Source organism: Ananas comosus, linkage group 4, assembly GCF_001540865.1.
Source record: "Ananas comosus cultivar F153 linkage group 4, ASM154086v1, whole genome shotgun sequence".
Classification (NCBI taxonomy): domain Eukaryota; kingdom Viridiplantae; phylum Streptophyta; class Magnoliopsida; order Poales; family Bromeliaceae; genus Ananas; species Ananas comosus.
In genome coordinates, this window is record NC_033624.1 from 4,042,056 (window position 1) to 4,108,634 (window position 66,579).

General features: G+C 33.6%; 5 protein-coding genes across 11 annotated transcripts; 4 read left to right on the forward strand and 1 right to left on the reverse strand.

The window, feature by feature from the left end:
• Window positions 20,735–21,451, forward strand: LOC109708769. Its single transcript, XM_020230591.1, has one exon. The coding sequence runs from the start codon at window positions 20,735–20,737 to the stop codon at window positions 21,449–21,451; it is 717 nt and encodes a 238-aa protein (XP_020086180.1).
• Window positions 30,047–34,520, forward strand: LOC109709184 (myosin-binding protein 1-like). 2 transcript variants are annotated; one of them, XM_020231275.1, is made up of 4 exons: window positions 30,047–30,183; window positions 30,809–31,930; window positions 32,167–33,491; window positions 34,124–34,520. In XM_020231275.1, exons 2-3 carry the CDS (start codon window positions 30,892–30,894, stop codon window positions 33,456–33,458), a joined length of 2,331 nt encoding a protein of 776 aa, XP_020086864.1. In that variant the 5' UTR covers window positions 30,047–30,183; window positions 30,809–30,891; the 3' UTR covers window positions 33,459–33,491; window positions 34,124–34,520. The 2 variants fall into 2 exon arrangements, with proteins under 2 accessions (XP_020086864.1, XP_020086863.1); XM_020231274.1 differs by having other exon boundaries at window positions 30,071–30,210.
• On the forward strand, window positions 35,436–38,926 carry LOC109709409 (C-Myc-binding protein homolog). The gene is made up of 5 exons (XM_020231634.1): window positions 35,436–35,590; window positions 36,736–36,808; window positions 36,903–36,951; window positions 37,567–37,690; window positions 38,693–38,926. The coding sequence occupies exons 1-5, from the start codon at window positions 35,588–35,590 to the stop codon at window positions 38,771–38,773; spliced, it is 330 nt and encodes a 109-aa protein (XP_020087223.1). The 5' UTR covers window positions 35,436–35,587; the 3' UTR covers window positions 38,774–38,926.
• On the forward strand, window positions 40,138–48,279 carry LOC109709408 (protein CHROMATIN REMODELING 35). 2 transcript variants are annotated; one of them, XM_020231633.1, is made up of 8 exons: window positions 40,138–40,258; window positions 41,929–42,665; window positions 43,231–43,458; window positions 44,300–44,449; window positions 45,204–46,975; window positions 47,103–47,163; window positions 47,261–47,352; window positions 47,874–48,279. In XM_020231633.1, the coding sequence occupies exons 1-6, from the start codon at window positions 40,255–40,257 to the stop codon at window positions 47,104–47,106; spliced, it is 2,895 nt and encodes a 964-aa protein (XP_020087222.1). In that variant the 5' UTR covers window positions 40,138–40,254; the 3' UTR covers window positions 47,107–47,163; window positions 47,261–47,352; window positions 47,874–48,279. The 2 variants fall into 2 exon arrangements, with proteins under 2 accessions (XP_020087222.1, XP_020087221.1); XM_020231632.1 differs by lacking the exon at window positions 47,874–48,279 and having other exon boundaries at window positions 47,261–47,575.
• Window positions 49,237–55,968, reverse strand: LOC109708946 (BEL1-like homeodomain protein 7). Of its 5 annotated transcripts, none has more exons than XM_020230911.1 (6): window positions 55,726–55,968; window positions 54,842–54,948; window positions 53,814–54,656; window positions 51,667–52,043; window positions 50,835–50,895; window positions 49,237–50,159 (listed from the first exon to the last, which is right to left on the reverse strand). In XM_020230911.1, exons 3-6 carry the CDS (start codon window positions 54,606–54,608, stop codon window positions 49,503–49,505), a joined length of 1,890 nt encoding a protein of 629 aa, XP_020086500.1. In that variant the 5' UTR covers window positions 54,609–54,656; window positions 54,842–54,948; window positions 55,726–55,968; the 3' UTR covers window positions 49,237–49,502. The 5 variants fall into 5 exon arrangements, with proteins under 5 accessions (XP_020086500.1, XP_020086499.1, XP_020086496.1 ...); XM_020230910.1 differs by having other exon boundaries at window positions 53,814–54,664; window positions 55,726–55,967; XM_020230907.1 differs by having other exon boundaries at window positions 53,814–54,685; window positions 55,726–55,967.

Genomic DNA, 66,579 nt, shown 5'->3' on the forward strand with positions numbered 1-66,579 from the left:
TTTAAAAAATAAATTATTATATATCATTTAGTCAAATTTTATTAGAAGCTAACGAACTATAAAAGCTTAATAAAAGAAGTCTTTTCTCCAACACTATTTTTCTGAAACGAAAAGGAAAGATTTTTCTTTTTTTTTTTTTGTTGAATCGAATCACCAAATGTAGGCTTCTTTTCCGGATCAGATCAAAATCCTCTCCATTCCCCCGTAATCATCCTAATAAAGAGGAGACCAACTTGCAAGTTGGTAGCAAGTTGCAATCGAGAATTCCAGAAAAAGCCGGCAGTCAGGGTGATCAACTTGCAAGCCGCGACTTGCGATTCCCACCAGGTTGTTGGTTGCGAAGAGCAAAAATTATGTCACGTGTTCTCATTTTACGACACGTGTGCAGCCCTTTTAACTCCCACCGTCCACCCATGAAAACAATTGATTCCGTACGGGCTAAGGATCTGCTTCGTTCCCAGCTGCTTGTTTCCTCCAAAAAAAAAAAAAAGAAAAAAAAAAAGAAGAAAATCTCTTTTTTTTTAAGAATAAAAAATTTTTGTGTGAAAATTTTTTTTGCTAAAGTGTTTGCTGTTCGATTTAGAGGAGAAAAATTTTTTTATTTTATATATGTATTTTTTGTTTTGTTAAAAATTTGATATATAAATTTTTTTACAGAAAGGAATGTAATATTAATTCAACCTTTTAAAACCTAACTTAATATATTATAAGTTCTTTATAATATAAATAATAAATATTAAATAAAAATATATTTAACTATATTTTGGTATTATATAAAATTAATTGATAAAAGAGATGAAGTTGATAGAGATGACCGTAAACTAATATATATATATATGGCCAATTGCATAAAAAATTCACTTATTTTGGACTTTTGCAAAATCGGATATCTTTTGGCCCTTTTGCAGATATTCGCGTCCGCTTTTCAGCAAATCTGACCAAAATACCCTTATACCTTTTCTCTTTCCTCTTTCTCGCCTCTTTTCTTTTCTCTCATCTTCTTTTTTCTTTTTCTTCCCAGAAGGAGGGCGAACAGCGAGCGGTAACGGTGCCCTTATTATACCTTTATTCTTTTTCTCTTTTTCTTCTGTTCTTTTTCTCATCTTCCCAGCAGAGGAGCGAAGACACAGCTCGTCGCCAGCCATGAGCAAGCCTCACCACCTCCATCGCCTTCATCCTCCATAAGGCCGGGTCTGTGACTTTTTTTTTTATTGCCACTTTTCTTTTCTTTCTTCTCTGACTCTCCTGCCACAGTTTCCGACGACGGCGCTCTCTCGCTCTCTCCGCCCTTTCCGTCTCTCATTCTCTCTCCTTCTCGCGGCCTCCGACACGAGTAATCTTCGCCGACACCTGGGCCGACGCCGACACCCGTGAGATCGACTTGCGGCGCTGCATAGCTCGGATGGGGCGTCTTTAGAGCGTCGTCACGACACCGTGGCTATTGACAGAGAGTGACAAATAAACAAAACAGAAAAAAATAAAGATAAAAAATTATATAAAAAAAGAATTAGAAGATGAAATTGTATCGTTAACATACAAAAAAATTACAAGTTCACTACTAAGATATAAACTGGGCAGCTTAATAAAAAAATGTACACTTTAAAATGAAGAATTAACAACTAAAATATTCTAACGATGGTTCTCTTCTTATTGCACTCCTTCTAGATATAAAATGCACCCACTAAAATAAAAATACATACTCTTTAAATGAAATTGCAGCTGTTTCTCCTCTTGTTGCACGCCGTTTCTTCTCTATTGCACAGTCATTTTCTCCTCTTGTGTTACATGCTATTTGTTATCTTAAACACTGCATACCATTTAAGAATAATTTATACTGCTTCCCTGCTTGTGCACTGTTCTCACCCTCTTGTTAGCACTGTTTATGCCTCTTATAAGTAGGAGAAACAATAGCAACAGAGGAGAACAGTGCAACAAGAGGAGAACACAGTATGAAATATCTGTTAAAGAATCGTAGTTATAAAATATAAAAATATCTGTAAATAAGCAGGATAAATGGTGCAACAAGAAAAAAAAATGCATCCATATATCTTAAACTGCACTCATTAAGAGATATTGATACTGCTTCTCCTCTGTTGCACGTTTCTCTCTCTCTTGTGCATTTTTCTCCTCTCTTTAAAGAAGACGAACAGTGCAACAAGAGAGAAAACATGCCAATCAAGAGGAGAAACATTAAATATCTGTTAAATCGGATGTGTAGTTTAAAAAAAAAAAGCAGTGTAACAAGAGGAAAAATGGTGCAAACAAAAAAAAACTGCACCCAAAATTTATCTTAAACATGCACCCATTTAAGAGATATTTATACTGTTCTCCTCTTGTTGATGTTTTCGCTCTTGAGAAAACAGTGCAACAAGAGGAGAAACATGCAACAAGAGAGAAGCAATATAAATATCTGTTAATAGATGTTCATTTGTTTAGAAATAACAAAAACAGTCCGACCCGCGTCCGCAAGCGGCCCGCTGCCTTGCTGGGCGACGGGATCGGGCTGGGGGTCCGCGCGCGACGCCGGCGTCTCGAGCGCCGAGTCAGTGGAGAAGCAGAGCGCTGGTCGGCGCTTCTGAGCGCGCGGCAGTGAGGGGGCTACCGGCGACGGAGAAGAACAGCAGACGGCGCTGCTGCCGCCCGCGTTACACTTTCCGCCTCCCCTCTACTGTCCTTCCGCTTGGCCTCCACCCTTCTTCTTCTTTCGCCGTGTGTCTTCTTCTCCGCATCAAGCCTGACCCTGTCGCCGCAAACGGCGGCGCCGCCGCGCGACGGACGCGGGCTGGGGGTCCGCCGGCGGCCCGATTGGAGAGGAAGCAGGGGGTCGCGGCAGGATGGAAGAGACGGTGAGGATGGCCAACTGAAGAAGATGTGAGAGGGAGCGACGGTGAAGAAAGAAGCAGACGGTCCGCTCTTTTTTTTTCGGCGAGTGAAAAAAAAAAAGAACCGACAGAACCAAAGGCAGAGAAAGAGAAGAGAATAAAGTAATAGGGTATTTCTGGTCAGTTTGCAAAAACGCGGACCGAAATCTGCAAAACGCAAAAGGTGACCGCGTTTTGCAAAAGCCCAAAATAAGTGAATTTTTATGCAAAAGAGCATATATATATAATATATATATATATATATATATATATAATATATATTATTATATATATATATATAATTATATATATATATATATATATTATAATATAATGAGTTAGAATATTTTAGAAGCACCAACGTCGTTGGTGTTTCTATGTTCCTACCCCTTGGATTACTGTTTTTATTACTATTACCTTTGATTAAACATCATTCAATCTTCACACATCTCAACCTCACATCTCTCCATCCAATCACTAAAACTTTAAAAGCACAACCTTCATGTGGCTTTGAAAGTGTTCTAGCTCAACTCTTTCTCTCTCTCTCTATATATAGAACTAGACTACGATAATTTTGATACGAGAAGTGCTTGGATAAAAACTTACGATCGTATATAGCCTCTCTCTCTCTCTCCACTCGATCAGTCCTCCGTCGGTCGTCTCCTCGCTCCTCTCTATCGTCCTCTGCTCTCCGCTTCTCTCGTCCGTCTCTCGTCTTCGTCCGCTCTCTCTCCCTCTCGTCTCTCTTCCTATCTCTCTCTATATATATATATATATATACACACGCACACACTTTGGGGAGATAGAGATGGTCAGGTTGGACGATAAACATACACCAATATAATAGAATAAAATATTTTTTTTTTTACTTCTCAAAATGTTTGTGAGGAAAATGTTTTCATTTTCATAAAAAAAAAGATAATGAAAAGAAAATTTTTCTGTGAAATATGAAAAATAATTTTTAAAAAAATCTATTTTTCAAACTCACGGAAAAAAAATTTTTAGCGTAAAATAAATTTTCTGAGATACTTTTCAAGAAACCAAACATGCCCTAAAGAGAGAAAAACTTTGAGTGGGGTATTTTTCAGCAACGCTTCGTTGGGGAGGTTCAATCCGTCACCACGTGTCACTATTATTTCTATCAAAAAATTATAATTTTTTGCTCTAATATTAAATATAAAAATATTTAAATATTATTTTTTACTGGCTTAAATTTTTAGAAAATAACGATTGTTTCATCTTATATAATATGGTATCAGAACAGAAAATTCGGAATTTGAGTCAGCTAAACGAACTATTGGATAGACGTAAAATTTAATTAATACATAATAGTAGATCAAAAATTCCCAACGAGACGTTATTGGGGAGCTCCCCACTCAAGTTTATCTATATCTATGCTACCGCACGTTTTTCATTCTCTTTTCTTCTTTTCCAAAATCATCCCTTCCTCATAATACAATACCGATCATATTCTATCAATATGAGCTATCAGAGAAAAGTAAACAAAAGAGAAGGTGACCAAAAAAAGCAACTTTTCCACATCTAATGATATACTAGTGAAGGACCCGCGCGTTGCGGCGGAACGACTTCATAGAAATAAATAAATAAATAAATTTAAAAATAACAAAATAAAGAGTTAAAAAATTATATAATATAAACAACCGAAAAATAAACAATTAATTAAAATTTGAGAATAAAAATATCACATACCTCATTATTTAAATCATAATACATTAAAATGTGGGGATTAAACTGTTATTCGTCCTATATTTTTATTTTAAGGATGAAAGTGTAAATTCAATCTTTCAATTTTTTTTATCCAACTTTTTATATGTTAGATTTGAGCAAGTCAACGATATTTTGACAATTCTCGCAATTAAATTTTATAAAATATAAAATTAATTTAAATTCTATCAATCTTTTTTTTTTAATGTATAATCTAGCTATATCTAAATGCTCAATATTGTAATTTTAAAATTTATATTTAATACAAATAATATAAACTATTTAAAATTTATTTATATATTTTAAATTTTTATAGTACAAAATACTTCTATGTACATGAACCACAAAACCAAGAAAATCACAAAACACACACCAACCTACTATCAACTGCTGGTCCACACCCGCACTGGATCCTGATTGATTTAAAAAAATAATAAATTAGGAAAAAATAAGATGAAGAGAGAAATTATTATTATAATATATATAATTTTTAGAAAAAATGATTTATTGTTCTTACATTTTTGCCTCTATTCTTCTTTTATCTATCTTATCCTTTAATTTTTATTTTTATTTTACTTTTTTCATGTTTTATTTTTAAATTTTCTTTCTTCTTTTTATATATTTTTAATAATTTTTTACTCAGCTTAATTAAAATTATATTTAATACAAATAATTTAACTTATTTAAAATTATTTATATATTTTAAATTTTTTAAAAATAAATAAAATTTAGATTAAATGAAAAAAAATATAATTTTTTTAATCATATATTAAAAGACAAATATATAAAAATATTAAAGAGAAAAAATTAAAGAAATAAAAAAATATAAAAAAAAATCCATCTCATCTCCTCTCTTCTCCCCTCGCTGGGCCCCACCTCCCCTCTGCTCTCCTCTCCTCTCCTCTCCTCTCCCGCTCCTCTCCCCGGCTGGGCCCCACCCTCTCTCTCTCCTCTCCTCTCCTCTCCCTCTCCCTCTCCCGCTCCTCCTCCCCGCCACGTGCCCGCCTGCCGCGCCCGCGCGCCCGCCTGCCGCGCGTCTGCCCGTGCCTCCGCTCACCGCCACGCCTGCTCGCACCCTCTGCCCCCTCTCGCCTCTGCGCCGGCTCGAGCCAGCGCCCGTCGCCGCGCGCCCGCGCCTGCCTGCGCCCCTCGCCCACCCCCGCACCGCCCGCCCGCCGCGCGCCGCGCCTGCGCCCGCGCCAGCTCGCCCACCCCCGCGCCAGCTCGCCTGCCCGCCCACGCGGCGCCCCAGCGCGCGCCGCCTGCCGCGACCGCGCGCTCGCCCCTGCCCGCGCCTCCACGCTCGCCCACCTGTTCCAAAACTGAGAATTCATGTATGTTATAGATATTCTTTGATCAGGCAATTTCAAGTGAGCACCGATCTTTTGGGAAAATGCAATGTTTCCTCTTTTCTCGTAATAGATCTCAAAAGGCAATCAAAATTGGGCCGGCGGCACGGCATTACTATATATCTCTAGCTGTAAAAATGCAACTTCTTTTGAATTGAAGACCTCCGCAACCCAAGCGCTTAGGCCCGTTTGTTTTGATGTAAGTGGAGTGATGAAACTCAAGTTCCATCACTTCTGTTATTTGTTTTGGTGTAAGTGAAAAATATAATATAACTCAAGTTACGTTAGAGCTCCACTTTACCTACTCTCGATTTCCTCCTCTAAAGTGCCGAATTCGACTTCCACCACACTCAACCTCCTCTAAAAAATTAACTAAACAGTAAAACCTAAACTCTACTTCCTTTATAATGGATTAGAATTACCTTATTTATAATAAATTAGGATTACCTTTAAATAATAATAAAAATTTAATTATATAATAGGTTAAATTTTATAGTGGTAAATTTACTACTATATTTAGGAGATAATAGGATCCACTTACTTATATCAAAACAAACAACGGAACTCAAAAAATTAATTTTACCAACACCAAGTTACATCAAAATAAACAGAAGAAGTAATTGAATTTAACTTTCAGACTGTATAAGTTACATCAAAACAAACAACAAAAAAATAATCACACTTCAGGAAAACTCAAACACCACTACACTTGACTTACGTTGGATCTACAGATTCGTCAATCCAAACGCCCCCTAACTGAATGAATCCATCATTCAGAGACTAATTTGCTTTTCATATTTTCTCACTTTACTATCATACTAGGATAGAAACCCGTGCGATGCACTGGACATTTTTTTTTAAATTTAGACAATAAAATTTTATCAGAAATAATTTAATAAATTTTAATAAAAATTATAAGAAAATAAAAAAAATCTGTATCAGTACAGAACCAATTCAACATTTTATTCAAGTCTAAGCTAAACATTTTGTGTAAGTCTAAGCGGCTTAAAGAAAACATAAATAGCGCAAAAAAAAAAAAACAAAAAGTGATAGAATTAAAAAGAACAAAAATAAAAGAATTTAAAGAAAAAGCAGTTAACGTTGCATAAAAAATATAAGAATAAAAGTATAAAAAAGATAAAAAAGAATAAAAAAAAATTCATAAGTATAATAAATTATATTTACAGTAACAATACAATTGAGCAATAAAATGTCATATACTTTATAGTTTGAGTAAGAAATTATAACGCAAAAAAATAAGAAATTGTAACGCAAAAAAGTTTGAGTCAAATTTCATGCATTTTATTGTTTGAGGACCAAAAGAACAATTAACCCCTTTTTTATGTTTTGTTTTTATTTCAAACAAAATCACAGTTGAGCATTGATTTTTTTTTTTAATTAGTAATTTTATATAAGAAAATTACATGAATTTTAGAAATCCTAATTGTTAAAATTAAAACTCAACCAATCATATTTAAGATATTCCAAAAGATTTTACATGTAAGATTAATCACTCATGAGATTATAAATATTGCATTGAAGTTTGACAGTAAAAATATATAAAACTTTTCTGAATTATGCATTATTTTGAATCAGTTATCTAACATTTCAAATTTTCGTTTTTGTTATCCAATTTTTCTACATGTTAGATTTGAGTCAATCGATGATATTTTAACTTCAAAAATTGAATGTGTCCCTTATCTTTACAAATTTAGTTGGTATATTTTATACAATTTTCATAATTAAATTTATTAAAATAAAAAATTAATTTAAACTCTATTATTTTCTTATTTTTTATTATACTATTTATATCTAAGTAATCATAAAATTAAAATTTATATTTAATACATACAGTCTAAAATATTTAAAAGTTAGGCATAAATAATTATACATTTTAAATTTTTATAATAAAAAAATAAATTAAATTAAAAAAAAATCTTTAAAATTCTCTTTCTCTATGGGCATGTTTGTTTCAGCGAAACTTGACTTTGGATTGAGGTGGAGTTCGGTGAAAACTACTTTTTTTTCGCTGTTTGTTTCGTAGTTATGGAAGTGGGGTTTCATTAGTTCTGCTATTTATTTGGCAGGAAGTGTATGATCTAAAACTGTAATTTATATATAAATAATAAATAATTTAATAAATAAAAATAATACTATTATATTTTTAAATTTAATATGATATCACAGCAGAAAGTTTGGAGTTCGAGTCAGCTAAATGAACTATTGGATAGATGCAAAAATTTAACATGACAACAGATCAAAAATTCGCAATGAGGCGTTATTGGGGAGCTCCCCACTCAAGTTTATCTGTATATATCTATACTACCGCACATTTTTCATTTTCTCTTTTCTTCTTTTCCAAAATTGTCCCTTTCTCATAATACAATACTGATCGTATTCTAACAATATGAGCTATCAGATGTAATCCATTTTCTGCTTGGTGTCTCACAACTGTTTAATTTTTTTTATTTTAAATTATTTATTTTACGAACTATGTATAAGTTTTCTGATCTAATCCGACGAATAACATTAAAAATATCTCACAATTTTTTTGATAAAATTATTCTGTCTTTTTAAATCTCCTCACTCTTATTAATTATACCAACTAAAAAAAAAAAATTTAAGGCAATGCAAGCTTCTCCAACTTTTATTTATTTATTTTTAAATTGATATTTTTAAACTTGTATTCTTTGTCATTAATAGATTTAAAGCCAAATTGCATAAAAAATTACTGACTTTGCATTTCTGCAAAAGCAAATTATTTGTTTTAGAGAATACTATTTATTTTGGTAAGAAAAGAAATATATATTACATCAATCTTGATTGATGTGTTTATTATTAGGTGAGTATCATATTGATCTTTATTATTTCATTTTTAAAAATATGTGCCGAGCAATTGCTCGGGCATTAATTTTACTAGTTCTGCAAAAAGTGATAGATTTTTATATACATATATATATAACATATACATAACTTATCTGAACTTTGAATTATTTTAAAACGGGTATGCGATCTTTCTTGTGCTATTCATCTTGCTTCTTAATCTCTTTCTTCTACCAGTTTTTTTTTTTTTTTTTTTTGGACCGCGAGTTGCTCCACCGTCAACCACCAGTTTTTGGCCGCGAGTGATTTCACGGTTGATATTTGAATGCTTCATTTACAGAATCATATATTGTCACTATTATTATTATTATTATTATTATTATTATTATTATTTTGGTTGAAATTAAGAGGAAAGAAACCTCAATTAAAAAGATAAAATTCAACATTTAGACTTCATCAGTTGATAAGCCAACAAGAAACAAGAACAGTGGAGAGAAAAAGGAAGCAAAAGAGAAGGTGACCAAAAAAAAGCAACTTTTCCACATCTGATGATATATAATATTCTTGATCAGGCACTTCCCAACAGCACTTCTCAAGTTGAGCACCGATCGTTTGGAAAAATGCAATGTTTCCTCTTTTCTCGTCAGATCTCAAAAGGCAATCAAAATTGGACCGGTGACATTGCTATATATCTGAGCTGTAAAGATGCAACCTCTTTTGAATCGAAAACCTCTGCAACCCAAACCCACGGAACTGTAACTGAATGAATCCATACTAATTTACTTTTCACACTTTCTCGCTTTAGTATTCAGTGGTTTAAACCGTATCCATTTAATGCATTATGATTTCATTTTTATTTTTTTATTATCAATTCCACTAATTTTTTTCGTTAAATTAATGATAAAGTTAAAACTAAAGGGTACTAAAGTGAATATTCAATAAATCTAGATGGGGTATCTGAAGTTTTTTGTATGTAATTTAGGGAAAACTTCAAAATCCCCCCCTGTGGTTTCGCACTTTCTCACTATAGTACGATTTGGTTTAAAATGTATCAATCTGCCCCCCTGTGGTTTTATTTTTATCTTTTCGGTAGCTTTTTTCTTAATATTTTGTTAAATTATATACAAAAAATTTCAGATACCCATCTAGATTTATCAAATATTTATTTTAGTGCCCTTTAATTTTAACTTTGTCACTGATTTAAGAAAAAAATAAGAACAAAATTGATAATGAAAAGAAAAAAACGAAACCACAGGAGTGCAAATTAATACACTTTAAACCACATGGTACTAAAGTGAGAAAGTGTGAAACCACGAGGGGGATTTTTGAAGTTATCCCTATAATTTAATAAAATATTAACGAAAAAGTTTACGAAAAGATAGAAATGAAACTACAGGATACCAACTTGGTATATTTTAAACCACGTGGCACTAAAATGAGAAAGTGCGAAACCATATAGGAGTGGTATTTGGAGTTTACCCAGTTTAAAAAGAGTCTTTTAAACCTAGAGAAGGGGGCTACAAAATTAAGATTTTGAATAGTTATAAACGTACTCGGCATTAATTTCTCTCTTAATTTCTATTGGAATATATAAGCACGTACACAAGCACCTGCATATATATACAAAAGAAGTATGCGTATCTTTTATAAAGTGCATGCTTAATTGTACACACTGCCTATTGCCTATTGGCAGTGTTTTGGATTAGAGATAAGGAGAGGGATAACTTCTTATCCCTTTCTTTATACTCAAACGTAAATTTTTTATTCGAAAATAGTAGTTTTCAGATACCTAAAATAAATTGGTATAACTATTCCTACCAATCCCTTTATTTTCTATATATAACTACCTACTATTTTTCTTATTCTATATTATCTATCCAAACATTATTTTTCTTATCCTCGAAAATAATCCAGTTTTCATCCAAACGCTATTTTACTTATCCCCATATTTGTACATATTCATGTAATAGCTAGTTTTTATTTATACCCGAACCAAACGGTACCATAATATATTGTGACGATGACCTATAAAAAATTTAATTTATGAACTCGATCTTCTTCTTACGGAGCTCTGGACCTGCGACTTGCATATATAAACGAAGTTAGCTGGGAATTAATGTTAGTTAAAGCGGTGCAGCTGCTCGATCGGACGATCCGGTTCTTTTACTATTTTGTGATTCTAATTTCATCATCTATTAACGAAAAAATATTAAATTTTGGATTGAAAATCTACCATTGATCTGGCCCGGCAACCCAAAGGGGGTGTAACTGTACAACACCGTCATCACTAAGTTTATCAATTTTTTTCTTATACTAAAATTTAAAAAGAGAGAAAAAGAATACAAAATTAAGGATTACAATCCTATAACTCGTTTTGAGTTGTAAACTTAGCATTTCTTGCACAAACACCTACTTATTTATATATATGTAGAGAGAGAGAGAAAGCTCTGAACCTGCGACTTGCAGAAAGGAAGGACATTGTACGCAGGGATCATAATTATAATTAATTAAAGCGGTGCAGCACAATCCGGTTCTTCTAACGGCCACGTCCCGGACAATTCCCACAGACGATGTTGGGATCGCTGGTGCAGCAGGAATGGCCCGGCTTTGGGCTATCGCGGCCGGTCATCGTCGCGGCCGCCTGCATCGCTGCAAACGTCGTCGGCCTGCTGCCTCCTTCCTCGGTGAAGCGCTCCGGCGGCGTTACAGGCTGCGGCATGGTTGAGCTTGTTACCATCATCATCATCATCATCAGCAGCAGCATCATCATCATCATCAAGAAGAGAAGGAGGATGACAGCCTGCAGTAGTTTGGAGCTAGGGGCCATAAATATATGATATATCGATCGCAGGGAGAGGAGGCCGGAACTGTGAGCAGCAGGAGCAGGAGTGCGAGCGTAGCTAATTAAGGGAGGTGGGTTTTTGCACTCGTCGGGGGACAATCGGATAAGGCATGCAGCGGATTTTCGCAGGTCTGAGAACACTTTCAGCACACCTTTGTAGCCCCGCGGCCTTTGTGGGACAAAAATTTCAAACAACAATAACTTAGGGGCTGTTTGGTTGGATGTAGTTGCAAAAACAGTGTAGTTGAAAATACATGCGGTTGCAAATGCTGCAGTTGTAACTACACCTAATCTGTTTGGTTTTACACAGTTGCAACTGCTGCAGTTACATTTCTTCTGTTTGGTAATATGAAGTTGATAGTTGTATTTGTGAATTTTGTCACCTTTTCAAATAGAGTGGTGAAATTACCTTCACTAAACATAAAATAATTATATAAATTTATTAATCATTTAAATTTACTATTTATAAATAAATAAGTAGATATATATAATATTTTTCAACTTATTAATCGACACATTTAAAACTTTTAATTTATTTAATTTTAATATGTAAATCAAACTTTAAAATTTAAACGATTCTTTCATTTTTTTTTATCAAATTTAATAATTATAATTAATTAAAATTTATTAAATTAACATACACGATCACATTCTATAAAATTTTTTTAAAAAAACTATATTTATATTTTAAATAAAATAAATTTAAAAAATTTAATTTTTTGCACAAAGCTTGTATTGTCTAAAAAATTTTATTAGTATGAGTTTATTTACAAGTATTTTTATTTACCTATATACATATATTATTTATTTATTTAGCTATTTATTATTTATTTATTATTGTTAATTTGTGGGTGATCCTATCCCTCACCAACTGCTGCAGTTGGAACTACGGCCAATTTGGATGTAGTTCCAACTGCAGCATTTGGACCTTCTTGTGTAGTTGGAACTGCAGCAGTTGAACTCAACTACACTAAACCAAACAAAGAAATTGAGGCTACACGCATTTGCAACTGCACTGCAGTTGTAAATGCGTGCAACCAAACAGCCCCTTAGTGCAGTGAAACAACAGTTGTGCGTCTAGGCTCAACTTAGTGCTCGAGACTTTTTAGTCAGTCCAAAAAAAAATTAATATGTTAGAAGTCTGACGTGACTCAAATTCAGAACTTTTTACTCTAATACTATGTGAAACAACCGTTATACTTTAAAAACTTAAACTATTAAAGAACGATGTTTAAATATGTTTATATTTAACAAGTATTCAAAAAAAAATTTGTGTGCTCCAATCTTTTAGAGAGAGAGATAGAAAAAAAGATCGAAGCACGTGAAAAAAAGAGAGCCACATCGACAAATGGGGAGCAATGCCCATAAATTTTTTTTTTGTCCGCTTTTGGATTCTTTTGTAAAGTTCCAATAGAAAAGAAAGAGAAAGTTGGGTTCTATTTGAATGCCTTTTAATTAAACCGTATCCCAGTTAAAACTTAAAACTATGCTATTTCCGGAGAAATATTATCTCATAAAGTATTTGACAGGTACAAAACGTAAATACTTTTTTGAATATAGTTAAACGATACTTTTAAAAAATAAAGTAAAATAATAATCCACTCCAACTAAAAAAAAAAAAAAAAATTTCACTATTCTTGAGCTTTCTCACCCCCGAGCTATGTCAAATTTCAGACTTTAAATTTTAAAATTTTAAATTTAAACCTCATTTTCAAATTTCAAATTTAAAAATTTTTTCTTTTAATTTGTTTTTAATTTCAAAATTTCGGATATCACAATTTTAAATTTTAAATTTAATTTTTAATTTCAAATTTTAAATTTTAATTTTATATTTTATATTTTATATTTTAAATTTCAACTTTCAATTTAAATTTCAAGTTTAAATTTCAAATTAAAAATTAAAATTTAAAATTTAAAATACTGATTAACAAATTTTAAATTTTCAAATTTTACAATTTTTAAATTTGAAATTTTTAAAATTTTAATTTTTAAATTTTAAATTTTAACTTTAAATTTTGAATTTTGACTTTATTTCAAAAAATTTTAAAAATTTCAAATTTTAACTTTAAATTTTGAATTTCCACTTTATTTCAAATTTTAACATTTTTAATTTTAAAATTTTAAAATCTAAAATTATTACTTTACCTTTTAATTTTTTAAATTTTAATTGAGAGAAATTTTCTGAATTTGTATAATGTGTATTCAAATAGTTTGAAAATCGAAGACGTCAAATTTTTTAAAGTTATAGGATTTTCTATTTTACTTAGACCAAAACCACAATTTTGTTTCTTATTCTTTTCTAGTGTAGGAAAAAAAAAAAAAACTTAATGATTAATATTGAAAGTCACAAACTCAGCCTTACCTCCTCAATTTCTGTCATGTCTGAACTGGTATCGACAGAGGTGGGGAAAAAATAAAAGAGAGGAGCACGATCGATGTCAATGTTTGAGCAATAAAGAAGGAGAAGAAAGGAGAGGAAGCAAGAGAAAAAATAAAAAAAGAGACGACAGGATGGAGGAAAATGAATCAAGGCAGAAAAAAACGAATAAGACTAAAAAAAATAAAAAAAAGATGGATAAGAATATTTTAATTAATTTACTAAAAATTTAAATCAAATTTATAAAATTTAAAAACATAGTCTGTTTTTATAAAAATACAAAACGGATAATTTTTTATTCAAATTAGCCTAAAATCAAAGGCATATTGATGGTCAAATATTCACAGAACAAAATGATACATGCATTGGACAAGGCTATGAAAAAGAATGATGTGGAAAAATTAAGTGATTTGATTGTTGATAGTTCATTCGGAATCTAATAATATTCAATATTTTCTTCTTTTTTTTTTGCCGGTTGTCCGTCAGTTATAAAGAAAAGAAAAAAGAAGAACCGTATTATTGGAAAGCTAAAAAGAGATATATTATATTTTAGTTCACGAGAAATATACAACATTAGAAATGCAATTTCAAATTATTAAATATATTTATACTTATTTAAAATCCTTGCAAATCACGACAAATCCACTAAAATCATACGGAACTATATATATATATATATCCAAACATAAAAATAACTCTCCACACAAAGTAAATGACACTCCAAATTAAAATGATGCGTTTTTTCCTTCTTTTTGTGAAAATTTAAATATCAATTAAAAAATTATTTGGGGGGAATATATATAATAAATATGTTAAAAGTATGTTTTAAAAATTTCAGGCTTCTCATGATTTAGTTAATACGCGAATTAACTAACAGAGCTATCAACTATTAAGTCTTTTGTCATTTGCACTGAAAACGGTCGGTTTTCGTCCACTGTTTTGAACCGGTGAGAAACAGCTATTGTCCACAATCTATAGCCATTTGATCATGGTCTACATGCATTGAACGCTACATGAATTGCTTCTTAAGTAATCGAAAGAATATACCAAACAAAATGTTGTAGTGTCTAAATAGAACAAAGAGCCGGCCCCTTTATTTCCTTTCCCTGTTCTTTTCGCCAAACGTTGACTTCTCTCCCAATACAGTTAACAAAAAAAAAAAAAAAAAAAAAAAAAAGAATCTATCAAGGAGCATAAATTATAGGCGGGCTTTTACTTACATACCTCCCAATACTATTTAAATTTTTTAAATTTAACTCTCTATTTTCAAAATATACTACTAAATCTCAAATCCTATTAGCATTTTTTAAAAAAAATACCCTTCAAAACTCTAAATTTCATTAGTAAATTCTAGGATTAGGAGTGTCACGTCCCGGATTTCTCCTTTTTTCAGCCACGCCGGTAAATCCGCCGTATACAAAAAAAATTTTCCTATATACGAAACGATAACTGTACCTGTAATCATACAATACTACAACCAGTAGTATAGAGCTGCTAAAAAAATAATATATATAAAAAAAAAGTTCACTATACATACATCACATCCAGGTGTACAAAACACTCGCTCCAGCGAGATACAACAAAAGTATGTATATGAATTAAAAAACTACCACTACCTGTAGCTGTTATACTCTAGCTAAGCAGCAAACTGGGAAAGGATTTAACTCGCGACTCCCTTTTCATGGTCCGAATCAGCAGCAGCAGTAGACGACGAAGAAGGCTCTGCAAAAAATTCTAACAACTGGACTTGAGAACTACTGCAAAAAGAAATAGTCCTCAGTGGATACTGCTACCGACCTCAACGGCTCACCCACTAAGTCTACAGATGTAAACAAGTATAGTAAAAAAGCTGAAATAAATCTACAGCTATATGCATATATACTATCTCGGTCTAACACCAACTATCTGTAGAAAAAGTAAATCCTGACCCAATCTCGCTAGGGACTGTGAACACACCCGTCCCGTCTGTCGAAGTGAACCCGTATACTACCCCATGAGTAGCCGGTAGAGAAATCTCTCTAAGTACTGTGAATACACCCGTCCCCTCTAATTAGGTTACACTGTAGCTCAAGAGTAACCGGTGGAGAAAACTCTTTAGAGACTGTGAACACACTTGTCTAGTCTAACTAGGCTACACTGTAGCTCAAGAGTAATCGGTGGAGAAAACTCTTTAGAGACTGTGAACACACCCGTCTCGCCTAACTAGATTACACCGTATCTCAAAGGTAGTCGGTTTAAGTAAAAAGGTCCGACAGGACGGTTGTGACTCCACTTACGTCACAACTTTACTGAAGGTAGAGAAAAGCGTCACTAACTATCTCATCCGGACTGCCCAAACGGACCCACCCAGCCTGTATCCAGTAACGCTGTACACCACCCACGGGAAGGGGTGGCCGGCTCAAGAACTGTCCAAACAGAAACTGCGACATCATCGCAATGAAACCTCATTTCGGAATGGCATTCGTGGACGCGACCCAAATGAAATTACAAGTGTTTATGCCAAGTTCATTTAGGCTCTCACAGGCTATAGTCAAGTAAACATGGTTTAACTGGTCTAACAACCAAAACACCCGTGCCCTGATGCAAAAACAGTAATCTGGGTCCACCATCAACCCCAACGGCACCTGACAACCTGGAACAGTCTGAACATTACTGTAAAAATAAGCTCGGCATCCCAGCACGAGTATAAAATTATTCTACACTATTCTGAGTATCCACCGCCCACAAACTGTGGTGATACAAACAAACTAGGCTTCTAAAACTAAATCTGATAGTTTGTTCAAATTGCGGTATAGAAACGTCAGTTTTCTCCTAAGTCAAATCCAAGTCCAACATGCATTATTTAGCTAATTTTCTAAGCTCCAATTCAAATTCATAGGCATGAAATTCCAGGAATCGAGCTAAACTATGTACTAAACAAAGCTAAAAACACATACTATTGACATATATAAAATTAGAAGGAAACCCGTAGAATTCGGTAAGCATCACTTTAACCTACCTCAAAAGCTAATCTACAGCAGCGAGAAGTCGATGAATCCCGCGTTCGCCCGGCCTCCAACGGCGCAACCACGACGCACGCACTCGACTCGCTCGCTCGCAATCCTAGGGGGCCCATATCATCCTAACCACTCATTTCTCAATTCAAGGGCTAAAAAATCAATAGCACCAATAGCCTGGTACTATTGATAGTATTCCAGCCTAGTTCTAGTTTTATATATATATATATATATATATATATATATATATATATATANATATATATGTATACACACTATTATCAAGTGCTTAATGCTATCGAGTTTTCGGCCGCTTGATGAAAGGATGTCCGGCTAGGATAATAGTGGTCCCCTAAGGTTGATACTATTATACTATCGATAGTATCAAATACTTAGTGCTGTTTAGTTTTCTGCCGTTTGATGAAAGTATGCACGGTTAGGATAATAGTGGTCCCTTAAGGTTGAGTGGGTGGTTGATTGAATAGTATAATCAAATGTGTGGAAATATATATATATATATATATATATAAAAGTACGTATTTTGAATTTGGATTAGTTGACATATCTATTTTCTTGGCAGAAAAAATTTTAGTTTCCTTTTTTTTCCTATTTTTGGCAGAAAAAGAATTTTGTTTTCTTTTTTTCCTATGCAAAATAAATAACGTAATAAGACAAGCTTTGAGTTTTTCTTTTTTCTCTAATAGATAATTTTTCTTTTTTGATTAAATATTTCTATACCATTCAATATCTTTTCTTTTTAAGTAAATACTTTCAAATTATTTCAATATTATCTACTNCCATTCAATATCTTTTCTTTTTAAGTAAATACTTTCAAATTATTTCAATATTATCTACTAATATTTAATTGTTATATTAATTTTTTATTAATATATTTGTTGCCGGGCCGTTCGGGCCAACCACGCCCCACTTGGCCCGAATGAATGTGGGTTGTGCAGGCCCACATTACACCCCTACGTGTAATAGCACATATCTAAGGGGTCATTTGGTTGGACGTATATAGCCAGAGATGCATGCAGTAAGAAATACAATAATTATAACTATATTTATTTTGTTTGGTTTGATGCAGTTAAAAACGCTACAACTATAATAAAAAAAAAAAAAAGTTATTTAATTGCATGCAGTTAAAAAGTTAATGTCTAAAATTTTACCACTTAATATACGTGGTGGTGGAGAGAAAAAAAAAATTACTTTTTGTTTAAAAAGTGAGTAAAAAGATAAGCGTACCTTTTATTTAAAATTATTTTCTCCAACAGCTAGAGTTAAAATTACCGTTAATTTAAATATAGCTCAATTACTACAGTTAGACCTTCCTGTGCAATTCTAAATTCAGCAAATGAATTCAAAAACATTAAATTAAATACCAAATTCGAATATGTACATAATTAGTCGTGTAGTAAATAGTAATGTAGTAGCAACTGCGTATAATCAAATTGTACCTAATTGTGTGCCTCATTTTAACTTCCGCCAAAGAAAACGGTGGGGAGCAAGGGTCCGACTTTGGGACCCGTTAAAGGTGATAGATTTTTTTAAAAAAAATATTCAAATGTAGGGGTTTTTGGGATTGGGAGTCACCTTCAAAAAAAGGACAAAATTAAGGTAGTATGAATACTTGTTCGATCTAGAGAAGTACAGAATGCACCATATGCAAATATATAGAGAGACCTCATACACCTTTACTTAACTATACATCACTTTCTGAGAAAATGCAATATCGATATCTCTCCTATAATGCACAACAATAGCATTAATTCACCGATCGTCCCTAGAGCAAAAGGTTTGATGGTTGATACCCGAGGTCCCAAGTTCGAATCCTAGTTGGTTCATATTTTCAGCTAAATTTATTTCTAAATAAAATAAACAAAACGAATAGCGTTCTACCTATCTCTCTCAAAAAAAAAAAAAAAAAAAAACAATAGCATTAATTCACAATAACCAAATTTTACTCCAGAAACAGAAAAATAAACTACAGTATTCATTCATTACCTCTCACATAGAATAATTCCACATTCCATGCTTAAACTAACACCACCGGAGAAGATTAACTTTTCTAGGCAACTCTTTTTTACCTTCCTCGTACCAGTTACTAATGTTAAAGAAGCACTGTAAAGACCGAAGAACAACAAAAATCGCTTGTGCAGATTCAAGAAAAGGATTAGAAAAAGATATGCCAATTACCAACTAGGGAGCAAAACGTAACATGCTAATGCACAAAACTATTAATACAAATCCGGAACAACTAGTTGCTCCCTTCGAGATGGAAGAGATTAAAAAAGCGGTTTTTCAACTAGGAAGGAACAAAGCGCCAGGGCCAGACGGATTTCCAATAAGTTTTTATCAGACTTTTTGGGATATGTTGAAGGAGGACTTGGCGAATATTTACCAGGAATTGTATGAGGGTAAGCTCTTCACCGGATCTGTATATCGATTATTCCTTCATTTGCCTCATCCCCAAAAAAAAAGGAGCGGCTCATGCTAACGACTTTCGTCCTATTAGCCTAATCAATAGTATTCAAAAAATAATCTCCAAAGTTCTATCTAATAGACTAGGAGTTATGCATGAGACTATTTCCACTTCCCAGTCGGCGTTTTTAAAAGATAGGTTACTTCTAGACTCTTTTGTCACCGCTAACGAGTTGGTTGCATGGGATAGCTATAAAGCTGTGGAAGGGGTAGGAGTGAAGGTGGATTTTGAGAAGGCCTATGACAAAGTCAGTTGGGAGTTCTTATTTAAAATTATGAATTGGTTGGGATTTGGCGAAAAATAGTGTGGATGGATAAAACAGTGTATTTGTAATGCCAAGGTTGCTGCACTTGTCAATGGAGAAGCTACCAGGTGGATTAAAATGAAAAGAGGGGTACGACAAGGTGACCCCTTGTCCCTTCCTGTTCTTAGTGGTGGCAGAATGTCTAGCAAGAATGACAGAACAAGCAACTTGGACCAAGCTTCTTCGGGGCGGTCGGACCTACAGAAGATTGCCTAGTGACAATTATTCAATATGCTGACGATACGATTTTCTTTTGTGAAGATAAAAAAAAATATTTGAAAAACCTCAAGTTCATGTGGAGCATTTTCGAGTAGGCCTCTGGAGTCAGAATTAATATAGCAAAATCAGAGCTACTTTATGTGGGAAAAAGTGAAAATAGGGCAATGATATTAGCAAACATTCTAGGGTTCAAGGTTGGGAGTTTTTCGATAAAATATTTGGGATTGCCACTATCTAATAAAACACTAACGAAGAACGAATGGATAGGGATTCTCGACAAAGTGCAAAGAAATATTGACAGGTGGCAAGCAAAACTACTCTCGCGCGGGGGAAGATTGATACTAGTAAATTCAGTTTTGTCCAATTTACCACTCCACTTCTTTTCGGTTATTAAAGCGCCAAAATTGGTAACTAAACGTATCGAGGTATTCGGAAGAAACTTCTCTAGAAAATAGGGATAGATGCAAAAGGAGGAGCAAATTTTGGTTGCGTGGAAGAATGTGTGTAAGAGTCGAAAGAATGGAGGATTAAGGGTTAAGGACATGGCCACCATAAATGACGCCCTTCTCACAAAATGGTGGTGGAGATTGCTAACTGAGCCAGACTTCCTTTGGACCAAACTTATCAACACGTTATATTATTGTAGAAGGAAACCATTGCAAGAGGGAAGGACATTCAGACCTGCCTCACAATGGTGGAAAAGCGTGGTTAGGCTTAGGGAGGTTTTTAAATACGAAGTTAGCTATAACCTAGGGGATGGACACGTACTTAGTTGACTTCTGGTCACACAAATGGTGTGGAGAAATCTCACTACAGTCCCTATTGCCCGAGCTTTTTAATAAAGTAGAGCTCAAGGTGTGCAATGTGAAAGATTGTTTTTCTACCAACGGATGGAGATGGAGATGGAGAAAAATCTTGAAAGGAACTGAATCAGAAAGTCAACGACTTGGATGGGCAATTCAGGCGTTTAACGAGCTGCTCTCTAATTTTCATACGGTAAATAGTCGGGATAATTTATGCTGGCGGTGGAACAAGGGGCAAGGATTTATAGTTAAGTCTGTGTATGAGATGTTTAATGATAGGGGAGTTAAAGATGATCTACCAGCTAAGATATGGAGATTACGCGTACCAAAGAAAGTGAAGATCTTCATTTGGCTAGTGCTAAAGAAAAGAATTCCCACTATAGATAATTTAAATAAGAGAGGGTGGACAGGGAATCAATCCTGTGTTCTGTGTGCATGTGCGCAAGAAACAGTGGACCACCTACTTTTGACAATTGTGTTTAGTCGCTTTCTTATGACGCGTACTTTTGATGAGGCAATGGATGTCCAGTTTGACGATGATATTAGAGGCTTTTGGGAGAAGGAGATGGAAAGAGGGAACGGTCAGGCAGCTGTAAAGAGGCAGTGCTCCTTGGCAGCAATCTGGTGGGTGCTCTGGAGACAGAGAAATAATGTTATTTTCAAAAATTGAGCTCAGATCCATTGGAGACTGCTAGAATTTGTAAGGAGTTGGTGAAGCAATAGGTAGAGAGTTGCTAATATTGAGTGCAATTTGGGGGAGGGGGTGTTACTGTGTAGATTTTCTTCTTCTTCTTCTTTTTTCTTTTTCTTTTTTTCTTCTCTCTCTCATTTTTTGTCCTTTTTTGAGGCATAGTAGTCTTACATTTTGTAGCTAAGTTCATTTTCGAAATGAATGAAGCGGATAGAATGCTAACTTTTCTCAAAAAAAAAAAAAAAACTATTAATACATACAAACAGGCGTAAGTATAAAAAGACTCAACAGTCGTAGCAAATTATATACTAATAAATAAAAAGATTGTGATCAAAACCATCGCGGGACCTAAACAAAGCAAATTTTAAAATGGGTAAACTTCAAACATCACCCCTGTGGTTTCGCACTTTCTCACTTTAGTATTTTGTAACTTAAAGTGTATCAATTTAGTACCATGTGGTTTCATATTTCTCTTTTTGTCGGTCCCTCTCTTTTAACTTTTTATTAAATCATATACAAAAAATTTCATATACCCACCTATAGTTTATCGAATATTTACTTTAATATCATTTAGTTTTAACTTTGTCACTAATTTAATAAAAAAAATTAGTGAAGAGAATAACAAAAAGAGAAAGATAAAACTACAGAGTACGAAAGTGATACATCTTAAATCATATGATACTAAAGTAAAAACGTGCGAAATCACAGGAGTGATATTTGTAGTTTTTCCTTTAAAATTAAGATTCCAACACTTTCAACGAGCAAACATTAAACAGTCAAAATGAAAGACATACTAAACATTTAATATGTTTTAACTTCGATAACAACTAACAGGCAGATTTCGATGATGCAATCTCCACAAAAGCAGGACGCACAAACACAGTCTGAACAACGCCCAAAAGCAGGAAGTCTAGTGTGCCATATTTGGACCATATCACCAAGTAATAAACCAATTATATTTTTAATAAAAAAATATAAAATAAAAATAACTTTTAATTAAAAAATTTTAAATATTATCTCTATGGTTTCACACTTTCTCACTTTAGTATCCTATAGTTTAAAATGTATTATTTTCGTACCATATGATTTTATTTTTTTTTTTTTGTTATCACATTCACTCATTTTTTTTATTAAATCAACGATAAAGTTAAAACAAAAGAATATTAAAGTGAATATTCGACAAATTACAAGTGGGATATCTAAAGTTTTTTGTATACGATTTAACGAAAAGTTAACGAAACGACCGACGAAAAGAGAAAAATGAAACCGCAAAATATTAAATTGATACATTGTAAATCACACAATACTAAAGTTAAAAAAAAAAAAAAAAAAAAAAAAAAAAAGTACGAAACAACAGAATTGATATTAGAAGTTTACTTTTTTTTTTATATAATTAGGGTGGAATAGGTGCATTCAAAATAATAATCTTATTAGTTAAAAATGTCATGTATCAGCAATATAGCTCCAACCAAGAAAGTGAATAGCACTAATACAAGAATGGTCGGAATAGCTGAGTTGTTAGAGCAGGACTGAAAATCCGAGAAGCGGCGGGGGAGGGGCTAGATGAGGCGGTGAAAAAAGAGGTTATAGAGAGAGAAAGGGAGAAAGGAGAAATTAAGGCGGTGGACAATCTAACAAAAATTGAATCCTTACAATAACGAAATCAAAGAAAAACACATCACCACAACTGAGAATTCCTTGTAGGAATTCATATATTAAGCAGAGTCCACACATTAAATTAAACAATTCCCTAATTCTATAAATGTGTGTGTATATATATATATATAGAGAGAGAGAGAGAGAGAGACGAAAAGAGGAGGAGATAGAGGGGAATTCACCATGAACTGGTCGAGCTCCGCGGCCGTCGCCGCCGCCGCCGCCGCGTCGCCGCCGCCGCCGCGTCGCCGCCGCCGCCGCGTCGCCTTCCCCGATCTTCTCGCCTCTGCCGTGGCTACTCCCCTGATCGCCGGAGATCCCCGAGGTCGGCGTCATCGTCTCCGCTGCTACCGCCACATCGCCCCCTCCTCCTCCGCCGCCGCTCCAGTTTCTCTGCAAGATCTCCGGCCTGGGGAGCCACTGCACGGCGGCGCCGGCGCCGGCGAGGACGAGTCGGCCCTCGTTTGGAGGTGGAGGAAGCTCCCGTCGACTCACCCGTGCAGCGCCGCGCCCGCTGGAGCCGGATGGAGGTGCTGCGCCACGCCGCCGCCGCCGCCGCGTCGTCCTCTATCAGCGAGGGGGGTGAGAGATCGAAGCGGCTGCTCGATCGGCGACGGGAGCGTGCGATCGGAAAGGACGAACGCTGGGTAGAAAGAGAGTAGCAAAAGGGAGAGACGATGAAAGGGAGCGGTGTAGGAGGAGAGATTGGAGCTCGCAGATGAAGCGGTCGAGGGTTTCGTAGTCGTCGGGGTCGTCGATCTCCATGGATGTGGATTGGAGGTTGAGCGCGAGCACGCGCCAGAGAGAGAGAGAGAGAGAGAGAGAGAGAGAGGGGGAGAAGAGAGAGGATGGGTGTGTGGGCCTGGAGGGTGGTTTTTTTTTTTTTTTTTTTTTTTTTTTTTTTTTTTTTGAGAGAGAGATAGGTAACACGCTACCGTTCGTTTCATTTTGAAATAACTTACTTGAAAATATGACAATCAACTAGAATTCGAACTGAAGGTCTCGAGTACCAATCACCAAAATCTTTCTGCGCTTGCTCTTAGATGTGGCCGGGGTGTTTTCTATTGTTCTCACTACCGCCTAGTTTACATAGCAGCTACCATTCAATGATTCCACTTCAGCAATTCCAAAAAAAAAAAAAAAAAAAAAAAAAGAAAAAGAGAAAACTCCACAAATGCCCTTTGGCATGTGCCTTTTTATTTTAATATTTTATAGTTTAAAATATATAACTCGTTCAATAATTTTTCTGTTGCAGTAATGGAAAAATTTACAGATACCTATCCTATGATTTCTTATGATTTATTGATTTCTTATTTTACTATTTCATGAATTTAATTTTATTATTTATTATCAAAAAATATTAAATTTTGGATTGAAAATCTACCATTCATCTAGCCGGGCAATCCAAAGAACTGTAACTGTACAACATCATTATCCAAAGACTAATTTGTTCTTCACCACGTTTATCATTCTTTTCTTATACTAAAATCATAAAAAGAGAGAAAAAGAATACAAAATTAAGGATTAGAATCCAATAACTTATTTTGAGTTGTAAACTTAGCATTTCTTGCACAAACACCTCTCTCTCTCTCTCTCTATATATATATAGAGAGAGAGAGAGAGAGAGAGAGTTGTATTATAATACGATTAATAATATGATACTATTTACTTTGTGAAAAAAATTTTTCTAAAGTTGAGTGGATGATGGCATGCTATAACAGGAATGATCCAAGATTAGAAAAATAGATAGTATGTACACGCAAAGCAAATAGCATTTCTCATATAACAATATATGTATATATATATATATAAGTTATATAACTCTCACAAAAGCTCTGAACCTGCGACTTAATTGCAGAAATGAAGGATATTGTTAGGGATCATCTTAATAAATTAAAGCGGCGCAGCACAATATGTATATCCGGTTCTTCTAACGGCCACGTCCCGGAGGACAAGCTGTCTCACATACCATGTTGGGATCGCTGGTGCAGCAGGAATGGCCCGGCTTTGGGCTATCGCGGCCAGTCATCGTCGCGGCCGCCTGCATCGTTGCGGCAGTCAGAAACGTCGTCGTCGGTCCGCCTCCTTCCTCGGTGAAGCGCTCCGGCGGCGTTACAGGCTGCGGCATGGTTGAGCTTGTTACCATCATCAGCATCATCAAGGCGAGGAGTAGTATTGAGCTAGGAGCCATTGCAAATTGAGAGAACACGAATGACTTATGAGGATCGAGGAATTAATGCCTGGAGATCTAGGAGCGCTTCCGCCTTCCACACTAGCTAGCTAGCTAGTGTGAGACCGAGCCAGGCATGCAGTGGGTGCGGCTTGCGCAGTGTCTCGCGCGAGCGTTTTTCTAGACTGCAAAGGTGCATGAGAGCAGATTACGGAAGCTTCCTTCGATCGTGATTTGTACGTAGTGGTTAAAAAAGGTTTTCTAACCAATTATTTTCAACACGAGAATAGGGAATAAACAGATAACCTGGCATTGTTTAAGTAGGGAACAAAGTGAGCGGGAATAAAGAGAAAATAAGGAATTGCCAGTCCCCATTTGCTTCGTGGTTAAAGGGGGAATGGGGAGGGGATAAAAAGGGGAAAGGGCAGGGGATGAGGGGGGTTAACACCCCCCTTTCACCCCAAACGCTCGTTTTTGGAGGTCGAGTTAGCTAATCCCACTCCCTGCTCCCTGGAATAGGAGTAGCTAATCCCATCCCTATTTAATTTTTAAATATAAATTTTAAATTTTTTATTTTTTATTTTAAATTATTCTTTTTAATCATTTAAATTTTAAATTTGGCATTTTATATTTGTAACTTGAGATTTGTTTTAAAATTTAAATTTTAAATTTTAAAAGTTATAACTTTAAATTTTTAAATTTGAGATTTAAAAATATAGATTTTAATTTTGAACTTTAAATTTTAAATTTTAAATTGTTATTTTTAATTATTTAAATTTTAAATTTGACATTTTATATTTGTAATTTTATATTTGTTAGATTTGATTTAAAATTTAAAATTAAAATTTATAACTTTAAATTTTTAATTTTGAGATTTAAAAATATAGATTTTAATTTTGAATTTTTTAATTGTAAAAGTTATGTATTTAAATTTGAAATTTTAAATATAAAAAAAAATTAAATTCAAATATAATAATTAGTACAATATTATTTTTTTCTATTTATAACTACCTATTATTTTTTTTTTTATTCTATCTTATCTATCCAAACGCTATTTTTCTTAATCCCGATTTTCGAGAATAACTCAATTATCATCCAAATACAAAATTAATCCATTTCAGGCTTAACCCTGAACTTAACCTTATTTCCCGAACCAAACGAAGTCTTAAAGTACATAACACAAATGGGAATAAGGCAATTTTTACAATTAAGGTGTTGGAGTTTTTTGAAAAATAACGTGATTCAACCAAGTTTAATTGGCTGAAAAATTCGTTGAGTTCGGCAATTTTTATAATCAATGTGAAAAATCTTTAAACGATCATAAATTCATAACTTTTCGCTCGACTAGTCGAGTTTGGAGCCCAATTCAATTGTTTCTGCCTCTATATATTTTTACATTTTTTGGTTATTTTCAGAGAGTTTTATTTATTTTTTTCTGTTTTGAGTCTAATTATTTTGTTATTTCTAATTGGATTAGGTTTAGAGATATATTAAAATTTATTTATTTTTAATTATAGTGAGATTCGGGTACCGACTTTATATATAGACGTGACGTTCAGTTAATGTAACGAGCTTTTAGAGTTAATTAATAATATTATTTGGTGCTTATCGAGGAACTGTGTTTTTCGTGTACATATCTCTCTTTCCATTTTTTTGCTTTTTCGCTCTTAATGCGGCTCAGGCTTGCATCAAGGCATGATGAGCTCGCCAATAGAGTGACTCATAGTGACTCTCACCTATTAGATGAATAAAATATAAGATTTGTACTTGCTTTTAGATGTACAACATTGCCCTAAAACTTTTAGATGTATAATCGTACATTCAAATGCGAATGTATGTCTTACATCTTATCCATTTGATTAAAGAAAATAAGATAATCACAAGGTATGAATGCATCTCCTCTTTCCATGTTGGTTTGCAAAATTACACTAGTAAATCTTTCAACTATAGGCTACTTTCAAAGAAATTTCTCATCTACCTGCTACTTTTGATGATAGTTTTCTAAACTTCTAATTTTTGTTATTTGACTTACTTTAGTTAGTTTAATTTTAGGGATAAAAAATTTAATCCCTGTATTCATTAACCCACTACCAAACATTATCTTTCAAAGGTCAGGTACGGATAGTACTTGAATATGTTTGCTTGTTTGTTGGAAACTGCTATTTGTACAGGAGTGTACCTCTTACAAATAGTCATTTTAGAATTCACAAAAATTTAAACAAAATTTAATAAAAAATAAGTTAATTTGAAAAATATAAAATAAAAAATTTTACATAGAGAGGGTGGAAGATGTGTACTTCACTCTAAGGTGTATAAATAGAATTGCTCTTATTTCTTAAAAGGTTATCACCTATACTGTACTTTAACTCGTATCAAAGATAATAATTTAATCCATTAGCACTAATAATTTATGGGGCTCAAAAACTTGACTTTAAATTTTTACTGTACTTTAACTCGTATCAAAGATAATAATTTAATCCATTAGCACTAATAATTTATGGGGCTCAAAAACTTGACTAAAAATTATTTTTGCTTAAATTATTATTACTATTGTACCGGTCTCTTATAAAGCTCTCGTACTCTCTTATCTTATTTCATATAGAACTATATAAATATTACAGTAAAAATTTAATTTCCTATAAGAAAAAAAATAAAAGAAAAAAAAAACCACTAAACGTAAAGGGTTAATTGCATACAGCTTTCTATAAGCATATCGAATAGCAGATATATCCCTACAAAGTTTAACTTTTCATATTTATTCCTACAAAAGTCCTAACATTTTCGAATATATCCCTATTGTTATAATCCATTAAAAAAATATAGTTAACTATAGATAAAATACTTAATTCTAGTTAGTAAATAAGGTAAATTATTTTTTTTACCCCTCTTATATTATTTGTGATGGTAAAAAGAAAGAAGATGACCGTTGAAAATTTTTGGAATGATATTTTTGTATAATTCTAACAGTTAAGGCTTTCGGAGGAATATGTTTGCGATAGCAAAAATATCATTTTACTTATTTTCTATTAAAAAATAATCAATACTCTAACAGTAACAAACTAGAGGAGGCAAATATAAATATCACTATATTTTTACAGAAATAAATATAAAAAATTAAACTTTATAAAAATATATTTACTATTCGATATATTTACAGGGAGCTGTATGAAATTAATCCAAACATAAATGTTGGGTCTAGTCCTGTAATCCATTTTGGACTAGAAGAAACAACTGTCCCTTTCCAAATATCAAAAATTTTATTTTGTATTTTTTATTTTTGGAATGAATTTATTGTAAGTAATGGTGTTTCTAGAGATTGACCCAGTTGATCTATTTTGCTATGTAACATTAATTATACCAATTAAAAAAAATAAAATCTACATGTGCACAAAATAAAACTCATCTTAACAATCGTTAAATTTCTTCTCAAAAAGTACTTATTTTCAATAATAATTATATTCTAAAATGAAAATCAAATAATAAAACATACCAATTTAAGATATTGTTAAAAAATTTCACTTTTCAAAAGACGTAAACTAGTAAAACATTGCAAAAATTTCAAAACTATTTACTTCTATTATTTTGTTTCTAATTCTACGTTTGTAAATTTGGAAGCTTAAGATTTTGCTTTGAAAAAAATCATAGAATTTTTGTTTTGACAATCGAAATTGCGAGATTTTTTTGGAAGTGAATTCGTGTAACCTAAAGGCGTATCACTTTTTGGCTTCTTTGGATTGGCTTCGAAAAAGTCATCGTCGCGGATATTTGTTTCGATATTGAAATTACAAGATTTTTTTAGTTGAATTCCCGAAACTCACAATTTTCTCACTTTTTGACTTTTCGCGTTCGCATAAGCATCTTCAAAATTCCCCTCCTTTTTTTCTAATTTTAATTATAGAATTAATTTCAGACAAGTCCCTATAAATATAGTAAATTATAAATACATCTCTATAAAATTTAATTTTCATATGTTGTTTCTATAAAAATTCTAATATTTTTAAATATGTCTCTGCCGTTAAAATTCGTTAAAAAACTTTAGTTAACCATAGGTTAAATGCTTAGCCTTGGTTAGTTTATGAGATAACTCGACAGTTTTACCCCTCTTATATTATATTATTATAACTTTTAAAGAGACATCTGTTATGCCAAAAATATTATTTTACTTAAAATATAAATAATTTATAACAATAAGAAATCAGATAAACATATTTGAAAATATTAGAATTTTTACGACAACAACATATTTAGTAGGAATTTGTATGCATTTAACCCTTAATTATATTCTCTAAAATTCGGATTTTTATGTTCTTTCTCTCTCTCTTTCTCTCTCTCTCTCTTCATTATTATATTCATTCATGCCCAGCTCAAAATTCCCCTGATTTTTTCCCTCTTCGCCATCTCATTTTCGCCAGTTTCAAGCTGTAAAAATTGGATTTTTATGCCTTAATTTTTTGTCCCTATTCATTAAAAATTGATTGATGGGGCAATCCCCCACGTTGGGGCTTCTAAAATCAACTTTTTTTGTTTTGTTTTTTGTTTTTTTTTTAATCCATCGCCGCTTTCGGTGTGCGTCGTCGTTATCCCAGCCGACTTTTTTTAATGCTTACCTCAGCTTCTTTTTTTTTTCTTAAAAAAAAATTAATTAGTTTTAATTTATTAGTTGCAATTGTGGTGGGGGAGGACGGGAGTGTAGTATATACGAAGTGGAGGGGGTTAGGTGCAAAAAAGCCCCACCTTTCGGTCCCTTTTTTGGGTTTTTTTTTTTTTCTTTTTTCTTTTCTCTCTTGAGCACTCTTTTAATACCCATTGGGAGATCCGGTTCCTGGGATTTGGAAGGGTTTTAATTTTGCTTGGTGGGTTTGATGCAAAAAAAAAAGAGAAAAAGGTCTTATCTTTGATGCTAATTTGCTTTGTAAGTTTGTGGGTTTCAATTTAACAATTTATTTCTGTTTTGTTGATTGGAATCTTGCTAATTTTTGTGCTTTTAGGGTTCTTTGATTCGTTCGGGGAATTGAGTTTGCTTAATCTCTCTCTGATTTAGTTCGAAAGATGCATGCTTTTGATTTCTGTAGCTGAGATCTGATATCCATTTTCCTTTTTCTTTCTTTGATTTAATAGAATTGTTCCAGTGCTTACTATATCATTCATTTTAATCTTTTCCTGTTGTAATTTTGTAAATTTTTTATGCTTGCTATGAGGAAAAGAGCTTATAANTTTTTTTTTGTTCTTGATCAATTGTTCCAGTGCTTACTATATCATTCATTTTAATCTTTTCCTGTTGTAATTTTGTAAATTTTTTATGCTTGCTATGAGGAAAAGAGCTTATAATTTGTCATTAACCTGAGGTTTTAATCTAGAGTTCTTTTTTCATCATGATTAATCTCAATTATTCATACTTAGTCAATAGATAAATATGCAACTCTTTGTTTCATTAGTCTCTCAATTTGAATGAATTGAAACTCTCTCTGATTAATTCTAGTTTTTTGGTATTTGCAAATTGATTTTTTCAGCTTGGAGACATTCATTCTCACCAATTCAAGGAATTTGAAGGTTATAATCACCATTTGAGATACTATAACTTGGTCTTCTTCCGATGGCCGCGAGGACGGCGCACCGATTCTCATCTGCGCTCTCTTCGGCCGTTCTCGAATGGTTGCTAATGCTTCTCTTGTTCGTCGACGCCGTATATTCCTACATCGTCACCAAATTCGCCCGATTATGTCAATTACAAACTCCGTGTGTTCTATGCTCGAGACTCGACCATATTCTCGGGAATGAGAAATCAGGCTTTTACCTCAACTTAATTTGCAAGAAGCACAAGTCCGAGATCTCGTCTTTGGCTCTTTGTCGCGCGCACCAAAAGCTTGCGGACGTGCATGAGTTGTGCGAGAATTGTCTCCTTTCTTTCGCCACGGAGAAGAAATCGAATTTGGAGACTTATCGATCGTTGGTGGGTAAACTCGGTTTGGATTTCGATCAGGGAGAACATGATTACTTTGATGAAGACGATGAAGTGCCGTTATTGGACGAATCTATGTCTTCTTTTCCTTTCAAAAGGAATTGTTCTTGTTGCTCGGAGCCGTTAAAAAAGATGTCACGTGGCGTAGGGGTGCTTTGGAAGAAATCAAGTGGAATTAAAAATACTACTGAAACCGGGAATTCTATACCGGATTTGGTAGAACACGAATCTACGGAGCCAAATGGAGTTTACCATTCAAAGGATGAAGGGGCTGATCACTTGTCGCATATTGGTTATAGGGAGCTTAAGATTACATCCGATTCCGAATCGGAGACTCCTTTCGTCGATGGAAATGAAACCAATGAACTCAGAGAGGATTTTGTTCCTCAAGATGCGGAAATGGAGCCAGTTGATGTTCATACCGACAGTTTGTACGTAAATCCTTCGGATAGTGCAGTGATAGCAAAGTCGATTCCTTCTGAACCAATTCCCGAAAAGAAACAACACGCGGGTGAATCGCATGATGTACAAACCACGGCATCTGCTGTTGCTAATGAGCATGCTTTGGATGAATCAAAATGGAGCCGAAGTGAAGTGAAAACCGACCCCACGCCATCTGAAATGACAGTTGAAGATCCTCAAAGTGTTCATTCTGAGGATGTTAACACCACATGTGAGTCTTCTCTTCGCTCCATATGAGCCTTGTAGAGCTTTTTTTTTTAAAAAAAAAAAACTTATTTATACCCCTTGCAAAATTGCTTATCATGATATTCCATAAAAATCTGGACTTCTCATATTTGCCTTTCGAAAACTTAGTGCTACACAACAATATTTTTACGTAAAAGCCCCTCATTTTTATCTCGACGGTCCCTTTCCTACTATTTGTTCTTTGATATTCTTGTTTTTCAGTGGATAATGATTCGGAAGATGCTTGCGCCGCGCAAAAAGCTCCAACTTTAACTGAGGAATCATCCAAGGGTTTGAACTCGCTTGAAATAAATCCTTCAAGAAGCCAAATTGCATCCGAACCTTCTCCGTCTCTAAACACTGATATGAGCTTAAGCGATGCTTATAAGCTTGCCATCGGCCAAAAGAGCAGCTTACCATCTCCCACACTTGCCGAAGTGCTTTTGGGAAAGGATTCTTCTAAAGTTCACGAAGATTTAAAATCGCTAATAAGCCAAATATCTGCCGCTCGGAGGCTCGAGACCCCGTGGACTGATTTGGGTTCGAGCCCGAGAGTACAACACAGCCAAGGCGATGAGACCGTACTCCAGAACATCACTAAGAGGCTCTCGATTGAGAGAAATGAATCGGGGTTTGAATCTTTGGACGGAAGTATTGTGAGCGAGATCGAAGGAGAAAGCACGGTGGACCGGCTGAAGAGGCAGATCGACTTGGATCGCAAGTCGATAAGCCTTTTGTACAAGGAGCTGGAGGAGGAGAGAAGTGCTTCCGCCATAGCGGCGAACCAAGCTATGGCCATGATTACTAGATTGCAAGAGGAGAAGGCGTCGATGCAAATGGAAGCTCTTCAGTACCAAAGGATGATGGAGGAGCAAGCCGAGTACGATCAAGAGGCGCTTCAGAAGTCGAATGAGATTCTTGCTCAGAAGGAGAAAGAAGTGCTTTTGCTAGAAGCAGAGCTCGAGAACTACAGAAACTCAAAGGCAAGAGAAAGTGAGTCGGGTCTTTTCAAGAACTCACTTTTGAAATTTGAAGACGAGAAGGTGTACATTTCGAATCGATTGAGGAAGTTAGAAGAGGAGCTCCATCTTTTCTCTAACAATGGTGCTTTTGCTGATGCGTCAAAAATTACTGCTGAAGAAGAAGAAATTATGGAAAGTGATAATCAAAGCAATTCGGTTGCGGAGGATGATGAGAGAGGAAATGGTCAATGTATTGTTTGTGACTCTAAAGAAGACTCTAATTCCGGGAAAATACCACATATTATTGTTCAACGAAACGATGGAGAAGTGCGTTTCTGCAAACATTCTGAGATGATTGGTGAGAGTGATTTAGTTGCTCTTGAATGTGAGATTTCAGACCTGAGCGAAAGGTTAGAGGCCCTTGAAGCGGATCATAATTTTCTCGAGCATAGTATAAATTCACTTAGAAATGGTGAAGAAGGGGTGCGGTTTATTCAGGAGATCGCTTCGCATCTGCAGGAATTACGAGAAATTGGGATTGCGAGGAAATAGCAAGCTACAGTTTAATCTCTACTCCTGTAACAGGTATTTTTCAGAAAAGCTTTGTAGTATTTAGCATCTTACACAGTAGAAACCACTGGAATCTACTTGTATTATAACTTCGTTAAATAAATAAGCTGTGATCATCAGGAAACCGACTTGTTTTGCAAATAAAAAAAAAAATCGGAAAAGAATTTTTACATTACCATTACCTATAATAATAAGCGTCTTTATTTATATTATACCTTTCTTTGGCATTTGATATAGAAAGAAATAAAGCTTATCATATGTATTGTACTTAAATTATGTGTTACAAATCATTCATGATCTTTTTTTTTCCCTGTTTTTATATAGTATATCTTTGTTCATTTTACGATTAGCTTCAATCTACGTGATTTCGAGCATCTGAAAATGCAATCCATTTTGAATATAGACTGACATAGGAAGCCATATATTACGACATAAATCAGAAAATTTTATGTGATTCTTTAAACTTGTTTTGATTCTTTCGCTTGCCGATATATTGAATTATTGTGGATTTACTATTCAGCCTCCAAATTTTGCTTGTTTTATTTTCTTATTGAAAAATGCAGAGAAACAGCATTGCATTTTTGAGTTCATGAGCACATATATTTGCATAGATATCTTGGACTAATGTAAAGAAATAACCATTTCAGATTCCACGGTGGTAGCAGATCAAACATCCATAACAATTCCCGGGAAAAACATTGAATTTGGTCGTTTGGGGTTCGGCTCTGTGAATACGTTTTGCGCTAAAGCGACTCCTGATCCACGAACAACACTGTGTAGCTTCGTCGAGCACTCAGAATTGAGCTGTAACAATTGCGTCTTATTTTGATTGAATTTGGGTTTTTTTTTTTTTTTTTTTTTTTACCCTCTCTTTTTCCTGTTTTATTGTGTAGAGGTGATTGTTTGAAGTGTATGTTTCCTTTTACTTTGATTGAGGTGTATGAGTTGTAATAATGTCTATAGAGGTGATTTCCTTGTAAGCTAACACTGTATATTGCTAGGATTGGGATCTATGGCCACTTTGTTCTTCTCTTTTCCTTTCCATTTTGTTTTATTTTCTCTTTTTATGCAAATTTGAAGAGTTGATAGATTTGTTTGAAACGGGACAAAAATTTTATGGACGTACTCCCCAAACAAGCTTGTTTGGGAATTGGCGCCGCTTGTCATGTGCTTTTGCTGGGTGGTTGGGATGGACACCGCTCGTCATGTGGCGCTCTTTCGGACAATTTCCAAACAAGATTATTACGAGAGTATGTAGATAAAAATTTTTGTTCCTCGTTGTTGTTCTTTCTTTTGATCGAAATATGGAATATGCTAACAAGATAAGAAATAATTTGTTCTGATTTGAGTTATTTAAGTTGTCTAAAATCTTGTCAAATAAGTTGCTAAGATCCTGATTTGGTATCATGTTTGCTTTTTATTTTTTTAAAACAAAATTTTGTATATGGAAAGGTGCAGGAGTGGACAAAGGATTACAAGCAATCCTTTTATCTAAACTATTTATTTGGCAACAAAAAATAAAAACTTAAAAATAATTATTTTCTTACTTTTAAATATTTTTTAAACAATTTGTCACTTTTCGTTTAGTCCCATACATTGTAAGTTAATCAACTATAACAACAACAAAAAAAATTCGACACAATAAATTATACAAAATTAGTTTAAATTTTTTTTTAAAAAAAGGCGATGATACCAAATCAGGCCTAGTAAAGTTATTAAATTAATAAAAATTTGTATTTGTATGATTGGTCCCACAAAATTTATATTTGCATGGCGGGGATAGGACTAATCTTGCAAATATAAATTTTATAAGGTTCTTTATGAAAATAAAATTTCTGAGGGGTCTAAATGCAAAAAAAAGCCCTTAAAATAAACATAAAGTGAGAGGGAGCTTAATCTGAATTATAAAAGTTCAGGGATTCACATACATTTTTACCTTCTCTTCTTACGGAAAAGTAATATCCATGTCTCTGTACAAAAAGCTGTATTTGTGAATCATTATGATTCGAAAATCGAAAGAACGCAATTCCTTCGTAGATCTGTGCGTACCGAAACCCTAACCTGATTCCGACGCGTCCCGCATTTTCGTCTCCGAGATCGATGCTATAAATATGGTATGTTGCTTCAGATCTCGTGTGAGGCGTTTTTGCTCGAAATCTCACTCAAAATCCACTTTTTTGAGCCCTAATTTGTGGGATATTAGTCGATGAATCGTCGCATGTTATGTGATGTGATATTTTCCCATTTTGAGTTCATTTGGTTTGCGAAATTTGATTGGTGTATGATGTTTATTGTTTCTTTAGGAGTAATTGCATCTGCATTTTGGCTTACAAATTTTTCGCAAGTTTAAGTCTCCTGTGAAGTGGAATTCGAGTTCGAAGTGAGATATGATTGCTTATTACCATGAATCTTAGAAGATGAAACTTCAATTTAGCTCAAATTTTTTTGATTTTGCTCATGTATGTCCCATAATTTGTGAATCACATAATTTTTCTTTGGAAATTAGTATTTAGTATTTGTATGTATGAAGGTGGTGGTGGAGATGTTGGCAAACTATGTTGAGGTCGATTAATTATATTTTAGTTTTTGGTGAAGTTTTGTTGTAGTGATGGATAATTTTTGCTAATATAATTTAGTTTTACAAGATTTAGGGCAGCCTGAACTTTCCTGTTTGCAAATAGCCATTTGAACTTTCGAAATTTTATATTGCTCTCTAAAATTTCAAAATATTGCAAATTGGCCACATAGATTTATATTTTAACAATTGAAAGCGACTAATATTAGTAAAATGATCAAGAAACAATAAAGGATGCATACCAACAATATAGAAGGGTCTTTTTGACGTCAAAATTCAGTCTTACAGTATGGAAATTGATTTTCGCATTTGATTTTTGCAAATTAAATATGATAGTTATGGCCAATTTTACTGGCAAAAGTGATTTTTGGTATCAAGAAGACTCACAATATTTGCATCCATTCTTTATTGTTTTTTGACCAATCGGTTGATGTTAATCACTTTAAATTATGAAATATGAATCTAGGCGGTTAATTGCAAAATTTTGAGAGTTTAGATGCTAGATATGAAGTTTTGAATGTTTAGGTGACAATCTGCAAAAGGGCAAAAGTTAGAGCTGTTCTGATGCATTTAACTTGATAATTTAACGCATTCATTTTAACTTTAAAATAGTTGAATTACTGGATTTATGTGTTAAAAATGTTCAAGGTAGCGAGGCTAATAAAATTAGCACAATTTTTGCAGGAGCGAGAAGCAAAGAAGGAGACCTTTAGAAAATATCTAGATTCCAGTGGCGTTCTTGATGCTCTTACCAAAGGTTGCCCTCCCATTCTTGCCGTGTATTTTTATCTATATAAGCAGTTGTATAGAACGCAGACTATTCATGTCCATGTATTCTTTGTCCTTTGCAGTCTTAGTTTCATTGTATGAGGAGAACAACAAGCCTTCTTCTGCAGTTGAGTAAGTTTGGTAATCGGAAATATTCTGTTTTTGTGTTCCTAATCCAAGTACTTATCAATTTGTTATATAAGAAAAAGGAAGCAGAATAGGTGCTTTTACCCTCACCCCTACAGTAGCTTTTCTACTCGAGCAGCTGAAACCAAGAAGCTAAAAGAAATTCGGAGCTCCTGGCTGGAGCAGGAAGCTGAAATGGGCTTTCGAACCCCAAAGCAGAAGCTATATGGTGGAGCTTATGTTTCTGGTTTTGAAGCTGCTCCTGGATGGAGCTTTTAGCAGACTTGTTTGAAGATGCCATCTCAGTTCTTTCCATCTAAAATACCCTTTTCCAATTGAATCTATTGTTTTGGACAAAAGCTAATTTTGGTTTCCTACTTTAGCGAGAAGCTCTAGGTTTTTTGACTTGTGCTTGTCAAGTAGTGAAAATATTGCGAAAGTTGGTCCAAACGGAGACTTTTTGCAGAATCTTCTGCTTCACAGCAGAAATAAGCTGCTTCTATCAGACATAATAAGAAATGTTTCTTGCAGCTGTACCCAAACACCCATGAGAAATGTGCTTTTTCTAGGAGTCGGTTGCCTTGTATTCCTGATGCAAATTTAAACTCTGTTATCTATCAGGTTCATTCAACAAAAATTAGGTGGTCCGTCAATATCTGAATATGAAAAACTACAAGCTGAGAAATTGGACCTGCAGTTAAGGTACGATGAACTCTTCGCAGCTCACCAAGAAACATGCAGACAGGTAACTAACTCTTAGTTTGGTATGTTATTTAATACTTACTTTCAGTTTCTTCTAAAACATGCTGATTTATGCTGATATTATTGGTATCAATTAGTGGATGCTTTTCTGAATGAAATCAAGCAACATATTTCTAGTGTTAGTTCGATTGTACAAACTCAAAATACGCCCTTTGATGTAGGAGCTCCGACTCTAACGAATAAGCTTAATTATATTCTTCTGTCATGTAAATGCATGCTCAGGGATGACAACAACGTTTCCTCAGCATAAAAAGCTCTTACAACAGCCATTTCCTTTTTTTGTCTAGTAGATTCACAGAGTCTTACTATTTGCTCTACTTCAACTGCGTGCAAATGTGGTCGGCACCTTTTTCTACATGTATTCGGCTATAATAGCTAAATTGATTATATTATTGTTTTTTTTTTTAAGAAATAGGTAGCACGCTACCCGCTTCATTTATTTCATTTAGAAATAAACTTAGCTAGAAATGTGAATCAACTAGGATTCGAATTTGGGACCTCAGGTACCAACCACCAAGCCCTCTGCCACTTGCTTTAGGGACAGTTGGTGATTATATTATTGTTATAGGAGTAAAATGTGCAGCAGTAAATAAAAAACGTGGGTTGAACGCGTACACAGAAGCTAGAACCCCCACTAAACTGTGAGATGGCCCTCAAATTAACGGAAACTTGGTGCTACATTGCTTTTATATTTGCGGTAACTCAGCAAATAACTTAAGAGATGTTTATTGTAAAGTAGTCGCGAAAAATGCATCTGGGAAAGGTAGAATTTCAATTCTTCAGAATTCTAGGATTCGTGAGAGCCAGTTTAAATCCCCTGCCTCGTAATCCTTTCGACTAAACTAGGTCTTAGTGTTAGAATAAGAAAATGAAAGAGAGGTATCTAAATCAAATGCATCTTTTGATTTGGTGTTAAAATCTAAACCCAGTATTTATCCGCGACGAATACTATGCTTACCTCTGCATTTGTTGATTTATGTTGCAGCTTGAGGATCTAAGGAGCTCGAAATATACAGAAAATTGCAAGGAAACAATGAATGGTGGCACCGAAAGAGAGAACTTGTAGAGTGGCCACATTAAGCAATCCAAATGTTTAATTTCTTTGTTGTTGTAATCATCACCAAAAATTGATTTTCCTCTTTTTTTTTTTTGATCCCTTTGGACTACATAGTTTCATCTAAATCTGAGAGGCAATGGATTTCAAATTTGTAGAGGCTAATTTCTTATTTTTAAGTCCAATTAATTGTTTTGCAACAAGATTAATCTCCATGCTGTTTCAAATTAGATGGAACTTTTCTTCTTTTTTAAAAAAAAAAAAAAAAACACTTATTTTGACATTTGAGTAATGGGTTAATTGAATTTACTCATCCATTAGTAACTGGTTTGAGTAGATTCAATCCATCTAATCAAGCCAAACAAAGTTTCAGCATAAATTAATAATTAATATTGAATTTTTTTTCATATTTAAAATTAAACTTTATGTTTGGTAAACTTTCATATAACATCCAACTAAGGTAAAAATTCAAAAACTTTTGTTATTGTAGAAAGCAGAAATAAAATTTTGAAACTGAGTAAACACTAATTTTTTTTAAAAAAGGAAAACAGTTAAAGATGTATTAATTTAATTTTTTTCATAATATTATTATCTAAATAGCAAGTAATTACTACACCTTTAAGAAGTGGAACAGTCCCTTTATTTTATTTTATTTTATTTTATTTTAGAAACTGGACCTTCATGTGAAAAGCGTTTTATTCCTACCAAATGTCACACTAACTAAACAACTCCTTTTTTTTTCCTTTTTTAACAAGTTTGGGGTGTATCTTAGAAATTTTAAAAATCATTTATAAGTTTTTTTTTTTAACTTCTCAGATAATTTTAAAATTTTGTTTAATTTTTAAATTTTCTTTATATAAAGTTTCAAATTTTATGTTTTAATTGCGGTATTAGTCTTATCTTTTATCTTTTAAGCATACTTTATTCTTTAAATTTGATGTTTATAGATAAAGTTCACAAAGATTACTACACCAGAATAAAAAACTTAACAAAAGCTCTTATTAAAGAAATAAAAATTAAGATTTCATAAATAAATTACATATAAAAACTAAAATTTAGGATTTTCTTAGAAACTTTCTCAAAAATTGGAAACGTCTACATAAATTACTCTAGAAATTTTAACAAAAATAGAGATTAAATAAATAAATAAATAGGAAAATAATACTATTATTAATGAGCTTATTAAATGTTCCGTATTTGTGATTATCCACATATATTCCTTGCACCTCGTTCACCACGTCACCGTGAACCATCACCACCTCTACCGTCCATTCTATCGTCTTTTGGTCGGCCTACGGATGACGTGGTCAACCTGGTTCACAGTTTGTTTCCACTCAATGATTAATTAATTTATTTTTTAAGCATAATGAGGCGACACCCACGAAGAGTTAGCAAAGGAGTAAATTTTTTTTAAAAAAAAAAAGGCGAAAAAAAGGAGAAAAAGTCGGAGGGTTCTCCCTCCGCAGTGTCAAAAAAAAAATTGGAAAAAAAAAATGGGTGAGTTCTCTCGCTTCAATCGACAAATTTTTCCCTATTTACTCTAATTATCCTAATTTTTACTCTTATCTCTGGTATTTTCCCCCTTTTTTGGGGATTTTTCCATGTTTAAAATCTCATCAATTACTCACTAGTTAGGCATTCTCAGAATTTGCTTTTATTTTTTTTGTTAATTTAATCAATTTGGGTGTGCGCCATTATTGCTGCATATAAGGTAGTGCGATGGGATTTGAATCGAATTATAGAGTAATTACTGTTAAATTTGTAGTGAGTAATTCGTTTTGGTCGAAGATACAACCTATTTCAGGTAATTTTGAGGCTACATTGTAGCATAAGAGATTATGTATTTGTAGTTATTATTATTTGTTAATCTTATGAGTTTTTTTATTTTTTATTTTTGGTTGTGTTTTTAAGTTTCAGGATTCATTTGTGAAACAACCGATATTAGTAAATTTTATGCTTCTAGAGGACAATGTTTTAATATATAATTTGCTTTCTATTAAACACTCCTCAGTTGTAGCTCTTAGAAAATCAAATGGGTAGAGGTTTTGTTTATAATTATATATGTATATATTGAAATAGAGGATGGACCTAGTAGGATTTGAAGTGTAATGTCATGTGAAAATCATAGCTTAATTTCGTAGAGAACAGCGTTTTGATATTTTATGGTCGATGTTTATCAGAGTGGTGGCGAGGAGAAAATTTGTCTATCTTGGCGTAAGTCCTTTTTCAGGCCTCTTGCGGAAACATAGTATAACGGAAAATAACAATTACTGAAAAGCACTTCTCTAGGACAAAATGATTTTCGTATTACTGTAAAGCATGCAAAATGCTATGTACTGATATTGGAGAGCTTCGAAATGATGCTGTTCAGTGGAAAATTTGTTCTCGGTGCCATAAATGCTCGATGGTCAAGTTTAATTGGTCGAGATGTACCCCTCATAACTGTGAAATCATAGACTAAAGAGTAAAGATATATTAAGCTATTTGACTTTCTTTATTAAGGGCTGTAAAACTTAATCTGGACCAACTGTTGGTGCTGATGTTTTAATTACATATATGGTTACAAGTTTAAGCGTAAAGTAGAGTAAAATACTTAAGCACCTTTTTCATTTACATATTTGTGGAATAGCATGACTCTCATGTAGAATACAATCCAAAGGAGAAAAGGCGTTTACGCAACTTCCTTTTATTTTTTCCAGTGTTTATATGGTCCCTTGCAAAGAAAATAAATGTTAGATGACAGATATGGTTTGAGTGCTACATCGCAGTATTTTAGTATAACGGAGGTTTTATTTTCACCACTATAAGTATGATTTTAAGACATTTATCTTTCTTATGTTCTAAAGGTTAATGCAAGATCATTGATATATCAGTTGAATGGATTGAAATGTATCTTGAAAAATTAACTGTGCGCTAAATTTTTGGCTTCTAATTGCACCGAGGACCCATCTAAGTTTTCTTGGTTCTTAGTTCTTACCTGATATCTATGTTCCATGTCCTCGTAGTTTTAATTTATGATTCGATTCATACTCTTTTGATCATTTGATCATAAGTATCTACCTACATAACATTCCATGTGAGAATTTATACTTCGTTTAATGTGTTTTTTTTCTTGCATTGCTTTATGATCATAACGTTTTTAGTAACCTCATATGAATTTCTAGCAGATGTCTATCGTGATAGACATAAAAGAATGAAAATCCAACACGAGGAAAAGGCCAACACTTCCATGTCTAAGGTTTCAGCTTTTAAATCTACTTTCGGGAGCAAAGAAGTAAATACTGGATCAGTTATAGATTACTCAAATCCTTTTGCCTTGCCCAATGTATTGGAAAGTTTAGATGATGGGAAATATGGGAGTGTAACCAAAGAGTTCGAAGCTCTTCGTGCTCAGAGAATTCAGGTGATCAATTTCCTATCTGGATTACAACAATCTTGTGGGAATTCCTCCCACAATGGTTTAAATGGTTCAAAATTGGCCAATATCATTGATCTTGACGATGACCACGATGCCAATTCTGGTCCTAAGTTGCATGAGAACTTATCAGACTCTAGAGACGGCCCTAAGGATTTTTGTGTTAAAAGGACAGAAGAAAATGATATTGAATCGCCCATAATTATTGATTCAGATGAAGAAGATGGGAGCCGTCAAGAAGGAAGCAAAAATCCTGTGCATCCTGAAAATCGGACCTTGGACTTTCGATCGTGGCTGGAAAGAAGTATATATGAGCGTGTAAAACAAGTCAAGATGATGGGACAAGCTGCTAATGATTACAAGTTCGATCAGACAAATTTGAACTTAGTAGGGCAAACTGCTTCGGAAGCAAGCTGTGAACCATCCATTCAATATCAAATGGTTGTTCTACAGAAAATGCCCGAAAACGATCGACTTCAGGATGTTGCGGTAGGCAATCAGTACTTTTCTATTATAATTATCTCTGTTCTTCTGCCAGCCCATCCTGCATTACACTTCATAGTTAATTAATGTATTCCCTCAAATTTGACATTTGTTTTGATATCATCCTCATAGTTTCAGTTTTAATAGTTTTATCCTGAAATTTTTTTTCCGAATAATAATTTAGTCCTGCTAATCTATCATTTAGAAAAGGTTGCCGCATCGGCATCATAGTTAGGCTTTGCCTTGTTATTTGTTAAACTTGAAACTTAATGAACAAAATTGAGATTGGCGTCAAACTTCAAGGACTGCATTGTTAGAAATGAAACTTTAAGATGGAATTCAATTCAAATCAAATCAAATTTTAAAGTCTAAATTGTTTCAATAGAAACATTGAGGACAGAAATGAAATCTGGATCAAACTTCAGGGAGTAAATTTGTTATTGGACCATACATATTACATGAAGCGTGAATCTTTGGTTATAACATCACAGTCTAGGATGATGCTTACCGACTCATTTCAATTGAAAGATAAGTACTTTACTTATGAGATTATGGTTATTGTGCTTTGTAGAGCGAAACTCATATGGAGAAGAGTGAAAAACAAGTTGGTGAAGCTCTTAATTATGAAAAGAATGAACCGAGAAGTTCTGATGCAAATTCGAATGATATATCATTGCCGGGTATGGAGGAGCACTCACCTACCACAAATGGCAGCCAAGTTGATGAAAATGAAGCATTGGAAAGTGATGGTTTAGAAGATCTCTGGAAAGACATGTCAGTGGCTATGGAATGTTCGAAGGTAATTACTATAAATATGCTATATGCGTCTTGTACTGGCTGCATTTCTAGTTAGTTGTTAGCTTAGTGATTCTGATTCTGTATCTTATTCTCGTTGTAATCAACATAGTGTACGGATTTTGACCATTGTATAATTGGGTGTTTTGAAACGAAATCTGGAATTTCCTGTTCTATATCTTTCTATCTTGTATTAGAGACGTGAAAGGAGGCATTATTAGACTTAGCTTGCATTATGGCTGTTGGATACCGAAAAGGGAGTAAGGAAAAGTAATTATCTCAGCTATTGTCTCAGGTAAGGTTTCACTGGGTGTATTGGTATGTCAAAATGTGTGAAAATTGGTAGGGTATTTTGGACCCCTTGGAACCAAATTACCAAAGAAAATGACCTGTATAAACATACCTGAGAGGTTAGCATTAGTTTGTGACCCATATCTTTGATTAAGGTCACGCTTAATAGGTAGTTCAAAATAGACCAAATTTTGTATCAAAATCTCTGATACTACAAGATGAAACTGGGGCAATGACAACTCGGTTTTAAGTTGATCACAAGGCATAACTCTATGCAGTCTATCTATTTTATTTCAGGCATGTAGTCGGCTTAAATGAATTCTTCTCGAGATTTAGTATTTGATAACATCATTATTTGTAATTGAATTCTTCTGTTTCTAATAAGCCTAGTGAAGGGCAAGTTCGTTGTATTTAGGTGCTTTTATATTTGTATGTATCCCTACAAAATTATCTATTTATGTATATACCCTTGTAAAATTTGAACTCTACTTGAATTGGTTGATTCTTTTTCAGCTTAGTTATAATGATTTGATGATCTTATATTACAATACTAGATTGCTGCATCAGATGAGCCATGTTTTGTAGAACAACAAGAAGAGTGCAATCATTCTTATGTGCTTGAGGATGATCTGGGCCTTGTTTGCCGTATTTGTGGAGTTATTGAGAAAAGCATAGAGACGATATTTGATTACCAATGGACAAAGGTATTGATTTGTGAGCCTGGTATCTCAAGTCATGTTTCTTTTCTCTCTCTTAAAATTCTGTCCATATGTTCTCAAGTGTGTTTTTCTGTAATCTTGTCTACAAGATTGGTGGAATTGTTTCTATTGACAATAAATTTCTTGAAAATGATACTTCAGATTTTATTAAATTACGCTTTTAACTCAGCAGAAACCAAATTTTCCTCAAATGAATCTTCGATTCAATCGGAATCTTTTTAAATCATTGCTGTTCAAGTATTTTATTCACCAAATGCTCTACAAAGAGGTGGCTGCAATTCAAAGTAGAAGCCAAAGCTAGGTCAAATGAGCACGCAGGGGAAGAAGAAGAAAAATGTTGGGTGGAAGTATCGAGAAAGGCATGATAGTTAGATTGAAACTGTACCAATTTTGTCGTAAGGACTACAATTTATTTCAATTGTATATGCTTTTTTTTAACTCAATAACTTTTTTTTCCTCATTGGCTGTGTTTCTTTTTATTCGCATAGAGGAATACAAGCGTCGCCCCTGAAGTTGCTTCACAAGTTCACATTATTCTGAACTATCTTATGAATTTCCTCTTTCTTTGTTCATCTTCATGTTACTTGATTTCAGTATATACTCTTCAAGGAACTAGATATTAATATTTCTTAACTGGGTGTTAGTCAGATTAATCATCAGCAGTTAATTTTAAAAAATTTCAGAAGTGAAATTATAACATATGTGACCATTTTAATTGTTGTTTCTTCTCTATTACCAGGGAACCCGTGCAGCAAGAGCTTATATGACTGCTCCTCGATTATCCAATGATGCAGATAACGATGTTGAATATAATGAACTAAAGCCCTCAGATGATAATATGATATTAGAAGACATTGCTCTTCATCCAAGACATTTGAAGCAAATAAAGCCACATCAATTAGAAGGCTTCAATTTCTTGGTCAAAAACCTATTGGCCGATAAACCCGGCGGTTGCATTCTAGCTCACGCACCTGGCTCAGGGAAGACCTTCATGCTCATTTCCTTTATCCAGAGCTTTCTTGCAAAATACCCCTTCGCAAGACCTCTAATTATTCTTCCTAAAGGTATATTACCTACATGGAAAAAGGAATTTCGGCGGTGGCAAGTGGAGGACATCCCTTTGTATGATTTCTACTCGGCTAATGCGAATAATCGATCGGAGCAGTTGGAGGTGTTAAACCATTGGCAAGAAAGTAAAAGCATTTTACTGCTGGGTTATAAGCAGTTTACGAATATTATATGCGGGGGTGCAAATAGCAAAGTTGCAGCTGCATGCAAAGAGAGGCTTCTTAAGGTCCCCGGCCTTTTGATCCTTGATGAAGGGCACACTCCAAGAAATGAGGACACCCATGTATTGGACTCGCTAGCAAAAATCCAGACCCGTCGAAAAGTTGTTCTTTCAGGAACCTTATTTCAAAACCACGTGAAAGAAGTTTTTAATATACTAAACCTTGTTCGTCCGAAGTTTCTAAAAATGGAATTTGCTCGATCTATCGTGAAGCGGGTCCTTAGTAGGGTTTCCATATCAGGTAATAGGAGGGTAAACAAAGGCACGGTGGATGGTATGTTCTATGATTTGGTGGAGGAAACCTTGCAAAATGATGATGGCTTTAAAAGGAAAGCCACGGTGATACAAGACTTGAGAGAATTAACGAAAAATGTTCTTCATTACTATAAAGGCGACTTTTTGGACGAGCTCCCTGGGCTGGTTGACTTTACTGTTCTTTTGAATCTAAGCCCTGCTCAGAAAGAAATTGTTCGAAAGTTACCGAAATATGAAAAATTCAAAAGAAACGCTGTTGGGACAGCTCTCTACATTCATCCTCGCCTCTCTGACATCTCGGTAGTAGCTGCTGGCGAAAGGGCTTGTACATTTAACGATGCAAAGATCGACAGTTTGATTGATTCGATGAATTTAAGAGATGGGGTGAAAACAAAATTTTTTCTTAACATTTTGTCTCTTTCTGCTTCTGCTGGAGAGAAGCTCCTTGCTTTTAGTCAATATATTCTACCGCTAAAATTTTTGGAAAGGGTAGTGGTTAAAACAAAAGGGTGGCTTGTCGGAAGGGAAATTTTCATGATTTCTGGCGATTCGAGCTCTGAAAGTAGGGAAAGATCGATGGACCAGTTCAACAATTCCCCTGATGCGAAGGTTCTTTTCGGTTCAATTAAGGCTTGTGGTGAGGGAATTTCCCTCGTTGGTGCTTCCAGGGTTTTGATTCTAGATGTCCATTTAAACCCCTCTGTTACTCGTCAAGCTATAGGGCGGGCTTTCCGACCAGGACAAGGGAAGAAAGTGTATGTTTATAGGTTGGTGGCCGCCGACTCGCCAGAAGAGAATGATCATAAGACCTCTTTCAGGAAGGAGCTAATCGCGAAAATGTGGTTCGAGTGGAGCGAGTATTGTAGTAATCAGGAGTTTGAGTTGGGTGAGGTTGATATTAGCAGCTGTCAAGATATGTTCCTGGAAAGTTCCGTGTTAGGACAAGATGTCAAGGCCTTGTACAGAAGGTTAGTGACTTCCAATTCCTACTCTGATTGGTGTACAGAATGAACTTTTTGATGCTGTATGTGAATTAACCATTATCTGATTGGTATTTTTTCTTTTCTTTCTTTTTCTTTTTTTTTTTTCTAACAGGTGATTTTGTGGCTTATGATCGCGAATCATTGAGCTAACTGAAGATACCCAACTCATTTTAGTACGAGATTCTCCATAAAATATTTAGTTTGAATTAAAATACTTATTCTCTGTATCTTTCTTTTCATAGCATAAAGGCATCTGTTTTTCTTTTACAGGTTTTGCAGTATATATATAGAGAGAGACAGAGAAAGCTGAAAAACTGGAGGTTTTTCTACATCCATCCAAAACATACTCAAAAATGCTCAAGGTGACATATTTGTAAATGGTCGAATTTTTTGTCTTCGTATCAACTGAACAGCCATTAGAAAGCGAAACTTTGGCACTAGTATAGTCTCCTAACAAAAATCAATATATGTAATTACTTGACTAGTTTCGGAGTTGTTTTGTTGCTCTTTCCTCAAAACTCAAATACATCTGTATAGAAGTTTTCTACCAAGGAAAGCCTCTTATAGATTTTTCTTTTTTATTTACTTAATAGTTAATACTATCGAAATGTCTTTTGTGATTGTTTTGGAAAACCATCAAATCGAATAGAAGGCACATATCTGAACAAGAATCTTAATAGTTAGTCATCTAGAGAAAATTTTCTGTCACGTATTGAACTTAAAAAGGATTCTGCCTTTCTCTGCCAACTTACTACAGAAAAGTAGGAAGAAAAACAAAAAACAAAAAACAAAACAAAACAAAATGAAACAAAACCAGGCGGTGAGATGATGTCGTATTCCTCTAATAGGGCATTGTTTTTCTTCCCTTGGGTCTTTGTTTCAGTGATGTAAGAGATGTTGAAAAGGTTTTGAAGCAACAAAGTTTTTCGGATGGGCTGATTTGTGTATGATGGTGATGTGCGTCTCCTTGATTTCGGTTAACATAGTTTTTGGATGTGGTTGATTCGTGCGTGATGGTGATGATGATGGTGATGGTGATGTGTGTCTGCTTGATTTTGGTTTTGATTTGTGTTGTTTCTCAGAATCAGACAGATAGGGACATTGTTGCTGGGTGTCATCTATCACTCACAAAGCCTTACTTTTTTTTTCCAATCTCCCTGATGTTATGGATAGTCCCTGTACCATCCTGATACTGCCAATTGGCTCCAGAACTTTGTTACTTGAATCCGATGATACTTATTATACGTTGATTTCTTAACTTTCACATGTATTACACTTTAATCTAATAAAATGACGTCCTTTTTTTTTTTTTTTGTAAAACGACTTGCTTGTTTTAGTTTATTTTAGCGTGGTTTAAGAGACTGTTGTGCGATTAGAAGTCATTCTCTTATCTTAATGATCATAGCTTGGAAGTGCAATATATGTAAAATATTTAAAAATTAAGGTGTTTGAGTGAAAAGTATTAGGGCATGTTCCAATAGCTTCTTGTTGCTCCAAACAAGAGCAAAAGCACCAAATTTGAGATTTCATCTTCCGGTTTTAGAACTTCTATTTTAACTTCTTGTTAATGTAAAATTATTTTGCTTTTTGTTAACCAAACGTTTGGCTACTGCTTTTTTCTGCTCGAAAAGTTATTTCATAAGACAAATTAGACATACACTAGATCATAGTTTCGAACATTCTGAGAATCACTACACCCAAAACCAAGTGAAGCAACAATTTTAATGTAAAAAAAAAATTTAGAGCCTAATTTGAGGACACAGTTCATACGGAGTAATGCAAAAATATCAACTCCAATAATCAACTCTTGATATTCAGGTAGAAAGATGAAATCTAAAACCACCAGGATATTATCATTAAACTTTATGAGTCTAAAATGCAGAAAAGTCCCTACAAATATCATGATTTTCACATTGCTCGCCCTTGAAAGGCAAATTGTGATGCTTAGACTCTTGATAGGATTGTATTAGTTCTTGCAAACAACCACTCATTGCATTCATATAAAGCATTATAATACTTACTAGAAACTTAATAGAAAATGCCTCACAAGTCACATGGTAAATAAAAATAAATGCATGCAACATATAGAAATAAAGAAGGGGTTATCCTCACATCAGAAACTTCCTACTGCCCCATTTTTTGAAATCACCATTCAATACCCCATGAGCATCATGAACCCTTTCATGTAGAGAGAGAGAGAGAGAGAGAGAGAGAGAGAAAGGTAGTATAAATACATTTGTAATATATTACATTAACTCTTACCTTTACAAGATGATTCTCAAATCATATACTTTTACATGTATATATATATACTATCTTTACAACATGTTTTGGCCTATTTTACCCCAACCTTCTAACTTAATATATTACAAATGTATTTATACTACCTTTCCTCTATCTATAGCAATTGGCAACTACAAACTTCATGCTCTTTAGGCATGTTATTCCCACATCCAAAATATCCAATTCTACCTTCTTTATCTTTATGGATACATATATTCAAATAGAGCTTTCAAGCCACAAAATCATGCAATAAAGGCGAGGGCTCGAACCTTTGCCTTTGATCCATCGGATTCATAGAATCGAATTCCGATGAGCCAACTCCGATTTGAGGCGCATTGCCATAGATATCTTCACCCCTGACCTCCGAGAAAGCCTCCTGAGTGTTCGGAACGTGAAGTGCGCCATCAAAATGCTGCAACCCCAATGTGAGAGACACACTGCCATTCCCATAATTTCCCAAACTAGCCAAGTTTCCCAAATTAGCCATTTGGTAGGCCATGAACCTCCCGCTCTCGTTGGGCTTCTGGCCCACGGCGTCGTGAAGGAGCCCGCTGTCCCTTTCGCTAAGCCTTTGATCCTTTAACATGAGATTCATGAAGGAATCGTCCGCAGTTGTCTCACTTGGAAACCCGATTGCGGCACCACCCATGTCTATTTCGGAATTGTTGGTTTTGGACTCGTTGAATTGGCTTGTCTGGCCTCTTTCGGTCGCAGAGCTCTTCAGGTCCTCTCTCTCTTCAGACGACCCAATCTCGTCTTTACTTCTTGGTACATTGTCCGAGGAAGAGTTTGAGTCCATCTCGGCATCGCCAGTTTCTTCTTTGTACATGTCCTCTATCATCGGTTTCCAAAGACGAACACGAGCATTTATAAACCAGTTTGAGATCTGGATGAATAGAGAGAAAGCAAGAAAGTGAGAAAAATGTCGAGATTGGTGCTATCAGCCATGGTTCACCTTCTTTCTCCTCTCAAAATTGACCGCATGCGGGTGATCGAAGTAGCGGGTACCGACTAAAGAAAAAGTAGTTTACCGCCACTAAGTTTTAGGGCGTGTTTGGTAAACTTGAACTGGGATATGAAAAAGTGGAGTTCAAGGAAGTGAGAAATTATAAAGTTTGGATAAGTGGTACGAAGTGGGAGTTTTAGAGGACCTCACGTGGGACGAACCTTAATATGCTCACATGAGCTCTCCACTTCGCCCAATCCCCGGGCGATGTCGAGTTCCGGGAACTCGCATGATCGATGGAACGCACTTCAATAATAACAAACAGTTCCCAAACTAACTCATCACAGTCACTTCATTTTCGAAAAATAAGGATAGACCTATTACACACTCAATGATGGACTACTCGATATTGTAACAGTTATACTGAGGCCACAAGAAATAATATTTTACCATGCAAAATTACACGCTATTGTTATTCGAATATTTCGATATCTTGTGAAGCAAATGGCATTTTCGTTTTCCGACAAATCTATAAATTTTACTCTTGGTAAGGTTTTTCACAATAAAAAAAAAAAAAACTTTTTATGAAGATATGTCAAAGAAAAATTAGAGTACCTGACTCCTTGTTAAGCCAGTTTGTCTTGCTAGCATTATCTTCTCAGAATCTTTTGGATAACTGCAAAAAATGTTAGAAAAAAATATGTATGTATAAGAGATTGGAATAAATATAAGAAACTAAGAAAAAATTATTATTTTACCGATGTATCCCTGCAAAATCTGTATTTTTACATATTGCCATCAAGAACTCACTTTCTTACAGATATACACACCAGATTGGAAAATATATATTACCATAAACAGAAAAAGAGTAATGCGTATACAACCATCCAAAATTATCTATTTATGAATATATCCCTATAACAATTGAATTATTATCAACGCCCTTTCAACGATTCAAGTTCCTTCGTTCCATTACTTCCCAAGTTAATACAAGGATACTTTTGCAAAAAATTCCATATGAAAATATACAATTTACCAAGTATGAATGTAATTATTTTGTAGGCATGTATACATAAAAGTCCCTATAAAGTATATCACAAAAAAGCGAAACTGGTTTCGAAGAAAGCAACGTACAAGAAGAAAGTGTTCAAAACGCAAAGCGCATAAAAGCAAAACAGAGCTTCAATACAAAATCATTAATGGGAGATTCGTAGATTCCACTGAGAAATGCTCATCAGGGACTTTTATGAAAGAAATACTCGAAAAACTAAAGGAACTAAAAGATGACAAGTTGGGGGCTATTTGAAAAATATAAGAGAAACCAGAGGCCCAAAATTCAGATAATTATATGTTGCTGAGAAGCTGCAATTTCAAGGGTTTTGCATGAAAATTGAGACTCTGCAGCAGGCACATACTTAAATAGAAGGTTCAGAAGAAAGCAACGTACGGATGAAGGAAATGTTCGAAAAGCCAAGCGCGTAGAATTGAAACCGAGTTTTCCGGTAGCCCTCTCTGAGGTCTCCATGCATTTTGGTGAATCATTCCGAATTGTTGAACTGCTCTCTGTTGCCTCAACTGCTGATCGATATAACGAAGGCGAGTCAATCCACCCCCTTTGCTAGCGGAACTCTCTTCTTCGCCAAGGCCTTTTCGAATAGATCGAATTTGATCATTAATAGTATCTTTGAGACAGCGGAAGTGTCGTGAAATTGTTTGAAGAGCAACAGCTGTATATGGCTTAGCAGATCCAGAACCAGCTATTACATCAAAAGATGAAACTACAATTTGCATTTGGTGGTAGTAGTGTTTATATCTCCTATCAACCTGCAAAAGTTGTGAAAAATGGGGTCAAAATGAAGTTTAAGTTGAAAATATACTCGAACTTCATACAAAATGAAATACCATTTATACGCATCATTGAATTGCAAACAGTTCCAGGCAAACTCCACACTTAATCAACATATTCTAAGGAGTCATAGGCTTATATAATTAAAGTGATAGAAAGGAAGTCATGACATGAGCTGATTTGTTCGCAAAAGACTCTAGAAAGTGAATTCCACAATAATAATATCATCAGATTGGGTATATCATGATTTGAAATTTTTTTTTTTCGTATTCTGTGATATTCTTTTTAAATAAGTTTACTTACAAACCTAAAGCAACTTTCTACTATTTGCTTATACAAGTACTTTGTTTATTGGATTTGTCTTTCGGAGAGTTTAATGTCCAGGTTTAATAGAACAGAGCATTTAGTCTGCCAGCAGACAGAATCCCTAATTCATCGATACACATTAAAAGTGACAGAAAATTGATTTGGTCTAGATAAGAAGATACAAATACTAAATTTGATTTGACCAAGTGTTTAAAAATCACTAACAAATATTCACTTCCCTTTTATCATTGCCCTTTTATTGTTATTTGTTATGCGAGTCGTCATCATGCACTGATTTCCCGATACTCACCCATAAATTATTTTATCTCATCAAAACTCTCATGCAACAGCGCACTGGTTCTTTGTCCTTCCCCCTTATTCATCGATCATAAAAGACTTATTAGCTCCTATGACTCAAGCAAGTTCATTTCTTTTACAATGGACTAGTGCTTACGCTCTATCTCCGCAACTCTTCTTCTCTCCAGGTTTTAAGACCCACCGAAAGCCCAAGCTACATTGAATTCGCTTCTTTCATTTAATAATAAAGACTATCCCGCGGACTGTACTTGTACTTTAGGAAAAGAACTAAAATAGGAGTTAACTATCTTACGCCAAATACAATTAAAACGTAGCTTTTAAGCCGCAAACAACTCCTGAACTACGAGAGCTTTATATTCTCTTCACAGTACAGAAACCTCTGTGCTAACTTTTAAATTATATGAAAGGCTAATTAGGGGTTCGCCAAAGAACTTTTAAATTATATGAGTAAAGGAAAAGCTGAAAATAACTATTGACGGTGGTAAAATAAAAAAAATCCTGACCATTTTTTGACGGTGGTAAAAGAAAAAAAAATCCCGACCATTAATGGAAAACAAAGCAACGGATTTTCGTAAATAAAAAAATATAGAGATTTGTTTTTTGCTTTTCCTGTTTGAACGTGTCGTAAGGTAAGAATATCCAACTAAAATCTCATGTAGTATATGAGATAGCCAAAAGTCTAATCAGCTTCAAGGCACATACAACAATACTTCATTTTTTTAATGTGCGACCAAAACAATAAGGACAAATCCAATGAATCAAACCCATCCAAGATGGTAATTGCTGAGTTTAATTTAGCTAGAGAATACTAGAGGATCTACAAACTTTACCGGAAGAAATTATTGCCTGGACTTATCTCACAACATCAGCGGTGGACCATACAGTTGATCTGCCCTCTAAATTTTAAGATTATCGTTCTCTAAAAGTGGAGGAGATCGAAAGTAGATATGAATAGAGGAAAATCAACTGAACGGCCCATGACAAATGTGGTGAAACATATCCAGGCAACAGTTTCCTCTTTCACACTGCTTCGTTTAATGCGACGAAAATTAAGGTAGCATTATTGAATTACTAAATCTCGATTATATAAAAAAAACCTAGACTTGAAGGGCATTAATGTGCACCTGATCCAGCATAGCCAAAAGCTTCGTCAGCTTGTTCTGAAGCTCCTGTCTTTCAGAGGGAGACAACTCATTAGACTGCGCATTCTGCTCACGGGAATTAGAAGAAATTCCGTCGCTTTTCGATGCGCCGTCCGATTCTTTGCAATCCCCGACTCCGGCTGAATTGTTATTCGCATTCTGGTTCTTATCCACCTTCTGTTTCAAGTCCTTTCGAACATTCACAACCTCGTCGAGCAATTCTTGCGCCGCCTTAAGATACTTCGAATTAGAGATCGTGCGAGAGACTTCCGAATGCATGAATTTCGATCGAGCGTCGTCGTCTCCATGCGGCCCATAAATTCCACCGTTCACCATAGCATACTGAAAAGGAGGCGCCATAATATGCGTTCCGAGGCTAAGCGACAACCCCTGACCATGAACCGGAGGGAAATTCGCCTGCTGCAAAGGTAAGTTTTGACCGTTCAATATACCAAAGTTTAGCTGCATCCCCAGATGGGTCTCGTCGGCGATAGGGTTAGGGTTCTGAATGAGATCGCCGACGCCGTTCTGCGACGCGCCGATCATTTGCATGAACATCTCGTTCCTCCCGTCCTTTAAATCGCTGTAAGACGAATCTTGCGAAGTCGCGGCTGGGGCGATTCCTGTAAACTCCGGAAATGCGCCTGAAGACGGATGGTTTAGATAAAGCAGGTTCCCCATGATCGATTGCGAGGGGTAGGGTTCACTCCCGGCGTCCCGCGAACAAAGGGCCGGCATTTCCCGTTGGTTGGCGGCGCCCGAGAAGTAAGTGGCCATCCAATCCTCGATTTATTTCAGATGTTCCGAGATAAGCGCATCAAGCAACTGAATTTCTTGATATGAACATAATACGGCTGCAAGAGGTCAGATGGTTCGAGAAGAATATGAAATTTTTTTCATCAAAAATACAAACTTAAGTACGAAAATCAATCGTATCAAGAAACTAGGATTATTACACATCGAGGAAGAACCATGCTAATGTTTGAATTTCTCGGAGATTTCGGGCTTACCTTTGATCAACCGATGCAACGTGAATCGCCGGTATCACCTACAGCGTCAAGATTATTCTAACAACTCCTGATTTTGGAACAAGTGCTTCTCACCAGTCACCACCAAGCTGGATAGCAAATCAAATTCAAATCCTCTTAGCATAAAATAGATTGATGGTTTATCTCAAAAACAACAAAAAAACCAAAAAAAAATTCTGCAACTAATCCCTATCTTCCTATTTTCTTTCCCTTGACATGGAAAATCATATGAAATTCCAAAAAAAAAAAAAAAAAAAAACTCATAGCCCTAATCCACCAACTTACCTAAATACCCCAACAAACCCAACAACCCAGCATAAGAAAACCCTTGAAGCAATCCCCAACAATTTCTTACACTAAAAATCATTGATTTCTCTCTCTCTCTCTCTCTCTCTCTCTCTTCTTTTTCTTTTTTCAAGAACCTATCATCATGCACACAAAATAAGAAGATGCCACCCAAAACCCTAAAAAATAAACCCAACAACAACAACAACAACAACAACAACAACAACAAAAAAAATCTTTTTTTTTGTTGGGGGGGGGAGGCTTCTTGAGCTGAAAATCAATCAATGATTGAGCTGATAACTACCTCAAGCAAAGGGTTGATTGAAAATTTAAAATAGCAAGAAAAAGAAAAAGAAAAGGTAGGTGAAAGAAAGAGAAAAAGAATGAGAATAAGGGGGGGAATAAATAGTTGGGGGAGGATAAAGGATAGGATAGGGATATCAACAAAAAAAAAAAAAAAAAAACAATTATTTATGAACTGCTAGTATAAGAATAGTGATAGTTTGATGGGTAACAGAAGAGAGAGAGAGAGAGAGAGAGAGAGAGAGGGATTAAAAAAAAACAAAAAAGGGATGGATTACCTGGCAGCAGAGGGGGGGAGGGGGGGAGGGAAGGCTATGGTTATGCTATCCTGATGGGGGGCAGGAAAGCAGGAATTTTTATAACAGCAGCTGCTGATCTTCTGATGGCAGTCTTCCCTCCCTCCACACACACACACACACACACACCTTCTTCTCCCAATACGGTGACAATCTGATCTTGAGATGTACAAAGAAAAACAAAAAGAAAATGAAAGAAAGCTCCCCCCCTCTCTCAGTCTCTCTCTCTCTAGAATATAATAATAATATCCACAAATATAATATTAATTTTATGATATAATATAATATGATGAGTTGTACTAAAGTATAAATCATTTTGTACTCATAAATTTTTGACTATGTTAATTCATACTATTCAATCAAATAACCACTCAATCCTAAAAAGTTACTATAATTCTAATCGGAAATCGCTATCATCCTAACCGCGCATTGTTTCATCCAACGGTTAAAAATTTACAAGTACAAAAAAATCTATACTCATAAAAATATAATAATAACAATAATATAATATAATATTATATATAAAAAATATATATTATATATATATATCCAATATCTCCCTTGTTTTGTGTGAAAAGTAACCACCATTTTGGTGGGAGTTTTTTAATTTTTAATTTTTATTTTTTTATTACTTTTCCCTCCTCTTCGTGCCTGCACCATTAAATTGGCAATTTTTCAGTTTTGTCCCTGTGAAGTTATGTATTTGATATTTAATCCATTGGAGAAGTAAATATATAATATACAAGAGAGAGAGTATGTATCTACCTGAATATTTTTAGCAAAGAGGACTTTAAAAACGCATAGAAAAATTTTCAATAAAAATATTAGAAATTAAGTAGTCATTTTACTAAAATAACGAAGCTTTCGTGTTGTTTAATAAAATATTATCTGAACAGTATTATTAGAAAATATAGTAAATTGGGTATTCTTCTAATAATATTATATGTTTACTTCAAAATAAGAAGACTAAATTAGAGCCTTTTGAAAGCTCCAAATTTTATATCCGTGTCTTATTACAGCAAAAATTTAGATATTTTTATTGTCAAATATTCTAATAAAAACTATTACAATTAAAAGGAAAAATAAAAGTGAGATTGGGGAAACTCTTTTTTAAAGTTAAAAATTTATATAATGTCCGTAGTAAACACCTTATAAATAATGATTAGAAAATCATGTAGCTCACGAGGGATGCATATATAAATTTTGTTCTTGGAGCCTATAATTGTGCAAATCACAACCTCCAGGGTTGTTTTTGCAAAAACCCTAACCTCTTAATAATATCTTCTAAATTAATCTCCCATTCTTTATAATCTCCCACTTTTCACTTTTCCCTTCACCAATTTAACAATCTTCAAAAAGAAAAAAGAAAAAAAAAAAAACTATATTTTTAGGCACGTGACACCACTCTCTCCTTAGTGCTTAATAATAATAATAATAAATTTAATTAATCCTTAACATCTCTCTCTCTATAGAAAGTTACAGTTATTTTACACGAAAATAATAGCGCATCTGATCGCGTGTACTTTCGCATTGCAACATAAGATACACTAACAGAAAATTAAAAATTAAAAAAAAAATCATTCACTATAAAATTATCATTTTATTGCGATTAGGCTCTTTACAATCCCCCATATGAAACAATATAATCGATTTAGGTCCTGTTTAGATGCATGCATATCTTATTCGTTATATTTTCTTAATTTATTCAAAAATATTAACATAAAATGCAAAAATATATTCGACTTTCAAATTTTTTTTTTCAGAATAAAATAAATCGTCTCGTAAGTGAAATATGCTATCTTATTTTAAATCATGAATTGTAAAACATCTGAAGAAGTGAAAATCAAACTCTCGTTAGCTATAATCATATTAAAATATGTCATATCAAATATGTTATCGTTGGATAACTTTTTTCTTGTGTTCAAACATGATCTTCGAGTATATCTTATGCGGTGCAACTATTACAATATGGACTTTTTCTTTTCGCTCTCTCTCTCTCTCTCTCTCTCTCTCTCTCTCTCTCTCTCTCTTAGTCTTTGTGTGTGTGTGTGTGTGTGTGTTTTACCTCTCTTCAAATCCAAGCATGGGTGCATCCTCTATGGACAAGTGTGATTTGGTGCAGTGTCTGAATATGCCTCCATCTCCTAACAACCAGTTGGTGGACCTAAACCTTGTCTTAGACTTTTAAATACCCCCCACCTGTTTCCTCTATATCTTCTCTCTCTCTCTCTCTCTTTTTTTTCTTTTTTTTCTTTTTTCGGGTCGAAAGAGCCAACAGGCTAATTTATTAAAAGCAAAAACCGATTACACTTTGCGCAAAAAGACTCTACCTGCAGAGTCTTCAAAAAGTATCCTAACAAAGTCTATGGAAAGGTCACTGGTAGGATCAAAAACCAGTTTACTTCTTAAATTAAGTGTATGACTTGCTAAATAATCAGTGGCCCTATTGGCTTCACGATATATTTTAACAAAAATACACTGCCGCAAAGTCTCTCTCTCTTCTTCTCTTTTGTGTTTTTTTTTTCTATAAAATTAAAAATATAACGAACTTATCGGAGCTGTAAATTATTTTGATTCGACTGCGCAATTTTTTAGTATTTTGATTTAATTGCCCATACTTTTAATTTGTTGTTTGATTTGAGTTTAAGTCAATAACATTTTGACTTTAAAATTTGAATACGTCATTTATATTTATAAAACTAAAAAATATACAGAATTTATCTAAACTATAAATTCCTTTGAATCGACTACGCAGTTTTTTAGTATTTTGATTTAATTGCCCAAACTTTTAATTTGTTGTTTGATTTGAGTTTAAGTCAATGACACTTTAACTTTAAAATTTGAACACGGCCTTTATATTTACAAGTTTAGTTAATATATATACTTCATGCAATTCTCGTAACTGTAAATTTATTAAAATAAGGAATTAGCTTAAATTTTAAAGTGAAAGCGTACGTAGCTGACTGACACAAATCAAATAAATTAAAATGTTGAATAATAAAATCAAAATTTTGATAGGATAGTAAGATTTAAAATGGTCCATAGTTCGATTAGGTAATGTTCTACACATCTTTACCGAAAAAAGAATCAATAAATTTTTGGTTAAAATATATAAAATGTTTCTTAACTTTGGTATATTTTGATTCAACTACCTATTTTTTAAAAAACTTTAATTTTCAATCTTTCAATTTATTAGATTTTAAGCCATTTTGATGATTCTTTCAGCATAAAATATGTGCCTCTATTATGTAGTTTATTAAAATTGTGGTCACATAAGTTATATAAAATATACTAATCGAGCCTGTGAAAATAAATGACGCATTCAAACTTTAAAATATGCGAGTCATTAAATCATTCAAATCAAATAATTCAAAAAATTAGATAAAAAGATATTTTTAAAAAAAAATATTAGGTAGTTGGATTAAATTGACTTATAGTTGAGACAAGTTCCATATAAATTTGCCTAGCTAATTTTTTCCCCTATATTTTGTATATATACAAAATTTCTATTTAAAATTCTATAAAAAAAAATTTAAATTATCCCCCAACAAAGCCAAAACTATTTTGTTTTGTTTTGTTTTGTTTTGTTTTGTGCTTCTCTCTTCCTTGGGGTGTTTAGAATTAGAGACTTATTTAATAACTCAATTAGATGCCTAATTATACCAATGCTTCCTCATTAAAATAATGGGCATGATTAGTTGATTAAAATTAATTAATTAAAATTTAATTAGGTATTCTTTGCCCACCTTGGTGAGCTCTCCTTGTTTTGGCACCAAATCCTATTTATAGTTGTGACGTGTGGTGATTAAACACCACACCTTTGTGTTGCTTTCACATCCCTTTGAAAATATTAATGTGGGCTTATTTGGTTGCTTACTCACCTTTCTCACATATTTTTATATAATTTTTTTTAATGTATGAAAATAAAAAAAAAAAAATTTGTACAAAGACCCTCCGAATTTTAGTATTCTATATATATAGGCAGCGTTTGGTTAGGGGATAGAAATAGAAATAGGCTCTTATCCCCCCTTTATACGCAAACACTAATTTTTTATCCGAGAATAGTAGTTCTCGGTTATTCCCACCAACACCTTCATTTTCTATATAAAATTATCTAAAATTGTTCTTATTCCCGGGAACAACCCAATTTTCATCTAAACATTATTTTTCTTATCCCCATACTTATACCTATCCTGTAATAACTAGTTCTTGCTTATACCCGAACCAAACGGTACCTTAAAAGGAATAGACGCCTGAACTTTTAATTCTGGTGATTAGACTCTCTAATTTTTTGTCAAATAGTTTAATGGGTCTCGGTTCTAAACTAGAGGTTTTTTTTTTTTTTTTTTTTTTTCAGAGATAGGTAACACGCGACCTGCATCGTTTATTTCATTTAGAAATAAACTTAGCTGGAAATGTGAATCAATTAGGATTCGAACTTGGGTCTCGGGTACCAACCACCAAACCTTTTGCCACTTGCTCTATGGACGGTCGGTTTTCTAAACCAGAGTTACTAATTGAATAGTCGTTTTTTGGTTGCATATCTCGCATATGATTTTGCGAAATGGTAAATCATAAAGAAATTTATTGTTCTCTTCTAGCTACTTGTGATAATTAAATGACAGATTGAAGAATAAGATGAATCTAGCTTTGATTTTTTATTTTTATTTTTATTTTTTATGCATTAGAATAAAAGAAGTAGATCTTTTTTAAAAAAGTTTTATAACTTTATGAGATTATATACTAGACATGCCACCAAAACGACTGTTTAATTAATAATTGTGATTAAGAAAAGGGTTGCATTAAATTATTTTGTAAATTTTACAAAATTTAGTTGTCAAAATTAAAAGTTTACTAGGATTTTACGAAAGTGATGAGTGGTTTTAAAATAGACCCTCGAATTTGGGTTTTTTTTTTTTTTTTCAGAGATCCTTTTACTTCTGATTTTTTTTTTTTTTGGAATCAAGTAATTTTAGTAAATTAAATTAGAGAATTTTCCACTTTTATAAGTGATTTCATCAAATTTGATAACTTTTTTTTCACCTTTTAGCAAATAAAATTAGACTAATTAATGACTAATTACTCATAGAATAATTAAATTAATTCAAATTTAAAACAAAACAAAAAGCTGAGATATTCAATCAAAGGAAAGATATGTAGTTGAGGGACCCTTTTCAAAAACGGCTATAGTTGAGGGGTCTACATGTAATTTTAACTTTTTCTTTTCCATTTTCAAATGGTCCCTTACAAATGTTATCTATATGAGCTTTATCATTTAGGGTTTATTTACTTCATTAGTGCAAATCTGGAAGGTTCTCTTGGAATTAAGCCACTCAAACGCGCCACATGGCGGTCACCGATTGGGGCCGATCTCCGCGCTTAGGATATCAATGTAGAAAATAATGAGATTATTTTATGTGTTTGAGTAATAGATTATCTAGTTTTGTTGTATTGAAACTGTAGACGAACAAAAGTTTATATATAAATTGTAGACAAAATAAAGATCTTGACTTTGTCGATGAATCGGAGGAAAATATTTGTTTTTCTCGCGAATTGTCTTCTTTATTTTTCACACCACTTTTTCGTGAGTTGTTAATATTTCAAAAACATATTATGGAAAGACGTGACACGTAATGTTTAGTGTTTACAAAATTTTGCTTGTATTCTGAATCGATTGGNAGAAAGATATATATATATATATATATATATATATATATATATATATATATATATATATATATATATATAGGGTAGGGCTACTATACTCTTATGAGTATAGAACCCTTCGTACTCATAAGTTGTTTTCAACGATAGAGCTTCCGAATCGCCGATCCACTCCGTTAAATATGATCTAGAGTATTTGAAACTTCTAAAAAATAAATTTCGTAATTTTCGAAATCATAATAAAGTCCATCAAACGGGCATAAAATGAACAGTCAAAATTGAACGACGTCCTAAAAATAAATGATCGTATCCTTCAACTTAAGATCAGAGTTATTGATCTTTATCTAGGTAGTGAATAGAATTTTCTATCAAAAATTCAACCTATTCCAATTCTTTTACACCGTTAAACTAGCAAGTATCCCAAACCGGCCGTTAAAAATTGTCAGTTTTGTGAGCTTTTGATCGTAAGGTAAATGATGTCAAAAAATTATGAAATTTGATTTCTATAAGTTTTAAATGCTCTAGATAATGTTTAACGGTATGGATCGTCGATTCGGAAGCTCTATCAACGAAAACAACTTATGAGTACGAGGGCGATCGTACTCAATATATATATATATATATATATATAGTGTTGTGAATCAATTAAAATCTTTAATACATCAAATGGAGAAGATTTAATTATATACTCATGCATCAAGTGGACATTCAAATTTTAAAAAAGTTTGCCAATAATTTTCTATTAGCAAGAAGTTCATTTGCTCTTGTTATAAAAGTTATTTGAGAATCACAACCCTAATTGAGTTTTGACGTGTACGAGTGCTAAAAAGTCATAGAATTTGCAATAGAAGACGAGCTAAATTTTTCAATGTATAGTGGGTAAGTATAAATGTCCAGCATAATTTTCATCAAAGTACTTCCAAATAAAATAATTTTTCCGATTTAGCACAAGTACAGCTATGCATGAAATTGTTTGGTGTGCTGTAGATCAATGTCTAAGTCAAAGCAAATAGGGTTGTAGCAGGATTCAAATGCAGAAGCTCTTATTATTAGAAAAATTAACCGCCATAACTCGATCTGCTGTTCACCTTCACATAATCACCACCTTTTATCTTCTCCATTTTCTCACCATCGGGGCTTATACCTCGCCATCATTAATTGGTTCGAGTGCTTAGTTTGGCAATTCAGAGTCTAGATCTTGATCGACTAATACTCAAAAAAAAAAAAAAAAATTTCAAGTATATATTTATAGCCATGAGAAAAATATAGCTGGAGAGATTAGGGTTCGTCTTTCCATTACTCTCAATATTGCATCAAGAGCTAGAGTAGTTTCACTTTAATCCTCGATGTCTCAATTTACAAATAAGCCACTACTTAATCAACTTTTGTACTTCTTTAATTATGCGACGAGATCGAAATTAATCAATCCTTTAGATGGTCACAACATAGATGTTTTCATCCAGTTTAGCAACAAGTTTGAAATGATCATTATGATTGCAACAAAATGCAAGGATAGGGATCTACTTGTAATGACTCAAAGGCAACTCAAGTGCCCTAAAGACCCTTGTGCACTTAATATATACTACATGTGCAAAGCATTTGTTGTTTCATTACATGGCACATTAAACAATTTTAAAACATAATAATATAGTCAATAAAACTAATCTCATCTAACTAATCTTGTCTAAGCCTTATACTAGATTGTTCATCTTTCTCTTTACCCATGACTCTTTCAAAAAGCAATTCCAAACTATATACTTTGAGATGTACTAGAAGACTCACCTTCAATTTTATGCATGTGTAATTGTTGTCAACATATATAGATGGATTAGTAATAACAATGACTCAATGGCCATACATACTTTTGCATCACTCAAAAAGTCACATGAGCAAGAGCCAACATTAATAAAAGAACCTTCTTAAAACCATTGTACAACAAAGTGCACACCACATGGTGGTCGAGGTGGAGCTAACAAAGTGTCATATGTATAGTACCTAGATATCATAGGATGTTATTTATCTAAAGTTTAGGTCAAAAGCTCCTTTTGTATCTTCCTTTAGTCCTTTTCCACTACAAAAGAAAGTGCACACATGAGTTGGCTTGATTAGTGATCTCCTTTTTGCTTCTCCCCCCACAACAATCATCATTTTTGTGCATATCTTTGTGAACTAGCTTCCTAGATTAGAAGTAGTTAAGTTAGAATTTGAAAAACCACTAGTCTAGAGTGAAAAACTAAGATGATCAGCTTTCACTATCATAAGCTAATGCTTTGTTATATGACCAAGTGAGAAAGCCATTAAGATGCATTCCATAACCTAACAACATTTTTTTTTTTTTTGTTTGAGAGAGAGAGAGATAAAGATAAGTAGCATACTAACATGCCATCTGTTTCGTTTATTTTTTAAAATAAATTTAGTTGAAAATATAAATTAAGTAAAGATTTGAATTTGAAAATATAAATTAAGTAAAAATTTGAATTTAAAATTTTGAATACCAACTATTAAATTCTTTGCTACTTGAACAAGAAACAGCAGGTCACTGACTACANGGGGGGGGGTCTCTTTCGATGATATCCATGAGAATTCACAACGAGGATCTTTCCACCTCTACCTCACTTGACCTCAAAATGGCTAAATTTATTTGATTCTATTATTTGGGAGAAAAATTATTATTTTACTAAAACTATTAAGATATTTTTAAAATTGAGAAAGCTTCAAATAACATATATGAAAACTTAAAAAGTCGAGTTCATTGTTTTCTTTTTTTGAGAAAGAGATAGGTAGCATGTTACCCACTTCGTTTATTTTATTTAGAAATAAACTTAGCTGAAAATGTGAATCAACTAGGATTCGAACTCGGAACCTCAGATACCAATCACTAAGTTTTTTGCCACTTGCGATAGGGACGGTCGGTCCTAACAACATTAATTAACTTCCTTTTTTTTCTTAAGAATTGGGAGTTTGGCGCTCTATACTTTTATCGACTGAAGCGTACGTGCATTAGTTGTAATTTCGCGTATAGAGTCTTTGTATAGACAGGTAATTTTCATAGTCTAGCCATTAGCGCACACGGACTCTTGCACGCAAAAATGTAGAAAAATCACACCCTATATGTGTGGAGGGTCGATCCCATCAGAAACATGCATGACCCCAAGGTCATTCTCAATCGATCTTGATCCTAAGTTCTCACTAATATGTGATGTTATAAAAGAAATGTTTTAAGACTTTCTCAATCAATTCATACCTATAAGATTAATCTAGCTTGTTAGATAAGAAACACTTATGCGAAAGCTCCAACTGGACCTATATGCACGCATGTTATACCCAATAAAGATCAAATTGTGATAAATGAATTTCTATTAAAGAAGAAATAACTATGACAAACAAGCAAAATGAGTGAAAATTTGATAGGTGTACATCAAAAATTATACATGATCCATATAATAGTGGACCCTACATGGTTTTACTCTATAAACCCATCTTTGATTAATTAAGCTACTCTCTCTCTCTCTCTCTCTCTCTCTCTCTCTTATCCTTTAACCTAACCTACAAGCCCACATGAATACATGATTCCAAATCTTGTATAGGATATTAAATGCTGCCAAAAAGGCTGACGAATTCAAATGTTATTAAATTAAATTATTAAATTGTACATACAATATCTCCAATATGAGCACTTTGTCTTAATATATATGCATATATATATATATATATATATATATATATATATATATATATAGGTGACCTGACGAGGACGTTAGGGCTTAAAGGAGAGGAGATCGTGAGACCCCAGATAGTCCTATTATATCTCATATATAGGACTATCTGAGATCTCACAATATATATATATATATATATATATATATATATATATATATATATATATATATATATATATATAGCCACTCAAACAAGAAATAGAATAGCTATTCTATAAATATCATTATTATATTAGATAGAGTGATGAGTAGGCCAAGTCTCATGGAAAATATGTGGAATAAAATAAAAAAAAAGGCCACTACTACTACTGGGGCCCATTTCCATGGCCGGCCTAATATATCTGATTAGTGACAGGTCCGCGCTTTGCAACGATTTTTTTCTTTTTTAATATAATATTAAGATAAATTATTTATGCGGTAAATAACTTGCATATTTATGATGTAGGTAATGATTTCTCTTAAAAGAGAGATTTAGTTTTTGTACCAAAAAAATAAAAAATAAATAAAATTAAGCACAAAGGCAATAAAAAATTACGAATGGAAAGGAAAAAAAAAGAAGAAGGAGAAAGATAAGATGAATAAGCATTAAATTATTTCCAATGAATCACCTTCTAAGATAAATATTCTTGGGTTCATTTCAAAAAAAAAATTTAGTGTATTATATCATGTTAATAAACTCATAAGTAAAAGCTACTTAAAAAATTTACATCATAAATATTAATATATATAATTATATATATATTACTATATTGTAAATTTACACCCAAAAAATTTACAATAAATTTGAATTTGAATTGTAGATTCAAAATTATATTTTTAATTTTTTAAGTTCAAATGTAAATTCCAATATATTTTTGGCATCTGAATTTAGTTCTAAATTAAATTTTGACACTGAACTTGAATTTGAATTGTAAAATCAAATTATAAGTTCAAACTTTGGCTCAAATTTTGATTGCGGATTTGGATAGCAAATTAAAATTTTGTTTTTTTTTAATTTTAATTTGAACATAATTCCGGTTTTAATTTATTTTATGAACCAAGCGAATTACGAGATTTCATCATTCCATTTTTTATTCCATCCATTTCCATTGATTTCGATTCCTATATTTGAATCAAAGGTGTTAGTGTATAGTATATATAAATGCTGGAATTCAATATTTGTTTAACACTTTAAACCTTTTCCTTTCAAAAAAAAAAAAATTTTTTAACTTTAGGGAGTGTTTGGTTCCTCAAAAAAAATGTGAAAAATTAATTTTCATAAAAAACAAAAAAATAAAAAGAAGACTATTTCATTAAGAAAAAAATTCTAGAAACCAAACACACAGAAAATATTTTTTAAGTAAAAAAAAAACTATCTTTTGTGATATATTTTGGAGAAACATTAACAATTTTGTAATATATATATATATATATAATATTATATATTATTATATATATATATATATATAAAAAT

Coding starts and splice junctions, on each gene's coding strand:
- LOC109708769 (XM_020230591.1), top strand. CDS start 20,735: ATGGACACGTACTTAGTTGACTTCTGGTCACACAAATGGTGTGGAGAA.
- LOC109709184 (XM_020231275.1), top strand. CDS start 30,892: ATGGCCGCGAGGACGGCGCACCGATTCTCATCTGCGCTCTCTTCGGCC. Junction 31,931..32,166: donor TGAGGATGTTAACACCACAT/GTGAGTCTTCTC, acceptor CTTGTTTTTCAG/TGGATAATGATTCGGAAGAT.
- LOC109709409 (XM_020231634.1), top strand. Junction 36,809..36,902: donor TCTTGATGCTCTTACCAAAG/GTTGCCCTCCCA, acceptor TGTCCTTTGCAG/TCTTAGTTTCATTGTATGAG. Junction 37,691..38,692: donor ACCAAGAAACATGCAGACAG/GTAACTAACTCT, acceptor TTTATGTTGCAG/CTTGAGGATCTAAGGAGCTC.
- LOC109709408 (XM_020231633.1), top strand. Junction 42,666..43,230: donor ATCGACTTCAGGATGTTGCG/GTAGGCAATCAG, acceptor TGTGCTTTGTAG/AGCGAAACTCATATGGAGAA. Junction 43,459..44,299: donor TGGCTATGGAATGTTCGAAG/GTAATTACTATA, acceptor TTACAATACTAG/ATTGCTGCATCAGATGAGCC.
- LOC109708946 (XM_020230911.1), bottom strand. CDS start 54,608: ATGGCCACTTACTTCTCGGGCGCCGCCAACCAACGGGAAATGCCGGCC. Junction 52,044..53,813: donor TTTTGGCTATGCTGGATCAG/GTGCACATTAAT, acceptor CAACTTTTGCAG/GTTGATAGGAGATATAAACA. Junction 50,160..50,834: donor CTGGCTTAACAAGGAGTCAG/GTACTCTAATTT, acceptor CTATTCATCCAG/ATCTCAAACTGGTTTATAAA.